This window comes from Pantherophis guttatus, chromosome 4 (genome assembly GCF_059756535.1).
Source record: "Pantherophis guttatus breed Tessera chromosome 4, ASM5975653v1, whole genome shotgun sequence".
NCBI lineage: Eukaryota > Metazoa > Chordata > Lepidosauria > Squamata > Colubridae > Pantherophis > Pantherophis guttatus.
In genome coordinates this window covers 9,906,517-9,978,605 of record NC_142066.1, presented here as the reverse complement: position 1 = coordinate 9,978,605, position 72,089 = coordinate 9,906,517, and the positions used below count along the sequence as shown (strand labels likewise).

General features: G+C 39.3%; 2 protein-coding genes across 2 annotated transcripts in view; both read right to left on the bottom strand.

Annotated features, from left to right (window-relative positions):
- Window positions 1-2,172, bottom strand: part of LOC148113702 (vomeronasal type-2 receptor 26-like) — a 5,670-nt gene extending 3,498 nt beyond the window's left edge. Inside the window, exon 1 of the mRNA XM_087893297.1 lies at window positions 2,095-2,172. Coding sequence (XP_087749423.1) covers window positions 2,095-2,172 — 78 coding nt within the window. The remainder of the gene's footprint in view (window positions 1-2,094) is intronic.
- A 35,969-nt stretch (window positions 2,173-38,141) lies between these two features.
- On the bottom strand, window positions 38,142-42,350 carry LOC148113701 (vomeronasal type-2 receptor 26-like). The gene is made up of 3 exons (XM_087893296.1): window positions 42,282-42,350; window positions 40,272-40,398; window positions 38,142-39,040 (listed from the first exon to the last, which is right to left on the bottom strand). The coding sequence occupies exons 1-3, from the start codon at window positions 42,348-42,350 to the stop codon at window positions 38,142-38,144; spliced, it is 1,095 nt and encodes a 364-aa protein (XP_087749422.1).
- Window positions 42,351-72,089: the final 29,739 nt, after the last annotated feature.

Genomic DNA, 72,089 nt, shown 5'->3' with positions numbered 1-72,089 from the left:
CTTTCCTCACTGGTACAAGGCTATTTGAGAGTCTGATTAATTTCCTTTAGCCAGCTATTAGAATCTGAAACGTAAACATTCTTTGATAGATAAATGAGAAGCAGAGACTATTGCAAACATAGAGTTATTTCAAACTATGCATACCACATCTAAGAAGGACCACGACTTCATTGCTCTAAATCTGTGATAGAGACAGAAAGCTCAGCTTGTCACTCATGAAAAGTTCATGAGCCACACAAAAGTTCTTGGAGAATTGATTATTTTTTGGAAGAGACAATGAAACGTAATGTAAAGTATCATTTTAACTAACTCTTATTGTGAAATCTATTTGTTGATTTGTTAAATAACTCCTACTGATACCTAAATCATGTTTTTATAGCAGCTTCTGAGTGATCAGAATAGCAGAATACCCAAATGACAAAATAAGAACAGAAACCAGTTTTTCTGTATCTGTTTTATACAACACAATATTCGAAGGGACTTTGGAGGTCTTTTAGTACACTACCCTGCTCAAGGAGAAGACCTTACAACAATTTAGACAAAATGATGCTCCAATCACTTCATAAACATCTCCAATTATGGAGCAGCCAGTATTTCTAAAGGCAAGTTTTTGCATTAATTCATTGTTCTATCAAGAAATTCTTCCTTATTTCTAGGTTTTCTCATACTTAACTTGATTCTACATTCAGAAAATATTAAGACTTTCCAGAATGGGTTCAAATTAACATAATACTACATCAAACTGTTCACTGAAATAAAAGAAGAGTCCACTTCAAAGGGAATACCTGCCAAGCCTGCAGATGTGGAAGACCATTTTTTTTACTCATCATACGTTTCTTCCAATTGAAACCCAACATGTGTAGAGCCTGCAAAGCATGAGCCACAGCATAAACAGCATTGTAGACACTGTAGCTTTGGCCAGTCATTTCCATTTCAAATAAGGGTGCAGGTAGATCCTCCAGCTTCATCTCCACAGTGCAGCGAGTATTGTCCGTTTCTTGTAATTCTGGTTTTGGAAATGAACAATCAAATGATTGTTCCCAAACTTTCTGTCTAAACCCATCTCTGTAGTCTGAAAGAGGATTTATGGTCTGCAGAAATTCCTTGAAACCCAAAATTGCTTTTGAATGAACAGTGAAGGAAATAGCCCCATGGAACATCTTGAGATCCGAACTGATTTGAACGCCTGATAGTACAAAATCAATCTGTGCAGTCATGATCCACACCTTTCTAAGTAATGCAGTTTCCTTGCTTTCTGGGTCGACCAGAAATGTGAAAAACCTTAGCCATAAAATTATCCAGGCTTCTCCATAGACCAGAAATGCATTGGCTTTGCTAGTCAACATATTAATGGATACAGTTGAGATTGTTTGAAAAAATTCTGGGAAACTTTCCAAGTGGAGTTGTTCATCAAGCCTTTCTATAAAGGCCGAGCAGATTCCATTGTTTGAAAGTAAAGGCTGCATTTTCCGTAAGAAATTTTCTCCATTGTTATTATCAAAAGAAAATATCCCAATCCAGGTCCACCTGAAATGACGAAGCAGTTGGACAATCCCAATGTACTGATGGTCCTCTTTGGGGATCATGAAATAAAGTGAAGAGATCTTACTGGTCTGAAATTCCTCTTGGGCTAATGAGCCATATGTCAGCTGAAAGAAAATCCAGTAGTATTCTTTAAAGTATTTAGATTAAATTTAATTTTCCTATCTTGTTTTCATATAAAATATATCCAAGGAACATTTTCCCCCTAGCATTCTTTTATGAATGTAATAACAAATTTCTTGGACTAGAAGACCTCCAATGTCCCTTCCATCTCTGTTATTCTGAGGATGTTCTCACTGCATGAAAATATTTCAAGCATAGAACTAAATCAATTGTTTTAACAGAAGCCATTCAAATCTTCCCTCAGGTATTGATCCTTGATACTCACTTCCTATAACTGGCATTGTAGTTTCAGAAAAGAAGGCCAAGTAGTAGATCTTAAGCCATGCAGAACATCTTAAAAGGATCCGAAGCCTAATGGTTGATTCCCATTAATTATTCCATAACAACCATAAGATTAAGAATTTTCTGTTCAACCCCTTTAGAACTTACTTGTGGAATCTTGAAGAATCCTATAATTTCAGCTATATAAGATGATGTGACAAAATCCAGTCCCCCAATGATTGCCATGATATTCTTCTGGGTGTCACATTTGTAGTTAGGGACAAATTCCTGGGATTTGAAAAGCAGGTCCATAGTGGTGCGATAGGTCATCCTTGAATTGTAGTAACTGTCATAGATGTGGAACCCGAGAGTGACATTGAGCAAGATCTGGGAGTCCTGATTGATCTCCTTCACAGCAAAGGCCAAGGCAAGGATGTGCTGATAGAATTTTATTATTACACTGCAAATGATTTAAATATCCCAGTTGAAAAAGGAAGTTGGCAAATAAGTAATAGGTTTTCTAAAGTACTGAATAATTTGTGCACTGTTCAAAATCATTTTTTTTTTTTACATTATTGGCACAATTTGCAACAAATATCTGCTACAACAAATAAAAATAATGCTTTTTTCCTGGTAACCCACTCATGGAACCGATTCCCTAACTTTTTCCCCAAAATGGAATATGAACAATTCCAGCATGTATCAGTCACCTATTGTATGTATGTTTTGTTCAGAGTGACAATACAGATTTTTTTAAAAAAAAATTAGCTTAAGCTTACTAAATGTTCCTCAAAAGATGTTTTGCACCAAAGTTTCATATATTATATGACAAATACTTTACTGTAATGTAAAGAAAAATCTTTATTTTTCCCGTAAGGAAAAACATTCAAAAGATGTAATTGTCATATAAAGACTTAGATTAGATATACAGCCTACATTTATACTGAGAATCTTTTACTTTCATAAGCAGTTTGGGGAAACTAATTAAGATTAGAAAAAGAACCTTACTTTAGTATGTCATATGATGCTATATAAGGGTGTTCCTTAAAATTAATTTCCAAAATGTTGTAATAGGTGAGCGACACTATCCCACCAATGACGAGGTCACCAGGTTGGTACCACTCATGTGGAACAAGGAAAGCATCGCTTGCAGGGCAGCTCAGAGTCACTATTTTCTTCACCAGGAACACCAAAAGAGCAACATCTTCACTCTTGAAAATGTATCTGTCTTTCATCCTATCCTACAGGAAAGATTGCATTATTCCAATGGTTAATCCAGTGATTAATTCAAAGTTTATATCTGAGTGTGCACAATATCAGAAAATCCATTATTATCTATTAGAAGAGCTATGAGAGTAGAAATCAGTGAGTTGAATTACATCAGGGTTTGAACAGATACACTGGCAGAGGAGAACAGAGGGAGGAAACCTGTAGCAGTGACTCTGATACACAGCCATTATTATCCTTGTGCCAATCTCCCTGGGGTTGAAGATACATTGATTGCTCTTGAATTGAAATGACCTTCTGTGCAGTCTTTCATGTTTTTGCCTAATGAAGAAAATATGGTGACTCCTGTACGAGATAATTACTTTGTTTTTGAGGAAAGAAGAAGTGTCTGATGTTTAAATTCTTTTTGAAATACACAATTGCTAATAAAATGTACAGGGGGAATTTTCAACACAAAAGACACTTCTTTTTTTTAAATGAAAATTATTTATTTATTTACTTATGTAATATAATTTATATGCTGCCCTATCTCCACAGGACTCAGGGCGGCTCACAACAATTAAAACAAGCTAATAAAAACATAGAATACTTACATAAACAAATATTAAAACCCATTAAAATAATCAAAAAAACCCTCAGTCCAGGCTAGGTGCCGCGAACAGCCATGTTTTTAATTCATGGCAGAAGGTGCGGAGGTCAGGAGCCAGCAGGAGCCCCAGGGGGAGTGGATTCCAAAGGGTGGGCGTGCCCACAGAGAAAGCTCTACCCTTGGAGGCCGCCACCCAACATTGTCTAGCTGACGGTACCCGGAGCAGGCCCTCCCTGTGGGAACGCACCGGGCGATGTGAAGCTGCTGCTGGTTGCAGATGGTCTGCCAAGTATCCTGGGCCTAAGCCATGTAGAGCTTTATAGGTCATTACCAGCACCATGAATCTCACCCGGAGGGCAACCGGCAACCAATGCAAGCCGTGCAGGAGAGGTGTTACATGGGAGTATCGGGATTCTCCCATCACAACCCTCGTGGCTGCATTCTGTACCAGCTGAAGCCTCCGAGTGATCCTCAAGGGCAGCCCCATGTAGAGAGCATTACAGTAGTCAATACAGGAGGTGACTAGCACATGAGTATCTGTGCATAGGGCATCTCGGTCCAATTAGGGCGCAACTGGCGCACCAGATGAATCTGGACATATGCCCCCCTGGTCACGGTTGTTATATGATCTTCTAGACTCAACCACGAATCCAGGAGGACACCCAAGTTGTGTGCCCTGTCTACAGTAAAACTTCACCCCCATAGCCAATGATGGAACCTCTCCTTCAGACCGAGATGCCGGTAACCACAGCCACTCAGTCTTGGCAGGGTTGAGCGAAGCCTGTTCCTCCCCATCCAGATCTGCATTGCTTCCAGGCACCAGGACATCACGTCGAGGGCATCACTGGGTTGATTCGCGGTGAATATAAAAGGCTGAGTATCATCAGCATACTGATGGTACCTCACCCCGAAACCACGGATGATCTCCCCCAGCAGTTTCATATAAATGTTGAACAGAAGGGATGAGAGAACCGACCCCTGGGGCACTCCACAAGTGAGGGGCATCATGGTCGATCTCTGCCCCCCTGTCAACACTGCTTGCGTCCGCCCCAAGAGGTAGGAGGAGAACCACTCTAAAATGGTGCCTCCCACTCCCAACCCCTCGAGGCACCGATACCATGGTCGATGGTATTGAAAGCCTCCGAAAGATCCAACAGGACCAGAAGAGAGGAATAACCTCTGTCCCGAGCCCTCCAGAGATCATCCACCAGTGCGACCAATGCTGTCTCTTCCTTCTCTCCCTAGAAGGTATTTCACAATGTACTGTAGAAAGTTTGCACCCATCCTATCCATTAGAAGAATGAAATACTTTAGGAAATATTAAAAAGGCAGGATATTTCCCCTAAAACAGAAATAAAAATCTTAAAGGAAACAGAAACTCAGCCTCAGCTCCCTGCCCCCAGCAGATATTTTGGTGATAGCCTGTCTACAAGACAAAAGACTGGGCCACCTTATCTACAAGACAAAAGACCTTCACCCCAAGGACATAATAGGATTAGCCCTCTACCTATCTTGCAGCATAGCTAACCACATGGCACCTGGGGACATGACATCAGCCCAAGATTCAACCAAATGTGATTCTGACTGCCTACAAATTTAGCTATGACCCCTGGATTTCTTGCACAGGAACAGGAAGCTCCTTCTTGCACAGGATCAGGAAGCTCAAGGGCAAGGCCCAAGAGGGGGTGTAAATACCTCTCTCTCTCTAACTCTATGTGTTCAGCTGTACAAGGACTTCAAACCTATGTGGTTTGGGATTTGGGAAGAGCCTTGGTGGCACAGCAGACTAAAGTGCTGTTAAGTAGCACCAGCTGCGTGCAATTACTGCAAGTTCAAATCTCACCAGGCTCAAGGTTGACTCAGCCTTCCATCCTTTTGAGGTTTGTGGGGGTAAAAGCTGACTTTGTATAAAAAAGAACAGGGCTTATGGGGGACCAAAAGCCCTACTAAGCAGGTATATACAAAAGTATGAAGTCTATTGCTTAATGCATTGTAAGCCACCCTGAGTCTCTGGAGAAGGGCGGCATATAAATCGAACCAATAAATAAATAAATAAATAAATAAATAAATAAATAAATAAATAAATAAATAAATAAATAAATAAATAAATAAATAAATAAATGTGGTGCTGTCCACCAATAAACCATCTTTCCAATCATCCTCCATATTTCCAGTGTCTTTCTCCCCACTTGGAACTGAACCCAGATGGATATTTCTTCCAACAGTACTTCCTGAGAACTTTTAAGATCTTATATTTTAAAACTTTGCCCATTTAATTTTCTGTATTAGAGGAGAGACAATTTCTGGTCTGCTGTGGAATAAAATAAGGAGGTCAGTAATACATTCAGAGCATGGCTACGTAGACAGATAGCTAATTCTTGAACCCATGAAGAGGTCAATCATTTGTCATGTGCAAGGGAGAAAAAGGCCAGGAAGAGCAAGTTTTCATCTACTTCCCTATATTAGGCTAATTTTCTGAGTAGCTAAGTCCCAACGAACAGCAAAGTCCAGAGAGGAATTCCAATAGGGGAGGGAAGCCATCTTCTGTGATATCTACTCTTTTCCCAGAGTTTAATTTCCAAGTTGATAAATTGGAGTTGTAAAAGACAGAGTTCCATCCTCCAATTTATAATGGGTTTTGAAGTTTCAAGCACTTTGATCCCAAGATGAACAGAAAGGGAATGTGGCTGGTGACATGTATGTTGTTATGGGTTAACAGTTCCATATGATTGCCTACTGCTATTTGCAGCATGGACCACATAATTGGGCCAACTTTTAAATTTTGTGATGTATTGTTTCTACTTCTATTGGAGTGTCTAGAAAGACTGTAGGGATTTATAAAATTTTAACCATCATGAAGTCTATAAAGTTGGTTCTTGCACCAGAATCCACTAACACTGCAGTCCATTATTTCTATTTGTCTCAGAGGGTCAAGTCAATATAAATTTTCAGCAATGTATATTCATTTAGATGGTCTTGCTCACTCTTTAATGTTTGAAAAGTCCCTTTTGTGACTTCTTGTGAGAAGAGCGGTTCTGTGTTTAGCACTGTGCTCTCCCATGCTCTGGCTGAGAGATCTTTCTCCTCTTCTGGAGGCTCTGGTTGGTCACACTCTCAATACATGCCCAGACTCTCCACAGTAAAAGCAGAATGCGAGGTCTCTGCACCTCTGTCTTTCTTCAGCAGCCACTCATCTCTTTATGGCTTCTATTCTCAATTCTTGGTCTCCCCATGGGTGAGTCCTTTTCAGTAATAAGGGAAAGAAGGCTGATTAGTTAAGCTGTGATATCAGCTGTCTCTGACATCCAAATTGGCTTTGAATCACTTCCAAGCATGAGTCTATGACCGTGATGGTGAACCTATGGCAAGTGTGCCACAGGTGGCACATGGAACAATGTTGCCTGGCACGAACGGTGGTGCCCATTCATCTTCCGGGTTTCTGGCACTTGCATGCACACAGGCCAGCTATTCTATTGGTTACTGGCACGCATGCACAGTAGCCAGAAATTACTGTACATGTGGGGGGAACCCTCTTTGCAGAGGCAGCAGCAGCTGCTCCTCTTCCTCCTGCCAGCCTCACTGTAAACCTCGGGGCTTGTCTTATGGGGGAAGGAGAAAGGTCCTTGTGGGGGGGGGGCGAACATCCATGGTGCCAGCAACTGCAGCCATGCTTTGGAGAAGCCCCGTTGGAGCGCTGATCAGCTGTGTGCATGGTGGCAGCCAGCACAAGAGAAGTGGAATGCCAGATGCTCAGCTCTGCAGCCCCACAGAGCTGGTTGGGTGATTTCTGGCATGCCACAAGGGCGCGGGGCTTTCCTATATAATTTTGCTGCCACCACTGCGTCTTTGCCAGCATGAATGGCCTGCCACCATTGCCTCTTTGTAGAGGCAATGGTGCCAGCAAAGTTATGTAGGCAAGCCCTGTGCCCCACTGGCGCAGCCATACTGAAAATTGCCTGACTGGCTCCAACGGGGCTTCTCCAGAGTGTGGCTGCAGTTCCCTCCCCCAGACCTTTCTCCCCCCCCATAAGACAAATCCCGAGGTTTACATCGAGGCTGCCAGGAGGAGGAGGTGCCACCACTGCCTCTGCAAAGAGGATCCCCCCCCCAACCAGGACCTTTCTCCCCACCCACCCCGTAAGGCAAATTCCAAGATTTACAGCATTTGCAGCTTGCAAATGTGTCGCGACCAAGCGCTGTCACCTTCCTGGCCTCTTTCTCAGGGATACCCAGTTGAGGACGAGAAGAAGAGGCAAGCAGGCTTTTTAGGGAATTATCCAAACTCATCAGCAGCTGAGAGAGCCCGCCCGTCTGGCCACCTCTCCTCCAATGGAATAGGAGGGAGAACTCCCAATCCCTTTCCCGAGTAGACGAAGGGAGCGTGTGATTCATAGTGCTTGGAATATTTTAGCTTAATAGCTTGGGGATGTCTTTGGCTCCCTCTTTATTTGTGCCTCCCCCCATTGAGTGGGGCAAACTCATTTGGGGAATGAGGATCTGGAGCGGTTCCCCACTTTAAGTCAAAGTTGGGTGCTGATTTCTCCCATTAGGAGATCTAAAGCCATTCCCATTTTTGGTCCCAATAGACTTCAGGGAGGCCTGTTAGGCCCAAAATGGGATGCGAGGGGAAGTGTCATGCGTACATGCACAGGGGGGGACAGGTGCATGCACAGCGGGGGGCAGCGTAGGGTGAGGGCCGCATGCACATGCGTGGGGGGTGGATTCATGGGGGGTCATTGCATTATGGGTGTGGGTACACACGCACGAGATCTCCCCACACTCCCCTTGCTTTTGGCACACAAAGGCAAAAAGGTTTACCATCACTGGTCTATGATAATAGAAATGTAATAGTCTTGGTCCAGTATCTGTTGATGTCCCTGCCTTATGATTTCAGTGCCAATTTGGTTATTCATTTGGTTATTTAAGTTATATAAATAAAATCAGTTACAGTTGCATTATTCTACTCTAGGTCTGCTGTGATTAACTTGTATTTGCTACGTACAGTCTGACCCTCCTATTACCTTGCTCAAGATTATGGAATGTGTGGGTTATTATAATCTCCATATCGGATTTACGAAGTGGCCCCTGAAGGTGTCTATAAGCTTATGATAGTGATCCATAACTGAAGCATTACCTAAGTCATGTAAGTGCTGAATGAGCTGCATTAGACTCAGAATGAAAGAGATCCATGACTGGTGGTTCGGGAATTCCACTGCTCAGGTTCCTACAAATGGCTCTCCTTGTGCTTTAAAGGATCTCATCCATTCTGATTCTCCTCTGAAAGTTTCTGGTAAGCTTCCGTGGCTCCTTTGGAACATGGATTGTAGTACTGAGGCTGCTGCTGATGTCAGAGGAGCAATGGGTGCAAGTTGCATCAAATTCTGAATTTGTTCTAGAGTTGGAGTGCTGCAAAGTAGCACAAATTACACACACAATGCAGGACAGTGTCCACTATTCTGTGGTGAGGCACCGCTTCTGCTTGTAGGTCAGGTATGATGCTGGTTCTTTCTGTTGCTCCCCAGGAAAAACTTTTGGAGTGGAAATCAATGTCAGACATAAAAATACAGGTCCACACATAATCAAGTTCAACTAATCTGATTTATTGCTTAAAATCCATACAGGGGAATCTGCTAAAATACTGTTTAGCCTTTTTTAAAATGGAGATAAACATACAAGATTCACAAACTCAACACATTTTACATTTGAAAGAAATCCAAAACAGATATCCTATGATACTGTGTTAACTATATGTTCATAAAATGGTAATCAGTTTTTTACTGTATTTATGTAACGCTTTAGGAATGGATAGTATAAAAATGATGAACATGTATCTACAAACATTGGACATCTTTTGAGCCAAAATCTGAAAGATCCCAACAGGGAAAAAAAAGCTAGATGACCAAAATCAAATTCAATGGATGTGTTGAAAAGAAGAAAGGACATGGTTAAAGAATCTAAGAAAATAGTGATAACACAACAACATGAACACTTATTTAGGAATGCACAATCATAATAAACCTTAATAATCATGAATGTCATACACAAATACTTCTTTGACAAAAATAAAAAATAACTGTTCCTATAACTTTATATACAGTATTTTTCGTATAGACAGCATTCTTTCTATTCCTTTTTTAGGCAATTTCTCTGAGCCAATAATATTACATGATGAACTAATTTCTCTTTGTGAGTTGCTCCCTGTGGTTGAGGTCAGGCCTGAAAACGATGATGTAGCACTTTGGCAGGAATATGCATCCCAGCAGTGCAGCCCCGGAGGACAAGATGGAGAAGACCTCCACAGCTACCATGGCTTTTCCTTTTGTGCTCAGATAGGCTGGAAAGAAGGAGATCCAAACACTGCAAAAGGCCAACATGCTGAAGGTGATGAACTTGGCTTCGTTAAAGCTGTCAGGTAATTTACGGGCAAGGAAAGCCACAATAAAACTGGTGATGGCCAAGATACCCATGTAGCCCAAGACACAATAGAAGAAGAAAGATGATCCTTCATTGCACTGTAAAATTATTTCTTGGAGCTCTGAGTGCATGTCCAACTCAGGGAATGGGGGAGATGTTGACAACCAAAGAATACAAATGCATACTTGGATGATGGAGCATGAGAGGACAATAGAAAAAGCCAATCTTTTCCCCACCCACTTCCTCATCTGAGATCCAGGTTTAGTGGCCATGAAAGCCACAACCACAGTGATGGTTTTGGCCAGTATACTAGAAATAGCCACTGAGAAAGTGATGACAAACATTGATTGTCGGGGAAGGCAGGTCACTTTGCCAGGTTGGCTGAGGAAGAGCAAAGAGGAGAGAAAACAGAGCAGAAGAGAGAAAAGGAGGGTGTAGGTGAGGGACCGGTTATTGGCTTTGACAATGGGAGTATCCTTGTGCTTAATGAATGTTCCAAGGACCCAAAATGTCAAGAAGAAGAAACAAAGAGCTGCTGAGGATAAACCAATTCCTAAATTTTCTTCAAAAGTTAGAAAAACCACCACTTTCTGGATACATCCTTTCTTTTCTTTATTTGGATAATGATCTTCTGGACATTCAAAGCAATCTTCCATATCTGGAAGGAAAATCAAGGGCATTTTGATTTCAACGAAATCAAATCAAGGAGCCTGGTGGTGCAGTGGACTAAATACTGTTAAAGTAGTATTTAGCTGCTAGCTGCCTGCAATTGCTGCGAGTTCAATTCTCACCAGGCTCAAGGTTGACTCAACCTACCATCCTGCCGAGGTAGGTAAAATGATGACCCGGTTTGTGGGGGCAATAAACTGACTTTGTATAAAAAAGAACACTACTTATGGGGGGCCAAAAAGCCCTACTAAGCAGGTATATAAAAAAGTATGAAGGCTATTGCTTAAAAGCATTGTAAGCCACCCCGAGTCTCCGGAGAAGGGCGGCATATAAATCAAACTAATAAAATAAAATAAATATTTTTTTTTCAATTAGGCATTCCATATTATTGAGGGGTACTTGGTGCTCTCAGACCTTGCTTGTTCTTTTGCAGATGTTTCATTACCCCAAACTAGATCCCATCACAGTGTTAGTAAGGAGTGCTGCTGCTGTCAGTTATATTCTGCTGTCTTGCCTGTCTGTGTGGATGGGGATGTCTTAGAGAGTCTTTGGTTGGGCTGTTTACTGATGGCTCTTTGGTAGTTTCTTGATTGGGGTATTTTTTACTTGATTGTTGGTCTGAAGTTAACCTAGGAGTTAATTTATGCTGATCTGGGTGCTGATTACTGGTGGAGAGGTGCTGGAGTCTTTTTGTTCTCTTTTGGTCTGATTGATTGCCTCTTTTGCATAGTCTGTAGATGTTGTTAATGTCTGTGTGTTTATTGATGGCTGATTTGTCAGAGTGCCAGGAGTATAGACATTCCCTGGCATTTTTGGACTTGGCCTGGTCTAGGATGATCACATTTTCCCAATTGAAACTATCGTTAAATCTTTCTATATGTTGGGAAATTACAGATTTTCTGTTGCTGCAGTTGTTACATTATGTTTTCATAACTCCTGTTTTTCTTCTGGGGTTGCTCCGTCTTTTGGTTTGCTTAGGATGTTTTGAAGGGCTTTAGTTGGCTTGTGTGCTACACTGATTCCATGTAGTTGTATAGTCTGTTGGTGCCTTTTGAGATATTATTGATGTATGCCAGCATAATTCTTTTTAGGGTTTGTGCTGTTGTGCTATATTGGATTGAGTGGTTTGGGATATTTTGATAAAGTTGTGTGGGTGTATATTTTGTTGGAATGTGTTGTATAGATGCTCCATTTCCTTTTTCTGTTTTTCTGGATTGCGGAAGTGTGTTTGGGCTAGATTAAATAAAGTACTTACACTGGATATCCACACAGCTGACAACAAATAGCACTCTTTACTCGCACTGATGATGTTACCTAGTTAGGGTAATAAATAACTGCAAGAAAACAAGCAAGCTCAGAGAGCACCAAGAACTCCTCATTTCAACCCTGAGCTAGAAATATTCTTCTTTATTGGTATTCCATATTATTGAAAATCACCTTCTTAATGTTATGCATCCAAGTAGTTTATTAAAGTTTGCTTAAGTCTAATGAAGTTTGGTAGAATTTGTAGCCTACCATTTTGATTTGAAATCTTCCCTTCTGGGCATGGAGCACAGTCATAGCAGCAGAACTGTTCCCCCTCAATCCCTTTCTTCCAGGATCCAGGGAAACAAGGGTCATTGCATCGAGAAAGTGGAAGAACCTGGTGATAAACATAAAAGGTTTTGAAATTGGTGATGTTTAACAGAGTTTGTAATTTTTCTAAAAAAGTAGAAATTAAAAGGATGTTCAAAATTTTCTGTTTGAAGGACAGGGTGAGCAAATAATAACACTTGGTGACAATCTCATGGCAAATAATACTGAAATTATTAATTTCATCCACAACTTTAAAATATGTAGAAACCACAATGTAGAAAAGGTCCCATTTGAACAGCAGGGAGAGGACATAATTGCACAGGGTGACAATTTCATGAAAACATGGCCACTCTTGAGATTTCAAATGGAAATGCAAACCAAATATGCAGACATGGCTTTTGTATTGTGATAGCATTTGGTCAAATTGATGAGAGCTTGATCATCAACAACATTTGAAAAGAATGTGCTGCTCTTTATTTAAAAAAAACAGAAATCAGATTTCTAAAGGGATGTTCAATGGATTAAAGCATGTTTCATGCAATAATTCGAAACCTGATTAAAAGTTGGGTTCCAGGAAATCACATCTCCATCAATGAATAATTCCTTCCCTTTCGGAGCTTCTAGATCCAGCTTTCCAACTCTAACCGTCTGAAAAGATCTGTTTGGAAAAGTGATCAAGTTGGTGATGTCGAATCCACCGGTTGCTTCCCCTTTCTCATTCAGGAACACTCTCTCCCCAGCTGAATTGTTGAAAGAAATGCCTTGAAGAAATGAATGGAGCTACTTGAAAGAGAATAGAAGAGATAGACAATTGAAAGCAATATAACAGAGAAGAGAACAACATATTTAAGTTTCATTTACTCATTCATCATATTCCAATAACTATTATTAAATATGTTTGCTTAGAAATTTGATCATCAATATTGCATGGAAATGTACATGTCCACTCCATTATTTATTTGATATTATTTTAAGGAAAGGTAGGAATGAACTGAAGCACAATGAAAATAGGGTTTTGGGATTATGTCAGGTCCTTCAATTATGTTTTATGTCCACTACTTAAACAGCTAATTCAAGATAAATCGTATCTAATCTTTCCTCACTGGTACAAGGCTATTTGAGAGTCTGATTAATTTTCTTTAGCCAGATATTAGAATCTGAGACTTAAGCATTCTTTGGTAGATAAATGAGAAGCAGAGACTATTGCAAACATAGAGTTGTTTCAAATTATGCAAGCCACATCTAAGAAGGAGCAGCACTTCATTGCTCTAAATCTCTGATAGAGACAGAAAGCTCAGCTTGTCACTCATGAAAAGTTCATGAGCCACACAAAACTTCTTGGAGAATAGATTATTTTTAGGAAGAGACAATGAAACGTAATGTAAAGTATCATTTTAACTAATTCTTATTGTGCAATCTATGGTGATTTGTTAAATAACTCCTACTGATACCTAAATCATGATTTTTATAGCAGCTTCTGAGTGATCAGAATAGCAGAATACCTGAATGACAAAATAAGAGCACAAACCACTTTTTCTGTATCTGTTTTATGCAACACAACATTTGAAGGGACCTTGGAGGTCTTCTAGTATACTACCCTGCTTAAGGAGAGCAACAGATCTCCCAAATCTATGAGGTTTTAGATACTTTGGGATGATCGATGCTGAACTTGGAAATTTGGAGGTGATAGCCCCTAAAATCTTTAAATTTATACAATTTAATATATTCAAATACATTTTACTCAATTACAATTTTTGCCAAACTTTCCTTTTTCCATTTTTTTAATCATGTCTTATTTGTAATCTATGCTTATTTGTATAAACAACATCTTTATTCGCCTTCAAATTCTAATTTTTCTGTTTTATTTCATATTTATTTATTTTACATTAAATAATGTATTTCTTCTTTTTTACTTACTCACATTTCATTTTATCTTTACTTATATCCCTTTTAGAATAACCCGTATCTTCCTTCTAAATTGCTTTTTACATATAATTTCTACAGTTAACTTCCTTCTCTTCAATTAGCATATTCATCTTTTAAATTCCTTTTTACTATCCCTTAACTATTTTCTTTTAATTTCTCCACAATTCCATTTCTTGACGCTTTCCTCCCTTTCTCCCATTCCCTTGCCTTCTTCTTCTCCTTTTTCTTCCCCATTTCTTTCTCTTCTCTTCCTTTTTTAGATGTATTCCCCCCATCCATTTTTATTCTAGCACTGTTAATCCCAGTGTAATCATTTTTTTATTCTGTCACTGTTAATCCCAGTGTAATCATTTTTATTCTAGCACTGTTAATCCCAGTGTAATCAACTTTTTAAATTCTGTCACTGTTAATCCCAGTGTAATCATCTTTTTTATTCTGTCACTGTTAATCCCAGTGTAATCATCTTTTTTATTCTGTCACTGTTATTCCGAGTGTAATTAACTTTTTTATTCTGTCACTGTTAATTCCAGTGTTAATTCCATCTGTATCTTTATTTTTATTTATTTCCTTCCCAATTCTCCATGTTATCAATTTAAAAGGCAAGGATTTTTAAATTTATTATTCGTTTGCATATAATTCAAATTCAAAGTCCATGTAGTGTCTCTTTTTTTCTTTTTTCTTTCTTTTTTTCCCTTTCCAGATAGTGTCCAATTCAAATGTTCATTTGGGCCATTCCAATTTCAGTCTTTGTTCTCTCCACTCCTCTTGCAATCTCATTCTAGTTATTTAAACAAAGCACTCCTACATTACTTTCAGTACTTTCTCATTATGATATAAATAAGCTTAGTACGATACTTTCTTTCCACCAGCAGATGTCTCTGTCCAACTCACAAATCCTCCAGCCACAAAGTATCCATTTGTAAATCCACAAAAATGATTATTTCCTCTTCCCCAAATTAAATTCTCTTGTTGTTTAAAGAATACTTCTGTATCTCCTTTTTTCTTGTCTTGTTTTAATTTGATCCAAATCCATTTTAAGTCCTGATGGAAGGTTCCTTTTAAGGTTTCATTTTTAAAGTTCCCTTTTTCCCCCTTTGCTTAAATTCCCGAGTGCCAATTAGCAAATTAGTCATTGGGACTTCTTTCAAGCTTTTAAAAGTTTTTTCTTCGTACCTATGAGTTGGCCAATTACTCACTCGGTAACAATACTCTGTTCAATTTCCACTCCTGCTCACCTCTTAATCCGGTTGCCCCAGTTTATAGTGGACATAATGGCTGCCTCCCCCACTGCCGGGTCAAAGAGCTGTCTCTGACCTTCCGATGAGCTTGCCTGCTCCTCTTTGGTCTTTCAAGATGCCTTTCTCTCTCCCTCATCCCTCCAAGATGGTTCCGGTCTGAAGACCTCCCGAGAGCGGATTGTCTGGCTCGGTTTTCGCGAAGCCCATCAGAGCTTCGCTATTTCCCAGCCAGTATCGCCGCGACGCTTCCAGTTCCATTGGAACATTGGAAGGACCTTCGAGGTCTTTTAGTACACCACCCTGCTCAAGGAGAAGACCTTACAACAATTTAGACAAAATGATGCTCCAATCACTTCATAAACATCTCCAGTTATGGAGCAGCCAGTATTTCTGAAGGCAAGTTTTTACATTAATTCATTGTTCTATCAAGAAATTCTTCCTTATTTCTATGTTTTTCTCATACTTAATTTGATTCTACATTGAGAAAATATTAAGATTTTCCAGAATGAGTTCAAATTAACATAATACTACATCAAACTGCTCACTGAAATAAAGGAAGAGTCCAATTCAAAGAGAATACCTGCCAAGCCTGCAGATTTGGAAGATAATTTTTTTTACTCATACTTTTTTTCCAATTGAAACCCAACATGTGTAGAGCCTGCAAAGCATGAGCCACAGCATAAACAGCATTGTAGACACTGTAGCTTTGGCCAGTCATTTCCATTTCAAATATTGCTGCAGGTAGATCCTCCAGCTTCATCTCCACCGTGCAGCGAGTATTGTCCGTTTCTTGTAATTCTGGTTTTGGAAATGAACAATCAAATGATTGTTCCCAAACGTTCTGTCTAAACCCATCTCTGTAGTCTGAAAGAAGATTTATGGTCTGCAGAAATTCCTTGAAACCCCAAATTGCTTTTGAATGAACAGTGAAGGAAATAGCCCCATGGAACATCTTGAGATCCAAACTGATTTGAACGCCTGATAGTACAAAATCAATCTGTGCAGTCATGATCCACACCTTTCTAAGTAATGCAGTTTCCTTGCTTTCTGGGTCGACCAGAAATATGAAAAACCTTAGCCATATAATTATCCAGGCTTCTCCATAGACCAGAAATGCATTGGCTTTGCTAGTCAACATATTAATGGATACAGCTGACATTGTTTGATAAAGTTCTGGGAAACTTTCCAAGTGGAGTTGTTCATCAAGCCTTTCTATAAAGGCCGAGCAGATTCCATTGTTTGAAAGTAAAGGCTGCATTTTCCATAAGAAATTTTCTCCATTGTTATTATCAAAAGAAAATATCCCAATCCAGGTCCACCTGAAATGACGAAGCAGTTGGACAATCCCAATGTACTGATGGTCCTCTTTGGGGACCATGAAATAAAGTGAAGAGAGCTTAATGGTCTGAAATTCCTCTTGGGCTAATGAGCCGTATGTCAGCTGAAAGAAATTCCAGTAGTATTCTTTAGAGTCTTTAGATTAAATTTAATTTTCCTATCTTGTTTTCATATAAAATATATCCAAGGAACATTTTCCCCCTTATATTATTTTATAAATGTAGTAACAAATTTCTTGGACTAGAAGACCTCCAATTTCCCTTCCATCTCTGTTATTCTGAGGATGTTCTCACTGCATGAAAATATTTCAAGCACAGAACTAGATCAATTGTTTTAACAGAAGCCATTCAAATCTTCCCTCAGGTATTGATCCTTGATACTCACTTCCTGTAACTGGCATTGTAGTTTCAGAAAAGAAGGCCAAGTAGTAGACCTTAAGCCATGCAGAACATCTTAAAAGGAACCAAAGCCTAATGTTTGATTCCCATTAATTATTCCATAACAACCATAAGATTAAGAATTTTCTGTTCAACCCCTTTAGAACTTACTTGTGGAATCTTGAAGAATCCAATAATTTCAGCAATATAAGATGATGTGACAAAATCCAATCCCCCAATGATAGCCATGAGATTCTTCTGGGTGTCACATTTGTAGTTAGGGACAAATTCCTGTGATTTGAAAAGCAGGTCCATAGTGGTGCGATAGGTCATCCTTGAATTATAGTAACTGTCATAGATGTGGAACCCGAGAGTGACATTGAGCAAGATCTGGGAGTCCTCATTGATCTCCTTCACAGCAAAAGCCAAGGCAAGGATGTGCTGGTAGAATTTGATTATTACACTGCAAATGATTTAAATACCCCAGTTGAAAAAGGAAGTTGGCAAATAAGTAATAGGTTTTCTAAAGTACTGAATAATTTGTGCACTGTTCAAAATCAATTTTTTTTTACGTTATTTGCACAATTTGCAACAAATATCTGCTACAACAAATAAAAATAATGCTTTTTTCCTGGTAACCCACTCATGGAACCCATTCCCTAACTTTTCCCCCCAAACGGAATATGAACAATTCCAGCATGTATCAGTCACCTATTGTATGTATGTTTTGTTCAGAATGACAATACAGATTTTTTTAAAAAAAAAAATACCTTAAGCTTACTAAATGTTCTTCAAAAGATGTTTTGCACCATAGTTTCATATATTATATGACAAATACTTTACTGTAATGTAAAGAAAAATCTTTATTTTTCCCGTAAGTAAAAACATTCAAAAGATGTAATTGTCATATAAAGACTTAGATTAGATATACAGCCTACATTTATACTGAGAATCTTTTACTTTCATAAGCAGTTTGGAGAACCTAATTAAGATTAGAAAAAGAACCTTACTTTGGTATGTCATAAGATGCTATATAAGGGTGTTCCTTAAAATTAATTTCCAAAATGTTGTAATAGGTGAGCGACACTATCCCACCAATGACGAGGTCACCAGGTTGGTACCACTCATGTGGAACAAGGAAAGCATCGCTTGCAGGGCAGCTCAGAGTCACTATTTTCTTCACCAGGAACACCAAAAGAGCAATATCTTCACTCTTGAAAATGTATCTGTCTTTCATCCTATCCTACAGGAAAGATTGCATTATTCCAATGGTTAATCCAGCGATTAATTCAAAGTTTATATCTGAGTGTGCACAATATCAGAAAATCCATTATTATCTATTAGAAGAGCTATGAGAGTAGAAATCAGTGAGTTAAATTACATCAGGGTTTGAACAGATACACTGGCAGAGGAGAACAGAGGGAGGAAACCTGTAGCAGTGACTCTGATACACAGCCATTATTATCCTTGTGCCAATCTCCCTGGGGTTGAAGATACATTGATTGCTCTTGAATTGAAATGACCTTCTGTGCAGTCTTTCATGTTTTTGCCTAATGAAGAAAATATGGTGACTCCTGTACGAGATAATTACTTTGTTTTTGAGGAAAGAAGAAGTGTCTGATGTTTAAATTCTTTTTGAAATACACAATTGCTAATAAAATGTACAGGGGGAATTTTCAACACAAAAGACACTTCTTTTTTTTAAATGAAAATTATTTATTTAGTTACTTATGTAATATAATTTATATGCTGCCCTATCTCCACAGGACTCAGGGCGGCTCACAACAATTAAAACAAGCTAATAAAAACATAAAATACTTACATAAACAAATATTAAAACCCATTAAAATAATCAAAAAACCCCTCAGTCCAGGCTAGGTGCCGCGAACAGCCATGTTTTTAATTCATGGCAGAAGGTGCGGAGGTCAGGAGCCAGCAGGAGCCCTAGGGGGAATTGATTCCAAAGGATGGGCGTGCCCACAGAGAAAGCTCTACCCTTGGAGGCCGCCACCCGACATTGTCTAGCTGACGGTACCCGGAGCAGGCCCTCCCTGTGGGAACGCACCGGGCGATGTGAAGCTGCTGCTGGTTGCAGATGATCTGCCAAGTATCCTGGGCCTAAGCCATGTAGAGCTTTATAGGTCATTACCAGCACCATGAATCTCACCCGGAGGGCAACCGGCAACCAATGCAAGCCGTGCAGGAGAGGTGTTACATGGGAGTATCGGGATTCTCCCATCACAACCCTCGTGGCTGCATTCTGTACCAGCTGAAGCCTCCGAGTGATCCTCAAGGGCAGCCCCATGTAGAGAGCATTACAGTAGTCAATACGGGAGGTGACTAGCACATGAGTATCTGTGCATAGGGCATCTCGGTCCAATTAGGGCGCAACTGGCGCACCAGATGAATCTGGACATATGCCCCCCTGGTCACGGTTGTTATATGATCTTCTAGACTCAACCACGAATCCAGGAGGACACCCAAGTTGTGTGCCCTGTCTACAGTAAAACTTCACCCCCATAGCCAATGATGGAACCTCTCCTTCGGACCGAGCTGCTGGTACCCACAGCCACTCAGTCTTGGCAGGGTTGAGCCTAAGCCTGTTCCTCCCCATCCAGATCCGCACCGCTTCCGGGACATCATGTTGAGGGCATCACTGTGTTGGTTCGGGGTGGATATAAAAGGCTGAGTATCATCAGTATACTGATGGTACCTCACCCCGAAACCACGGATGATCTCCCCCAGCAGTTTCATATAAATGTTGAACCGAAGGGACGAGAGAACTGACCCCGGGGCACCCCACAAGTGAGGGGCCTCATGGTCGATCTCTGCCCCCCTGTCAACACTGCTTGCGTCCGTCCCGAGAGGTAGGAGGAGAACCACCGTAAAATGGTGCCTCCCACTCCCTCGAGGCACCGCAGCAAGATACCATGGTCGATGGTATTGAAAGCCGCCGAAAGATCCAACAGGACCAGAAGAGAGGAATAACCTCTGTCCCGAGCCCTCCAGAGATCATCCACCAGTGCGACCAATGCTGTCTCTTCCTTCTCTCCCTAGAAGGTATTTCACAATGTACTGTAGAAAGTTTGCACCCATCCTATCCATTAGAAGAATGAAATACTTTAGGAAATATTAAAAAGGCAGGATATTTCCCCTAAAACAGAAATAAAAATCTTAAAGGAAACAGAAACTCAGCCTCAGCTCCCTGCCCCCAGCAGATATTTTGGTGATAGCCTATCTACAAGACAAAAGACTGGGCCACCTTATCTACAAGACAAAAGACCTTCACCCCAAGGACATAATAGGATTAGCCCTCTACCTATCTTGTAGCATAGCTAACCACATGGCACCTGGGGACATGACATCAGCCCAAGATTCAACCAAATGTGATTCTGACTGCCTACAAAGTTAGCTATGACCCCTGGGTTTCTTGCACAGAAACAGGAAGCTCAAGGGCAAGGCCCAAGAGGGGGTGTAAATACCTCTCTCTCTAACTCTATGTGTTCAGCTGTATGAGGACTTCAAACCTATGTGGTTTGGGATTTGGGAAGAGCCTTGGTGGCACAGCAGACTAAAGTGCTTTTAAGTAGCACCAGCTGCGTGCAATTACTGCAAGTTCAAATCTCACCAGGCTCAAGGTTGACTCAGCCTTCCATCCTTTCGAGGTTTGTGGGGGCAAAAAGCTGACTTTGTATAAAAAAGAACAGGGCTTATGGGGGGCCGAAAGCCCTACTAAGCAGGTATATACAAAAGTATGAAATCTATTGCTTAATGCATTGTAAGCCACCCTGAGTCTCTGGAGAAGGGCGGCATATAAATTGAACCAATAAATAAATAAATAAATAAATAAATAAATAAATAAATAAATAAATAAATAAATAAATAAATAAATAAATAAATAAATGTGGTCCTGTCCACCAATAAACCATCTTTCCAATCATCCTCCATATTTCCAGTGTCTTTCTCCCCACTTGGAACTGAACCCAGATGGATATTTCTTCCAACAGTACTTCCTGAGAACTTTTAAGATCTTATATTTTAAAACTTTGCCCATTTAATTTTCTGTATTAGAGGAGAGACAATTTCTGGTCTGCTGTGGAATAAAATAAGGAGGTCAGTAATACATTCAGGGCATGGCTACGTAGACAGATAGCTAATTCTTGAACCCATGAAGAGGTCAATCATTTGTCATGTGCAAGGGAGCAAAAGGCCAGGAAGAGCAAGTTTTCATCTACTTCCCTATATTAGGCTAATTTTCTGAGTAGCTAAGTCCCAATGAAACAGCAAAGTCCAGAGAGGAATTCCAATAGGGGAGGGAAGCCATCTTCTGTGATATCTACTCTTTTCCCAGAGTTTAATTTCCAAGTTGATAAATTGGAGTTGTAAAAGACAGAGTTCCATCCTCCAATTTATAATGGGTTTTGAAGTTTCAAGCACTTTGATCCCAAGATGAACAGAAAGGGAATGTGGCTGGTGACATACAGGGTTAACAGTTCCATATGATTGCCTACTGCTATTTGCAGCATGGACCACATAATTGGGCCAACTTTTAAATTTTGTGATGTATTGTTTCTACTTGTATTGGAGTGTCTAGAAAGACTGTAGGGATTTATAAAATTTTAACCATCATGAAGTCTATAAAGTTGGTTCTTGCATCAGAATCCACTAACACTGCAGTCCATTATTTCTATTTGTCTCAGAGGGTCAAGTCAATATAAATTTTCAGCAATGTATATTCATTTAGATGGTGTTGCTCTCTCTTTAATGTTTGAAAAGTCCCTTTTGTGACCTCTTGTGAGAAGAGCGGTTCTGTGTTTAGCAGAGTGCTCTAGCATGCTCTGGCTGAGAGATCTTTCTCCTCTACTGGAGGCTCTGGTTGGTCACACTCTCCATACATGCCCAGACTCTCCACAGTAAAAGCAGAATGTGAGGTCTCTGCACCTCTGTCTTTCTTCAGCAGCCACTCATCTCTTTATGGCTTCTATCCTCAGGGCTTGGTCTCCCCATGGGTGAGTCCTTTTCAGTAATAAGGGAAAGAAGGCTGATTAGTTAAGCTGTGATATCAGCTGTCTCTGACATCCAAATTGGCTTTGAATCACTTCCAAGCATGAGTCTATGACTGTGATGGTGAACCTATGGCACGCGTGCCACAGGTGGCACATGGAACAATGTTGCCTGGCACGAACGGTGGTGCCCATTCATCTTCCGGGTTTCTGGCATTTGCATGCACACAGGCCAGCTATTCTATTGGTTACTGGCACGCATGCACAGTAGCCAGAAATTACTGTACATGTGGGGGGGAACCCTCTTTGCAGAGGCAGCAGCAGCTCCTCCTCCTCCTCCTGCCAGCCTCACTGTAAACCTCGGAGCTTGCCTTATGGGGGAAGGAGAAAGGTCCTTGTGGGGGGGGCGAACATCCATGGTTCCAGCAACTGCAGCCATGCTTCGGAGAAGCCCCGTTGGAGCACTGATCAGCTGTGTGCATGGTGGCAGCCAGCGCAAGAGAAGCGGGATGCCAGATGCTCAGCTCTGCAGCCCCACAGAGCTGGTTGGGTGATTTCCGGCATGCCACAAGGGCGCGGGGCTTGCCTATATAATTTTGCCACCACCACTGCCTCTTTGCCGGCATGAACGGCCTGCCACCACTGCCTCTTTGTAGAGACAATGGTGCCAGCAAAGTTATGTAGGTAAACCCTGTGCCCCACTGGCGCAGCCATGCCGAAAATTGCCCGACTGGCTCCAACGGGGCTTCTCCAGAGCGTGGCTACAGTTCCCACCCCCCGGACCTTTCTCCCCCCCATTAGGCAAATCCTGAGGTTTACACCGAGGCTGGCAGGAGGAGGAGGAGCCACTACTGTCTCTGCAAAGAGGATCCCCCCTCCAACCAGGACCTTTCTCCCCACCCACCCCGTAAAGTAAACTCCAAGATTTACAGTGTTTGGAGCTTGCAAACGTGTCGTGACCAAGCGCTGCCACCTTCCTGGCCTCTTTCTCAGCGATTCCCAGTTGGGGATGAGAAGAAGAGGCAAGCAGGCTTTTTAGGAAATTATCCAAACTCATCATCAGTGGCCCGCCTGTCTGGCCACCTCTCCTCCAATGGAATGGGAAGGAGAACTCCCAATCCCTTTCCCAAGTAGCCGAAGGGAGCATGTGATTCATAGTGCTTAGAATATTTTATCTTAATAGCTTGGGGATGTCTTTGGCTCCCTCTTTATTTGTGCCCCCCCCCCACTGAGTGGGGCAAACTCATTTAGGGAATGAGGATCTGGAGCGGCTCCCCACTTCAAGTCAAAGTTGGGTGCTGATTTCTCCCATTAGGAGAGCTAAAGCCATCCCCATTTTTGGTCCCAATAGGCTTCAGGGAGGCCTGTTAGGCCCAAAACGGGATGTGAGGGGGAGTGTCATGCGTACATGCACTGGGGGGGACAGGTGCATGCACAGCGGGGGGCAGCGTAGGGTGAGGGCCGCATGCACATGCGTGGGGGGTGGATTCATGGGGGGTCATTGCATTATGGGTGTGGGTACACACGCACGAGATCTCCCCACACTCCCCCTGCTTTTGGCACACAAAGGCAAAAAGGTTTACCATCACTGGTCTATGATAATAGAAATGTAATAGTCTTGGTCCAGTATCTGTTGATGTCCCTGCCTTAGGATTTCAGTGCCAATTTGGTTATTCATTTGGTTATTTAAGTTATATAAAAAAAATCAGTTACAGTTGCATTATTCTACTCTAGGTCTGCTGCGATTAACTTGTATTTGCTACGTACAGTCTGACCCTCCTATTACCTTGCTCAAGATTATGGAATGTGTGGGTTATTATAATCTCCATATCGGATTTACGAAGTGGCCCCTGAAGGTGTCTATAAGCTTATGATAGTGATCCACAACTGAAGCATTACCTAAGTCATGTAAGTGCTGAATGAGCTGCATTAGACTCAGAATGAAAGAGATCCATGACTGGTGGTTCGGGAATTCCACTGCTCAAGTTCCTACAAATGGCTCCCCTTGTGCTTTGAAGGATCTCATCCATTCTGATTCTCCTCTGAAAGTTTCTGGTAAGGTTCTGTGACTCCTTTGGAACATGGATTGTAGTACTGAGGCTGCTGCTGATGTCAGAGGAGCAATGGATGCAAGTTGCACCAAATTCTGAATTTGTTGTATAGTTGGAGTGCTGCAAAGTTGCACAAATTACACACACAATGCAGGACAGTGTCCACTATTCTGTGTTGAGGCACCGCTTCTGCTTGTAGGTCAGGTATGATGTTGGTTCTTTCTGTTGCTCCCCAGGAAAAACTTTTGGAGTGGAAATCAATGTCAGGCATAAAAAAACAGGTCCAAAATTAATCAAGTTCAACTAATCTGATTTATTGCTTAAAATCCATACAAGGGAATCTGCTAAAATAATGGTCAGCCTTTTTTAAAATGGAGATAAACATACAAGATTCACAAACTCAACACATTTTACATTTGAAAGAAATACAAAACAGATATCCTATGATACTGTGTTAACTATATGTTCATAAAATGGTAATCAGTTTTTTACTGTATTTATGTAACGCTTTAGGAATGGATAGTATAAAATAATGATGAACATGTCTCTACAAACATTGGACATCGTTTGAGCCAAAATCTGAAAGATCCCAACAGGGAACAAAAAGCTAGATGACCAAAATCAAATTCAATGGATGTGTTGAAAAGAAGAAAGGACATGGTTAAAGAATCTAGGAAAATGGAGATAACACAGCAACATGAGCACTTATTTAGGAATGGACAATCATAATAAACCTTAATAATCATGAATGTCATACACAAATACTTCTTTGACAAAAATAAAAAATAATTGTTCCTATAACTTTATATACAGTATTTTTTGTATAGACAACATTCTTTCTATTCCTTTTTTAGGCAATTTCTCTGAGCCAGTAATATTACATGATGAACTAATTTCTCTTTGTGAGTTGCTCCCTGTGGTTGAGGTCAGGCCTGAAAACAATGATGTAGCACTTTGGCAGGAATATGCATCCCAGTAATGCAGCACTGGAGGACAAGATGGAGAAGACCTCCACAGCGACCATGGCTTTTCCTTTTGTGCTCAGATAGGCTGGAAAGAAGGAGATCCACACACTGCAAAAGGCCAACATGCTGAAGGTGATGAACTTGGCTTCGTTAAAGCTGTCAGGTAACTTACGGGCAAGGAAAGCCACAATAAAGCTGGTGATGGCCAAAATACCCATGTAGCCCAAGACACAATAGAAGAAGAAAGATGATCCTTCATTGCACTGTAAAATTATTTCTTGGAGCTCTGAGTGCATGTCCATCTCAGGGAACGGGGGAGATGTTGACAACCAAAGAATACAAATGCATACTTGGATGATGGAGCATGAGAGGACAATAGAAAAAGCCAATCTTTTCCCCACCCACTTCCTCATCTGAGATCCAGGTTTAGTGGCCATGAAAGCCACAACCACAGTGATGGTTTTGGCCAGTATACTAGAAATGGCCACTGAGAAAGTGATGACAAACATTGATTGTTGGGGAAGGCAGGTCACTTTGCCAGGTTGGCTGAGGAAGAGCAAAGAGGAGAGAAAACAGAGCAGAAGAGAGACAAGGAGGGTGTAGGTGAGTGACCGGTTATTGGCTTTGACAATGGGAGTATCCTTGTGCTTAATGAATGTTCCAAGGACCCAAAATGTCAAGAAGAAGAAACAAAGAGCTGCTGAGGATAAACCAATTCCTAAATTTTCTTCAAAAGTTAGAAAAACCACCACTTTCTGGATACATCCTTTCTTTTCTTTATTTGGATAATGATCTTCTGGACATTCAAAGCAATCTTCCATATCTGGAAGGAAAATCAAGGGCATTTTGATTTCAACGAAATCAAATCAAGGAGCCTGGTGGTGCAGTGGACTAAATACTGTTAAAGTAGTATTTAGCTGCTAGCTGCCTGCAATTACTGCGAGTTCAATTCTCACCAGGCTCAAGGTTGACTCAACCTACCATCCTGCCGAGGTAGGTAAAATGATGACCCGGTTTGTGGGGGCAATAAACTGACTTTGTATAAAATAGAACACTACTTATGGGGGGCCAAAAAGCCCTACTAAGCAGGTATATACAAAAGTATGAAGGCTATTGCTTAAAAGCATTGTAAGCCACCCTGAGTCTCTGGAGAAGGGCGGCATATAAATCGAACCAATAAATAAATAAATATTTTTTTTTCAATTAGGCATTCCATATTATTGAGGGGTACTTGGTGCTCTCAGACCTTGCTTGTTCTTTTGCAGATGTTTCATTACCCCAAACTAGATCCCATCACAGTGTTAGTAAGGAGTGCTGCTTGCTGTCAGTTATATTCTGCTGTCTTGCCTGTCTATGTGGATGGGGACGTCTTAGAGAGTCTTTGGTTGGGCTGTTTACTGATGGCTCTTTGGCAGTTTCTTGATTGGGGTATTTTTTACTTGATTGTTGGTCTGAAGTTAACCTAGGAGTTAATTTATGCTGATCTGGGTGCTGATTACTGGTGGAGAGGTGCTGGAGTCTTTTTGTTCTCTTTTGGTCTGATTGATTGCCTCTTTTGCATAGTCTGTAGATGTTGTTAATGTCTGTGTGTTTATTGATGGCTGATTTGTCAGAGTGCCAGGAGTATAGACATTCCCTGGCATTTTTGGACTTGGCCTGGTCTAGGATGATCACATTTTCCCAATTGAAACTATCGTTAAATCTTTCTATATGTTGTGAAATTACAGAATTTTCTGTTGCTGCAGTTGTTACATTATGTTTTCATAACTCCTGTTTTTCTTCTGGGGTTGCTCCGTCTTTTGGTTTGCTTAGGATGTTTTGAAGGGCTTTAGTTGGCTTGTGTGCTACACTGATTCCATGTAGTTGTATAGTCTGTTGGTGCCTTTTGAGATATTATTGATGTATGCCAGCATAATTCTTTTTAGGGTTTGTGCTGTTGTGCTATATTGGATTGAGTGGTTTGGGATATTTTGATAAAGTTGTGTGGGTGTATATTTTGTTGGAATGTGTTGTATAGATGCTCCATTTTTAAATAATGCTCCATTATTAAAGTTTGCTTAAGTCTAATGAAGTTTGGTAGAATTTGTAGCCTACCATTTTGATTTGAAATCTTCCCTTCTGGGCATGGAGCACAGTCATAGCAGCAGAACTGTTCCCCCTCAATCCCTTTCTTCCAGGATCCAGGGAAACAAGGGTCATTGCATCGAGAAAGTGGAAGAACCTGGTGATAAACATAAAAGTTTTTGAAATTGGTGATGTTTAACAGAGTTTGTAATTTTTCTAAAAAAGTAGAAATTAAAAGGATGTTCAAAATTTTCTGTTTGAAGGACAGGGTGAGCAAATAATAACACTTGGTGACTATCTCATGGCAAATAATACTGAATTTATTAATTTCATCCACAACTTTAAAATATGTAGAAACCACAATGTAGAAAAGGTCCCATTTGAACAGCAGGGAGAGGACATAATTGCACAGGGTGACAATTTCATGAAAACATGGCCACTCTTGAGATTTCAAATGGAAATGCAAACCAAATATGCAGACATGGCTTTTGTATTGTGATAGCATTTGGTCAAATTGATGAGAGCTTGATCATCAACAACATTTGAAAAGAATGTGCTGCTCTTTATTTTAAAAAAACAGAAATCAGATTTCTAAAGGGATGTTCAATGGATTAAAGCATGTTTCATGCAATAATTCGAAACCTGATTAAAAGTTGGGTTCCAGGAAATTACATCTCCATCAATGAATAATTCCTTCCCTTTCGGAGCTTCTAGATCCAGCTTTCCAACTCTAACCCTCTGAAAAGATCTGTTTGGAAAAGTGATCAAGTTGGTGATGTCGAATCCACCGGTTGCTTCTCTTTTCTCATTCAGGAACACTCTCTCCCCAGCTGAATTGTTGAAAGAAATGCCTTGAAGAAATGAATGGAGCTACTTGAAAAAGAATAGAAGAGATAGACAATTGAAAGCAATATAACAGAGAAGAGAACAACATATTTAAGTTTCATTTACTCATTCATCATATTCCAATAACTATTATTAAATATGTTTGCTTAGAAATTTGATCATCAATATTGCATGGAAATGTACATGTCCACTCCATTATTTATTTGATATTATTTTAAGGAAAGGTAGGAATGAACTGAAGCACAATGAAAATAGGGTTTTGGGATTATGTCAGGTCCTTCAATTATGTTTTATGTCCACTACTTAAACAGCTAATTCAAGATAAATCATATCTAATCTTTCCTCACTGGTACAAGGCTATTTGAGAGTCTGATTAATTTTCTTTAGCCAGATATTAGAATCTGAGACTTAAGCATTCTTTGGTAGATAAATGAGAAGCAGAGACTATTGCAAACATAGAGTTGTTTCAAATTATGCAAGCCACATCTAAGAAGGAGCAGCACTTCATTGCTCTAAATCTCTGATAGAGACAGAAAGCTCAGCTTGTCACTCATGAAAAGTTCATGAGCCACACAAAACTTCTTGGAGAATAGGTTATTTTTAGGAAGAGACAATGAAACGTAATGTAAAGTATCATTTTAACTAATTCTTATTGTGCAATCTATGGTGATTTGTTAAATAACTCCTACTGATACCTAAATCATGATTTTTATAGCAGCTTCTGAGTGATCAGAATAGCAGAATACCTGAATGACAAAATAAGAGCACAAACCACTTTTTCTGTATCTGTTTTATGCAACACAACATTTGAAGGGACCTTGGAGGTCTTCTAGTATACTACCCTGCTTAAGGAGAGCAACAGATCTCCTAAATCTATGAGGTTTTAGATACTTTGGGATGATCGATGCTGAACTTGGAAATTTGGAGGTGATAGCCCCTAAAATCTTTAAATTTATACAATTTAATATATTCAAATACATTTTACTCAATTACAATTTTTGCCAAACTTTCCTTTTTCCATTTTTTTAATCATGTCTTATTTGTAATCTATGCTTATTTGTATAAACAACATCTTTATTCGCCTTCAAATTCTAATTTTTCTGTTTTATTTCATATTTATTTATTTTACATTAAATAATGTATTTCTTCTTTTTTACTTACTCACATTTCATTTTATCTTTACTTATATCCGTTTTAGAATAACCTGTATCTTCCTTCTAAATTGCTTTTTACATATAATTCCTACAGTTAACTTCCTTCTCTTCAATTAGCATATTCATCTTTTAAATTCCTTTTTACTATCCCTTAACTATTTTCTTTTAATTTCTCCACAATTCCATTTCTTGACGCTTTCCTCCCTTTCTCCCATTCCCTTGCCTTCTTCTTCTCCTTTTTCTTCCCCATTTCTTTCTCTTCTCTTCCTTTTTTAGATGTATTCCCCCCATCCATTTTTATTCTAGCACTGTTAATCCCAGTGTAATCATTTTTTTATTCTGTCACTGTTAATCCCAGTGTAATCATTTTTATTCTAGCACTGTTAATCCCAGTGTAATCAACTTTTTAAATTCTGTCACTGTTAATCCCAGTGTAATCATCTTTTTTATTCTGTCACTGTTAATCCCAGTGTAATCATCTTTTTTATTCTGTCACTGTTATTCCGAGTGTAATTAACTTTTTTATTCTGTCACTGTTAATTCCAGTGTTAATTCCATCTGTATCTTTATTTTTATTTATTTCCTTCCCAATTCTCCATGTTATCAATTTAAAAGGCAAGGATTTTTAAATTTATTATTCGTTTGCATATAATTCAAATTCAAAGTCCATGTAGTGTCTCTTTTTTTCTTTTTTCTTTCTTTTTTTCCCTTTCCAGATAGTGTCCAATTCAAATGTTCATTTGGGCCATTCCAATTTCAGTCTTTGTTCTCTCCACTCCTCTTGCAATCTCATTCTAGTTATTTAAACAAAGCACTCCTACATTACTTTCAGTACTTTCTCATTATGATATAAATAAGCTTAGTACGATACTTTCTTTCCACCAGCAGATGTCTCTGTCCAACTCACAAATCCTCCAGCCACAAAGTATCCATTTGTAAATCCACAAAAATGATTATTTCCTCTTCCCCAAATTAAATTCTTTTGTTGTTTAAAGAATACTTCTGTATCTCCTTTTTTCTTGTCTTGTTTTAATTTGATCCAAATCCATTTTAAGTCCTGATGGAAGGTTCCTTTTAAGGTTTCATTTTTAAAGTTCCCTTTTTCCCCCTTTGCTTAAATTCCCGAGTGCCAATTAGCAAATTAGTCATTGGGACTTCTTTCAAGCTTTTAATAGTTTTTTCTTCGTACCTATGAGTTGGCCAATTACTCACTCGGTAACAATACTCTGTTCAATTTCCACTCCTGCTCACCTCTTAATCCGGTTGCCCCAGTTTATAGTGGACATAATGGCTGCCTCCCCCACTGCCGGGTCAAAGAGCTGTCTCTGACCTTCCGATGAGCTTGCCTGCTCCTCTTTGGTCTTTCAAGATGCCTTTCTCTCTCCCTCATCCCTCCAAGATGGTTCCGGTCCGAAGACCTCCCGAGAGCGGATTGTCTGGCTCGGTTTTCGCGAAGCCCATCAGAGCTTCGCTATTTCCCAGCCAGTATCGCCGCGACGCTTCCAGTTCCATTGGAACATTGGAAGGACCTTCGAGGTCTTTTAGTACACCACCCTGCTCAAGGAGAAGACCTTACAACAATTTAGACAAAATGATGCTCCAATCACTTCATAAACATCTCCAGTTATGGAGCAGCCAGTATTTCTGAAGGCAAGTTTTTACATTAATTCATTGTTCTATCAAGAAATTCTTCCTTATTTCTATGTTTTTCTCATACTTAATTTGATTCTACATTGAGAAAATATTAAGATTTTCCAGAATGAGTTCAAATTAACATAATACTACATCAAACTGCTCACTGAAATGAAGGAAGAGTCCAATTCAAAGAGAATACCTGCCAAGCCTGCAGATTTGGAAGATAATTTTTTTTACTCATACTTTTTTTCCAATTGAAACCCAACATGTGTAGAGCCTGCAAAGCATGAGCCACAGCATAAACAGCATTGTAGACACTGTAGCTTTGGCCAGTCATTTCCATTTCAAATATTGCTGCAGGTAGATCCTCCAGCTTCATCTCCACCGTGCAGCGAGTATTGTCCGTTGCTTGTAATTCTGGTTTTGGAAATGAACAATCAAATGATTGTTCCCAAACGTTCTGTCTAAACCCATCTCTGTAGTCTGAAAGAAGATTTATGGTCTGCAGAAATTCCTTGAAACCCCAAATTGCTTTTGAATGAACAGTGAAGGAAATAGCCCCATGGAACATCTTGAGATCCAAACTGATTTGAACGCCTGATAGTACAAAATCAATCTGTGCAGTCATGATCCACACCTTTCTAAGTAATGCAGTTTCCTTGCTTTCTGGGTCGACCAGAAATATGAAAAACCTTAGCCATATAATTATCCAGGCTTCTCCATAGACCAGAAATGCATTGGCTTTGCTAGTCAACATATTAATGGATACAGCTGACATTGTTTGATAAAGTTCTGGGAAACTTTCCAAGTGGAGTTGTTCATCAAGCCTTTCTATAAAGGCCGAGCAGATTCCATTGTTTGAAAGTAAAGGCTGCATTTTCCATAAGAAATTTTCTCCATTGTTATTATCAAAAGAAAATATCCCAATCCAGGTCCACCTGAAATGACGAAGCAGTTGGACAATCCCAATGTACTGATGGTCCTCTTTGGGGACCATGAAATAAAGTGAAGAGAGCTTAATGGTCTGAAATTCCTCTTGGGCTAATGAGCCGTATGTCAGCTGAAAGAAATTCCAGTAGTATTCTTTAGAGTCTTTAGATTAAATTTAATTTTCCTATCTTGTTTTCATATAAAATATATCCAAGGAACATTTTCCCCCTTATATTATTTTATAAATGTAGTAACAAATTTCTTGGACTAGAAGACCTCCAATTTCCCTTCCATCTCTGTTATTCTGAGGATGTTCTCACTGCATGAAAATATTTCAAGCACAGAACTAGATCAATTGTTTTAACAGAAGCCATTCAAATCTTCCCTCAGGTATTGATCCTTGATACTCACTTCCTGTAACTGGCATTGTAGTTTCAGAAAAGAAGGCCAAGTAGTAGACCTTAAGCCATGCAGAACATCTTAAAAGGAACCAAAGCCTAATGTTTGATTCCCATTAATTATTCCATAACAACCATAAGATTAAGAATTTTCTGTTCAACCCCTTTAGAACTTACTTGTGGAATCTTGAAGAATCCAATAATTTCAGCAATATAAGATGATGTGACAAAATCCAATCCCCCAATGATAGCCATGAGATTCTTCTGGGTGTCACATTTGTAGTTAGGGACAAATTCCTGTGATTTGAAAAGCAGGTCCATAGTGGTGCGATAGGTCATCCTTGAATTATAGTAACTGTCATAGATGTGGAACCCGAGAGTGACATTGAGCAAGATCTGGGAGTCCTCATTGATCTCCTTCACAGCAAAAGCCAAGGCAAGGATGTGCTGGTAGAATTTGATTATTACACTGCAAATGATTTAAATACCCCAGTTGAAAAAGGAAGTTGGCAAATAAGTAATAGGTTTTCTAAAGTACTGAATAATTTGTGCACTGTTCAAAATCAATTTTTTTTTTACGTTATTTGCACAATTTGCAACAAATATCTGCTACAACAAATAAAAATAATGCTTTTTTCCTGGTAACCCACTCATGGAACCCATTCCCTAACTTTTCCCCCCAAACGGAATATGAACAATTCCAGCATGTATCAGTCACCTATTGTATGTATGTTTTGTTCAGAGTGACAATACAGATTTTTTTTTTTAAAAAAAATACCTTAAGCTTACTAAATGTTCTTCAAAAGATGTTTTGCACCAAAGTTTCATATATTATATGACAAATACTTTACTGTAATGTAAAAAAAAATGTTTATTTTTCCCGTAACTAAAAACATTCAAAAGATGTAATTGTCATATAAAGACTTAGATTAGATATACAGCCTACATTTATATTGAGAATCTTTTACTTTCATAAGCAGTTTGGGGAACCTAATTAAGATTAGAAAAAGAACCTTACTTTGGTATGTCATAAGATGCTATATAAGGGTGTTCCTTAAAATTAATTTCCAAAATGTTGTAATAGGTGAGCGACACTATCCCACCAATGACGAGGTCACCAGGTTGGTACCACTCATGTGGAACAAGGAAAGCATCGCTTGCAGGGCAGCTCAGAGTCACTATTTTCTTCACCAGGAACACCAAAAGAGCAACATCTTCACTCTTGAAAATGTATCTGTCTTTCATCCTATCCTACAGGAAAGATTGCATTATTCCAATGGTTAATCCAGCGATTAATTCAAAGTTTATATCTGAGTGTGCACAATATCATTAAATCCACTATTATCTATTTGAAGATCTATGAGAGTAGAAATCAGTGAGTTGAATTACATCAGGGTTTGAACAGATACACTGGCAGAGGAGAACAGAGGGAGGAAACCTGTAGCAATGACTCTGACACACAGCCATTATTATCCTTGTGCCAATCTCCCTGGGGTTCAAGATACATTGATTGTTGTTGAATTGAAATGACTTTCTGTGCAGTCTTTCATGTTTTTGCCTAGTGAAGAAAATATAGTGATTCCTGTATGAGATAATTACTTTGTTTTTGATGAGAGAATAAGTGGCTGATGTGTTTTTTTAAAAAAATATTTTTATTGTTTTTGTACCACAAACATATTTTTTATATTAATTTCTCTCCTCTATCTTTTGGATGACAAACTTGTCAGCTAAGTTGGTTAGGAAACTGTTCGATCTCCCACTTGCTGCAGAGTTTGTCTCCCAGTTGATATCAGGATAGTTAATTACCATTACCACTAGCAGGGGTGAAATTCAGGAGGTTCGGACAGATTCTGGAGAACCGGTAGTGGGAATTTTGAGCCGTTTAGAGAACCGGCAAATACCACCTCTGGCTGGCCCCAGAGTGCAGTGGGATTGGAGATTTTGCAGTATCCTTCAGTGGTGGGTTTCAAATTTTTTTACAACCGGTTCTGTAGGTGTCGCTTGGTGGGCATGGCATGGCATGGCTTGGTGGGTGTGGCAGGGGAAGGATACTGTAAAATCTCCACTCCCTCCCCACTCAGGGGAAGGTTACAAAATCCCCATTTCCTTTCAATCAGCTGGGACACAGGAGGCAGAGAATAGATGGGGGCGAGGCCAGTCAGAATTTTTACTACTGGTTCTCTGAACTATTTCTGCTACCAGTTCTCCAGAATTGGTCAGAACCTGCTGAAACCCACCTTTGGTATCCTTCCCCTGCCACACCCACCAAGCCATGCCCACCAAGCCGCACCACACCTATCAAGCCACACCCAGAGAACCTGTAGTAAAAAAAAATGGATTTCACCACTGGTTTCTAGGAGGTTATCATCTTTGGTTTTTTGTATTTCTGTAGAGATGTAGTGATCTTTTATATATAATGCAATTCCACCTCCTCTTTTGTTGAATAGTTTGTATCCTTCTATCATGAGTTTCATCCCACCAAGTTTCAGTAATGGCAACTTTATCATATCTGCCTTCATGTACTAATACTTCAAGTTCATCCCTAAACTTTGAGCATTAGCGGATATGCATTTGAGTCTTTATTGGTCTTGGGTATGTTTCTTATATCTCCTACTTCATAAGTGGGATTTTCATCTTTTCCATCACTCTCTATTGCATTATGTTTTTCTTTTTTCTTTCTTTTTTCTCTTTACTCCCTTTCTCCTTATGTGGTTGGTTATCTAGTAGTTTTTGCTTGGAATTAGGTTCTATAGGTCATGAAGATTGCCCCCCCCTCAATTTTAGTTTAAAGCCCTTTGGAGAACATAAACTATAGAATAACAGAGTTGGAAGGGACCTTGGAGGTCTTCTAGTCCAACCCCCTGTTTAGGCAGGAAACCCTACACCACTTCAGACAAACAGTTATCCAACATCTTCTTCTCCTACCCTCAGATGCTTTGGAGAATAGCTTGACTCCCTCTTCTTTGTGGCAGCCCCTGAGATATTGGAACACTGCTATCATGTCTCCCCTGGTCATTCTTTTCATTAAACCAGACTTACCCCAGTTCCTGCCACCGTTCTTCATCTGTTTTAGCCTTCAGTCCCCTAATCATCTCTGTTGCTCTTCTCTGCACTCTTTCTAGAGTCTCAACATCTTTTTTACATTTTGGCAACCAAAACTGAATGCAGTATTCCAAGTGTGGCCTTACCAAGACATTATAAAGTGGTATTAACACTTCATGTTATCTTAATTCTATCCCTCTGTTTATGCAGCCTAGAACTATTGGCCTTTTTGGCAGCTGCTACATACTGCCGGCTCATATTTAAATGGTTGTCCACTAGGACTCCAAGATCCCTCTCACAGTTACTACTATTGAGCAAGGTACCAGATATACTGTACATGGGCATTTTGTTTTTCTTGCCTAAATGTAGAACCTTAATTTGATGAGCCAGTCATTTTCTGAATGTATTGTTTCCAGTTCTTGTGAGGTACAGTCCATCTCTTGCCAGATAATGCAGATCGTGGTCTAGGAAGCCAAAGTTCTATTGATGATACCAGCTTTTCAACCAATGGTTCATTTCTAAAATCCTTTGCAGTCTCATTGGATGTTGACCTTTTGTTGGAAGTATAGATGAAAATACCACTCGTGCTCCTAATTCTTTAAATTTCTTTCCTAGCTGTTTGTAATTTCTTATTATTTTCAGATTCATTGTTCTTTCATTGGTCCCCAAGTATAGGAGAAGAAAGGGGTAGTAATCCATGGGTTTGATTTTTTTTTAGTAAGGCACCCAGTTACATCTTTGATTTTTGCTCCAGGGAGACTCTATCACTCGCTAGATTGACTGCCTTGTCTGCAGACTATAGTTTCTGTTCCCCTAAGAATTGAATCTCCTAACACCAATATTCACCTTTTTTTTCTAGGAAGTCTGGAATACTTTTCTTCCTGTCATAGGAATGCTAGGTGGTGCCTTTTGTTTAGAAACTATTAATGAATGCTCCTTTGTGAGGGTCTGTATATTTTCTTCCAGTGGGAAGATATAAATGTGATTGTTCAGGTCCAGAGGGGCTTCATTGGAGAGGGCTAAGGTAGATAGTAGGGGCTTTGTTCTTGGGTGTTTTCTTCTAAGAGTGACCTGTTTCCATCGGTCTTGTTCTTTGAATACATATGTAAACTGGTTTTTTACGGAATCTGTTCTCTAATGGGTTTCAGTGTATCCGTTTTCTTCTTTATGTTCATATGTGGAGTCATCATTTTAGAAGTTTCGTGCTCCCTATTGTGTTTTACTTTGGTGTAGTCTTCTTGTTTAGGTTGGGATTTCTCACTTTGATCATTGAGTTTCAGAGTAGCTAGAGTTGCCTCTAAACCCTGTACTTTTTCTCCTAGTAATTCAAGTAGTTTACATTTGATACATACATACTTTTGACCTTCTGTTGGCACAAGTTGAAACATATAGCACACTTTGCAAATCACTATTGAGTCAGTCTCTATCTCCATGACTTTTTTCTTTGTTCGTTTGCTAAAAAATCAAAAACTTCTAAAAGTTTAAATATTTTCCGTGTTGTGAAGTGTGAGTTTACAATAGTTTACAAGAGTTCTTGACCTTTTGTTTTTTATCTTGAAAAATTTATCACTATCTTCCCTGTTTTAAGTGTCTGCCTCTTTTTCTGTTTTTTTTAAAAAAACCTTTTTTCAAATGCTTACTAGAAAAAAAATTTGTAAAATTAAAAAAAAGGAATTTTGTAAAAAAAATTAAAAAATAAAAATTTTAAAAAGAATTTTAAATTAAAAATGATATTTAAGAGTTGAAAAAAGTAGATTAAAATTGGAACAAAGAATTGAAAAATTGAAAAAAGAAACTGAAAAATTGAAAACTATTTTTTCTTGAGAAAGGGAATTTGGGGATTTTAAAAATTTAAGAATTTCCCAGAGATTTTGGCACTTTATGAAGTAATATGTACTTTTTTTATTGGAAGTCTCAGGCTATTTTCTAGGAGGGTTTTGAGGTAAGATGTGCTCATGTGGGCACTCTGGTTTGCTGGTCTACTGTGCTGCTCTCAGCCACCGCTGGTTCACCATGCTGCTCTCAGCCACTGCTGTGCCTGCTGGTGCTCAGTTGGTCATCTGTGCTGCTCTCAGCCACTGCTAGTTGATCTCTCTGCTCTTAGTCACTGCTCAGGGTGCTTCACTCCTCCTCCAGGTAGTTCTGCACAACTGCTGCTCACAGCTGTTGGTCTACCGCCACCTAGCTGCCTTTCCCTGCTGCTCAGTGGCCTCTGTATGCACCACAATGGCTCCACTCAGGTGTCAGGCTGGGTCACTTGGCCACCTCCCAATGGGCCACTTCTCAGTTGGGCCAAAAGTCAGCTAGGCTACCTTTCAGTTGGGCCACCTCTCAGCTGGGCCACCTCTCAGCTGGGCTACTTCTCACCTCTTTGTTCAAGGAGTACTAATTCTTTTTTTAAACCCTCCTGTACCTAATCTTGATGTTGCCCCCTTGATATAGTTTGTAATCAGAGAGTGGTACACATTTTTTCTATGATTTCCTTTGAATTTCAGCAGATTTTCTTTAAAAATACCAGGCTCCTTATTGTAAACTGATTCAAATCACTCTTTGTTATGATCATTGGAGAGCATACACTTTGAATAAAGCATGAGACAGAAAGAAAAATACATTTCTTTTCATTTCACTACAATTCCCATATTATTCATATTTGATAACAGGTTGCTCTGAAAATAGATGTATGAATAGATTATGTAAGTTTTCTGTAGAAAGCAGTCTTTCTATTACTTTTTTTCCCAAACCCTTTAGTTGAACCAGAAAGATCACATGGGGTACTAATTCCTCTTTATGAGTTGCTCCCTGTGGTTCAATTCAGGCCGCAAAACAATGATGTAGCATTTTGGCAAAAATATGCATCCCAGTAATGCAGTGCTGGAGGACAAGATGGAGAAGACCTCCACAGCTACCATGGCTTTTCCTTTTGTGCTCAGATAGGCTGGAAAGAAGGAGATCCAAACACTGCAAAAGGCCAACATGCTGAAGGTGATGAACTTGGCTTCGTTAAAGCTGTCAGGTAATTTACGGGCAAGGAAAGCCACAATAAAGCTGCTGATGGCCAAGATACCCATGTAGCCCAAGACACAATAGAAGAAGAAAGATGATCCTTCATTGCATTGTAAAATTATTTCTTGGAGCTCTGAGTGCATGTCCATCTCAGGGAATGGGGGAGATGTTGACAACCAAAGAATACAAATGCATACTTGGATGATGGAGCATGAAATGACAATAGAAAAAGCCAATCTTTTCCCTACCCATTTCCTCATCTGAGATCCAGGTTTAGTGGCCATGAAAGCCACAACCACGGTGATGGTTTTGGCCAGGACACTAGAAATGGCCACTGAGAAAGTGATGACAAACATTGATTGTCGGAGAAGGCAGGTCACTTTGCCAGGTTGGCTGAGGAAGAGCAAAGAGGAGAGAAAACAGAGCAGAAGAGAGACAAGGAGGGTGTAGGTGAGTGACCGGTTGTTGGCTTTGACAATGGGAGTATCCTTGTGCTTAATAAATGTTCCAAGTACCCAAAATGTCAAGAAGAAGAAACAAAGAGCTGCTGAGGCTAAACCAATTCCTAAATTTTCTTCAAAAGTTAGAAAAACCACCACTTTCTGGATACATCCTTTCTTTTCTTTACTTGGATAATGATCTTCTGGACATTCAAAGCAATCTTCCATATCTTGAAGGAAAACCAAGGGCATTTTTTTTCATTCAGGCATTCCATATTATTGAGGGGTACTTGGTGCTCTCTGAGCTTGCTTGTTACTCTTGCAGATGTTTCATTACCCCAAATTAGATCCCATCACAGTGTTAGTAAGGAGTGCTGCTTGCTGTCAGTTATATTCTGGTGTCTTGCCTGTCTATGTGGTTGGGGATGTCTTAGAGAGTATTTGGTTGGGCTGTTTACTGATGGCTCTTTGGCATTTTCTTGATTGGGGTATTTTTTACTTGATTGTTGGTGTGAAGTTAACCTAGGAGTTAATTTATGCTGATCTGGGTGCTGATTACTGGTGGAGAGGTGCTGGAGTCTTTTTGTTCTCTTATGGTCTGATTGAGTGCCTCTTTTGCATAGTCTGTAGATGTTGTTAATGTCTGCGTGTTTATTGATGGCTGATTTGTCAGAGTGCCAGGAGTGTAGAAATTCCCTGGCATTTTTGGACTTGGCCTGGTCTAGGATGATCACATTTTCCCAATTGAAACTATCGTTAAATTTTTCAATATGTTGTGAAGTTACAGAATTTTCTTCATATCTTCTGATCAAAAGTTGGTGTTCATGGATGCATTTGGCCAGTTTTCTGCCTGTCTGTGGTTGTTGCAGTTCTTACATTATGTTTTCATAACTCCTGTTTTTCTTCTGGGGTTGCTCCGTCTTTTGGTTTGCTTAGGATGTTTTGAAGGGCTTTAGTTGGCTTGTGTGCTACACTGATTCCATGTAGTTGTATAGTCTGTTGGTGCCTTTTGTGATATTATTGATATATGCTAGCATAATTCTTTTTAGGGTTTGTGCTGGTTGTGCTATATTGGCTTGAGTGGTTTGGGATATTTTGATAAAGTTGTGTGGGTGTATATTTTGTTGGAATGTGTTGTATAGATGCTCCATTTCCTTTTTCTGTTTTTCTGGGTTGCGGAAGTGTGTTTGGGATAGATTAAATAAAGTACTTACACTGGATATGCACACAACTGACAACAAACAGCACTCTTTACTCGCACTGATGATGTTACCTAGTTAGGGTAATAAATAACTGCAAGAAAATAAGCAAGCTCAGAGAGAACCAAGAACTCTGAGCTAGAAATATTCTTCTTTATTGGTATTCCATATAATTGAAAATCACCTTATTAATTTTATGCATCCAAGTAGTTTATTAAAGTTTGCTTAAGTCTAATGAAGTTTGGTAGAATTTGTAGCCTACCATTTTGATTTGAAATCTTCCCTTCAGGGCATGGAGCACAGTCATAGCAGCAGAACTGTTCCCCCTCAATCCCTTTCTTCCAGGATCCAGGGAAACAAGGGTCATTGCATCGAGAAAGTGGAAGAACCTGGTGATAAACATAAAAGGTTTTGAAATTGGTGATGTTTAACAGAGTTTGTAATTTTTCTAGAAAAGTAGAAATTAAAAGGATGTTCAAAATTTTATGTTTGAAGGACAGGGTGAGCAAATAATAACACTTGGTGACAATCTCATGGCAAATAATACTGAATTTAGAGGACATAATTGCACAGGGTGACAATTTCATGGAAACATGGCCATTCTTCAGATTTCAAATGGAAATGCAAACCAAATATGCAGACATGGCTTTTGTATTGTGATAGCATTTGGTCAAATTGATGAGAGCTTGATCATCAACAACATTTGAAAAGAATGTGCTGCTCTTTATTTAAAAAAAACAGAAATCAGATTTCTAAAGGGATGTTCAATGGATTAAAGCATGTTTCATGCAATAATTCAAAACCTGATTAAAAGTTGGGTTCCAGGAAATCACATCTCCATCAATGAATAATTCCTTCCCTTTCGGAGCTTCTAGATCCAGCTTTCCAACTCTAACCCTCTGAAAAGATCTGTTTGGAAAAGTGATCAAGTTGGTGATGTCGAATCCACCGGTTGCTTCTCCTTTCTCATTCAGGAACACTCTCTCCCCAGCTGAATTGTTGAAAGAAATGCCTTGAAGAAATGAGTGGAGCTACTTGAAAGAGAATAGATGAGACAATTGAAAGCAATATAACAGAGAAGAGAACAACATATTTAAGTTTCATTCACTTATTCTTCCTATTCCAATAACTATTATTAAATATGTTTGCTTAGAAATTTGATCATCAATATTGCATGGAAATGTACATGTCCACTCCATTATTTATTTGATATTATTTTAAGAAAAGGTAGGAATGAACTGAAGCACAATGAAAATAGGCTTTTGGGATTATGCCAGGTCCTTCAATTATGTTTTATGTCCACTACTTAAACAGCTAATTCAAGATAAATCATATCTAATCTTTCCTCACTGGTACAAGGCTATTTGAGAGTCTGATTAATTTCCTTTAGCCAGATATTAGAATCTGAGACTTAAGCATTCTTTGGTAGATAAATGAGAAGCAGAGACTATTGCAAATATAGAGTTGTTTCAAATTATGCAAGCCACATCTAAGAAGGAGCAGCACTTCATTGCTCTAAATCTCTGATAGAGACAGAAAGCTCAGCTTGTCACTCATGAAAAGTTCATGAGCCACATAAAAGTTCTTGGAGAATTGATTATTTTTTGGAAGAGACAATGAACCGCAATGTAAATTATCATTTTAACTTATGCTTATTGTGCAATCTATGGTGAATTTTTTAAATAATTGCTACTGATACCTAAATCATGATTTTTATAGCAGCTTCTGAGTGATCAGAATAGCAGAATACCTGAATGACAAAATAAGAACACAAACCACTTTTTCTGTATCTGTTTTATGCAACACAACATTTGAAGGGACTTTGGAGGTCTTCTAGTACACTACCCTGCTCAAGGAGAAGAGCCTAATACTATTTAGACAAATGATTCTCCAATAACTTCATTAAAATCTACAGTTATGTAGCAACCAGTATTTCTTCTTTTTTCCTTGACATATGTCCTTGTCCTTGACATATGTTTCTGACTGTGTAAATAGTGGGTGAAAACTCTCCATTTTTCTGAAGTTGTTCACACTGTGTAATCTTTTGATCACCCGCAGTGTGTAATAATGGTTTCTTCTAATATACTAATTTTCTACTTGGAATACAGTCTACAGTTAATGCATGGTTAAGGACAGGTGGATATACGACTAATCCCATAATTTTTGGGTTTAAATCTCCCCCACAACCGGGTCAAAGAGCTGTCTCTGACCTTCCGAGGAGCTTGCCTGCTCCTCTTTGGTCTTTCAAGATGCCTCTCTCTCTCCCCGATACCTCCAAGATGGTTCCGGTCCGAAGACGCTCCGACAGCGGTTTGTCTGGCTGAGTTTTCACGAAGCCCATCAGAGCTTCTCTATTTCCCAGCCAGTATCACCGTGACACTTCCGGTTCCATTGGAACATTGGAAGGGATCTTGGAGGTCTTCTAGTACACCACCCTGCTCAAGGAGAAGACCTTACAACAATTTAGACAAAATGATGCTCCAATCACTTCATAAACATCTCCAATTATGGAGCAGCCAGTATTTCTGAAGGCAAGTTTTTGCATTAATTCATTGTTCTATCAAGAAATTCTTCCTTATTTCTATGTTTTTCTCATACTTAACTTGATTCTACATTCAGAAAATATTAACACTTTCCAGAATGGGTTCAAATTAACATAATGCTACATTAAACTGCTCACTGAAATAAAAGAAGAGTCCAATTCAAAGAGAATACCTGCCAAGCCTGCAGATTTGGAAGACCATTTTTTTTACTCATCATACTTTTCTTCCAATTTAAACCCAACATGTGTAGAGCCTGCAAAGCATGAGCCACAGCATAAACAGCATTGTAGACACTGTAGCTTTGGCCAGTCATTTCCATTTCAAATAAGGGTGCAGGTAAATCCTGCAGCTTCATCTCCACAGTGCAGCAAGTATTGTCCGTTTCTTGTAATTCTGCTTTTGGAAATGAACAATCAAATGATTGTTCCCATACGTTCTGTCTAAACCCATCTGTGTAGTCTGAAAGAGGATTTATGGTCTGCAGAAATTCCTTGAAACCCAAAATTGCTTTTGAATGAACAGTGAAGGAAATAGCCCCATGGAACATCTTGAGATCCGAACTGATTTGAACGCCTGATAGTACAAAATCAATCTGTGCAGTCATGATCCACACCTTTCTAAGTAATGCAGTTTCCTTGCTTTCTGGGTCGACCAGAAATGTGAAAAACCTTAGCAATAAAATTATCCAGGCTTCTCCATAGACCAGAAATGCATTGGCTTTGCTAGTCAACATATTAATGGATACAGTTGAGATTGTTTGATAAAGTTCTGGGAAACTTTCCAAGTGGAGTTGTTCATCAAGCCTTTCTATAAAGGCCAAGCAGATTCCATTGTGTGAAAGTAAAGACTGCATTTTCTGTAAGAAATTTTCTCCATTGTTATTATCAAAAGAAAATATCCCAATCCACGTCCACCTGAAATGACGAAGCAGTTGGACAATCCCAATGTACTGATGGTCCTCTTTGGGGATCATGAAATAAAGTGAAGAGATCTTACTGGTCTGAAATTCCTCTTGGGCTAATGAGCCGTATGTCAGCTGAAAGAAAATCCAGTAGTATTCTTTAGAGTCTTTAGATTAAATTTAATTTTCCTATCTTGTTTTCATATAAAATATATCCAAGGAACATTTTTCCCCTAGCATTCTTTTATGAATGAACAGATTTCTTGGATTAGAAGACCTCCAATTTCCCTTCCATCTCTGTTATTCTGAGGATGTTCTCACTGCATAAAAATATTTCAAGCACAGAACTAGATCAATTGTTTTAACAGAAGCCATTCAAATCTTCCCTCAGGTATTGATCCTTGATACTCATTTCCTGTAACTGGCATTGTAGTTTCAGAAAAGAAGGTCAAGTAGTAGATCTTAAGCCATGCAGAACATCTTAAAAGGATCTGAAGCCTAATGTTTGATTCCCATTAATTATTCCATAACAACCATAAGATTAAGAATTTTCTGTGCAAGCCCTTTAGAACTTACTTGTGGAATCTTGAAGAATCCTATAATTTCAGCTATATAAGATGATGTGACAAAATCCAATCCCCCAATGATAGCCATGAGATTCTTCTGGTTGTCACATTTGTAGTTAGGGACAAATTCCTGGGATTTGAAAAGCAGGTCCAGAGTGGTGCGATAGGTCATCCTTGAATTATAGTAACTGTCATAGATGTGGAACCCAAGAGTGACATTGGGCAAGATCTGGGAGTCCTCATTGATCTCCTTCACAGCAAAAGCCAAGGCAAGGATGTGCTGGTAGAATTTGATTATTACACTGCAAATGATTTAAATACCCCAGTTGACAAAGGAAGTTGGCAAATAAGTAATAGGTTTTCTAAAGTACTGAATAATTTGTAAAGTGTTCAAAATCAATTTTTTTACATTACTTGCACAATTTGCAACAAATATCTGCTACAACAAATAAAAAAAATGCTTTTTTCCTGGTAACCCACTCATGGAACCCATTCCCTAACTTTTCCCCCCAAATGGGGGGATTTTATTTTATTTGAAAAAAAAATTACCGTAAGGTTACTAAATGTTCTTCAAAAGATTTTTTGCACCAAAGTTTCATATATTATATGACAAATACTTTACTGTAATGTAAAGAAAAATCTTTATTTTTCCCGTAACTAAAAACATTCAAAAGATGTAATTGTCATATAAAGATTTAGATTAGATATACAGCCTACATTTATACTGAGAATCTTTTACTTTCATAAGCAGTTTGGGGAAACTAATTAAGATTAGAAAAAGAACCTTACTTTGGTATGTCATAAGATGCTATATAAGGGTGTTCCTTAAAATTAATTTCATAAATGTTGTAATAAGTGAGCGACACTATCCCACCAATGACGAGGTCACCAGGTTGGTACCACTCATGTGGAACAAGGAAAGCATCGCTTGCAGGGCAGCTCAGAGTCACTATTTTCTTCATCAGGAACACCAAGAGGAGCAACATCTTCACTCTTGAAAATGTCTCTGTCTTTCATCCTATCCTACAGGAAAGATTGTATTATTCCAATGGTTAATCCAGCGATTAATTCAAAGTTTATATCTGAGTGTGCACAATATCAGAAAATCCACTATTATCTATTTGAAGATCTATGAGAGTAGAAATCAGTGAGTTGAATTACATCAGGGTTTGAATAGATACACTGGCAGAGGAGAACAGAGGGAGGAAACCTGTAGCAATGACTCTGACACACAGCCATTATTATCCTTGTGCCAATCTCCCTGGGGTTGAACATACATTGATTGTTGTTGAATTGAAATGACTTTCTGTGCAGTCTTTCATGTTTTTGCCTAGTGAAGAAAATATGGTGATTCCTATACGAGATAATTACTTTGTTTTTGATGAGAGAATAAGTGGCTGATGTGTTTTTTTAAAAAATATTTTTATTGTTTTTGTACCACAAAAATATTTTTTATATTAACTTCTCTCCTCTATCTTTTGGATGACAAACTTGTCAGCTAAGTTGGTTAGGAAACTGTTCGATCTCCCACTTGCTGCAGAGTTTGTCTCCCAGTTGATATCAGGATAGTTAAAGTCTCACTAGCAGGGGTGAAATTCAGCAGGTTCGGACAGATTCTGGAGAACCGGGAGTGGGAATTTTGAGCCATTAAGAGAACCGGCAAATACCACCTCTGGCTGGCCCCAGAGTGCGGTGGGAATGAAGATTTTGCAGTATCCTTCAGTGGTGGGTTTCAATTTTTTTTACGACCGGTTCTGTAGGTGTGTCTTGGTGGGCATGGCATGGCATGGCTTGGTGGGTGTGGCAGGGGAAGGATACTGTAAAATCTCCACTCCCTCCCCACTCCAGGGGAAGGTTACAAAATCCCCATTTCCTTTCAATCAGCTGGGACACAGGAGGCAGAGAATAGATGGGGGCGAGGCCAGTCAGAATTTTTACTACCGGTTCTCTGAACTACTCAAAATTTCTGCTACCGGTTCTCCAGAATTGGTCAGAACCTGCTGAAACCCTCCTTTGGTATCTTTCCCCTGCCACACCCACCAAGCCATGCCCAACAAGCCGCACCACACCTACCACGTCACGCCCACAGAACCTGTAGTAAAAAAAAATGGATTTCACCACTGGTTTCTAGGAGGTTATCATCCTTGGTTTTGTGTATTTCTGTAGAGATGTAGTGATCTTTTATATATAATGCAATTCCACCTCCTCTTTCGTTGAATAGTTTGTATCCTTCTATCATGAGTTTCATCCCACCAAATTTCAGTAATGGCAACTTTATCATATCTGCCTTCATGTACTAATACTTCAAGTTCATCCCTAAACTTTGAGCATTAGCGGATATGCATTTGAGTTTTTATTGGTCTTGGGTATGTTTCTTGTATCTCCTACTTTGTAAGTGGGATTTCCATCTTTTCCATCACTCTCTATTGCATTATGTTTTTCTTTTTTCTTTCATTTTTCTCTTTACTCCCTTTGTCCTTATGTGGTTGGTTATCTAGTAGTTTTTGCTTGGAATTAGGTTCTATAGGTCATGAAGATTGCCCCCCCCACCTTCAATTTTAGTTTAAAGCCCTTTGGAGAACATAGACTATAGAATAACAGAGTTGGAAGGGACCTTGGAGGTCTTCTAGTCCAACCCCCTGTTTAGGCAGGAAACCCTACACCACTTCAGACAAACGGTTATCCAACATCTTCTTAAAAACTTCCAGTGTTGGAGCATTCACAACTTCTGGAGGCAATTTGTTCCACTGATTAATCGTTCTAACTGTCAGGAATTTTCTCCTTAGTTCTAAGTAGCTTCTCTCCTTGATTAGTTTCTACCCATTGCTTCTTGTCCTACCCTCAGATGCTTTGGAGAATAGCTTGACTCCCTCTTCTTTTTGGCAGCCCCTGAGATATTGGAACACTGCTATCATGTCTCCCCTGGTCATTCTTTTCATTAAACCAGACTAACCCCAGTTCATGCAACCGTTCTTCATCTGTTTTTGCCTTTAGTCCCCTAATCATCTTTGTTGCTCTTCTCTGCACTCTTTCTAGAGTCTCAACATCTTTTTTACATTGTGGCAACCAAAACTGAGTGCAGTATTCCAAGTGTGGCCTTACCAAGACATTATAAAGTGGTATTAACACTTCATGTTATCTTAATTCTATCCCTCTGTTTATGCAGCCTAGAACTATTGGCCTTTTTGGCAGCTGCTGCATACTGCCAGCTCATATTTAAATGGTTGTCCACTAGGACTCCAAGATCCCTCTCACAGTTACTACTCTTGAGCAAGGTACCAGATATACTGTACCTGGGCATTTTGTTTTTCTTGCCTAAATGTAGAACCTTAATTTGATGAGCCAGTCATTTTCTGAATGTATTGTTTCCAGTTCTTGTGAGGTACAGTCCATCTCTTGCCAGATAATGCAGATCGTGGTCTAGGAAGCCAAAGTTCTATTGATGATACCAGCTTTTCAACCAATGGTTCATTTCTAAAATCCTTTGCAGTCTCATTGGATGTTGACCTTTTGTTGGAAGTACAGATGAAAATACCACTCATGCTCCTAATTCTTTAAATTTCTTTCCTAGCTGTTTGTAATTTCTTATTATTTTCAGATTCATTGTTCTGTCCTTGGTCCCCAATATAGGAGAAGAAAGGGGTAGTAATCCATGGGTTTGATTTTTTTAGTAAGGTACCCAGTTACATCTTTGATTTTTGCTCCAGGGAGACTCTATCACTCGCTAGATTGACTGCCTTGTCTGCAGACTATAGTTTCTGTTCCCCTAAGAATTGAATCTCCTAACACCAATATTCACCTTTTTTTTCTAGGAAGTCTGGAATACTTTTCTTCCTGTCATAGGAATGCTAGGTGGTGCCTTTTGTTTAGAAACTATTGATGAATGCTCCTTTGTGAGGGTCTGTATATTTTCTTCCAGTGGGATTGGAAGAAACATGATTGTTCAGGTCCAGAGGGGCTTCATTGGAGTGGGCTAAGGTAGATAGTAGGGGCTTTGTTCTTGGGTGTTTTCTTCTAAGAGTGACCTGTTTCCATCGGTCTTGTTCTTTGAATACATATGTAAACTGGTTTTTTACAGAATCTATTGTCTAATGGGTTTCAGTGTATCTGTTTTCTTCTTTATGTTCATATGTGGGGTCATCATTTTAGAAGTTTCATGCTCCCTATTGTGTTTTACTTTGGTGTAGTCTTCTTGTTTAGGTTGGGATTTCTCACTTTGATCACTGAGTTTCAGAGTAGCTAGAGTTGCCTCTAAACCCTTTACTTTTTCTCCTAGTAATTCAAGTAGTTTACATTTGATACATACATACTTTTGACCTTCTGTTGGCACAAGTTGAAACATATAGCACACTTGGCAAATCACTATTGAATCAGTCTCTATTTCCATGACTTTTTTCTTTGTTTGTTTGCTAAAAGATCAAAAACTTCTAAAAGTTTAAATATTTTCCGTGTTGTAAAGTGTGAGTTTACAATAGTTTACAAGAGTTCTTGACCTTTTGTTTTTTATCTTGAAAAATTTATCACTATCTTCCCTGTTTTAAGTGTCTGCCTCTTTTTCTGGTTTTTTTTTAAACTTTTTTTCAAATGCTTAGTTGAAAAAAAATTTGAAAAATTAAAAAAAAGGAATTTTGTAAAAAAAATTAAAAAAAAAATAAAAATTGAAAAAAGAATTTTAAATTAAAAATGATATTTAAGAGTTGAAAAAAGTAGATTAAAATTGGAACAAAGAATTTAAAAGTTGAAAAAAGAAACTGAAAAATTGAAAACTATTTTTTCTTGAGAAAGGGAATTTGGGGTTTTAAAAATTTAAGAATTTACCGGAGATTTTGGCACTTTATGAAGTAATATGTACTTTTTTATTGGGAGTCTCAGGCTATTTTCTAGGACGGTTTTGAGGTAAGATGTGCTCATGTGGGCACTCTGGTTTGCTGGTCTACTGTGCTGCTCTCAGCCACCGCTGGTTCACTATGCTGCTCTCAGCCACTGCTGTGCCTGCTGGTGCTCAGTTGGTCATCTGTGCTGCTCTCAGGCACTGCTAGTTGATCTCTCTGCTCTTAGTCACTGCTCAGGGTGCTTCACTCCTCCTCCAGGTAGTTCTGCACAACTGCTGCTCACAGCTGCTGGTCTACCGCCACCTAGCTGCCTTTCCCTGCTGCTCAGTGGCCTCTGTATGCACCACAATGGCTCCACTCAGGTGTCAGGCTGGGTCACTTGGCCACCTCCCAATGGGCCACTTCTCAGTTGGGCCAAAAGTCAGCTAGGCTACCTTTCAGCTGGGCCACCTCTCAGCTGAGCTACTTCTCACCTCTTTGTTCAAGGAGTACTTTTTTTAAACCCTCCTGTAGCTAATCTTGATGTTGCCCCCTTGATATAGTTTGTAATCAGAGAGTGGTACACATTTTTTCTATGATTTCCTTTGAATTTCAGCAGATTTTCTTTAAAAATACCAGGCTCCTTATTGTAAACTAATTCAAATCACTCTTTGTTATGATCATTGGTCAGCATACACTTTGAATAAAGCATGAGACACAAAGAAAAATACATTTCTTTTCATTTCTCTACAATTCCCATATTATTCATATTTGATAACAGGTTGCTCTAAAAATAGATGTATGAATAGATTATGTAAGTTTTCTGTAGAAAGCAGTCTTTCTATTACTTTTTTCCCCCAACCCTTTAGTTGAACCAGAAAGATCACATGGCGTACTAAGTCCTCTTTATGAGTTGCTCCCTGTGGTTCAATTCAGGCCGCAAAACAATGATGTAGCATTTTGGCAAGAATATGCATCCCAGTAATGCAGCACTGGACGACAAGATGGAGAAGATCTCCACAGCTACCATGGCTTTGCCTTTTGCACTCAGATAGGCTGGAAAGAAGGAGATCCAAATACTGCAAAAGGCCAACATGCTGAAGGTGATGAACTTGGCTTCGTTAAAGCTGTCAGGTAATTTACGGGCAAGGAAAGCCACAATAAAGCTTGCAATGGCCAAGACACCCATGTAGCCCAAGACACAGTAGAAGAAGAAAACTGAACCCTCATTGCATTGTAAAATCATTTCTTGGACCTCTGATTTCATTTCCAACTCAAGGAATGGGGGAGATGTCAACAACCAAAGAATACAAATACATCCTTGGATGATGGAGCATGAAAGGACAATAGAAAAGGCCAATCTTTTCCCCACCCATCTCCTCATCTGAGATCCTGGTTTAGTGGCCATGAAAGCCACAACCACAGTGGTAGTTTTGGCCAGTACACTAGAAATGGCCACTGAGAAGGTGATGCCAAAAGTTGGTTGTCGGAGAAGGCAGGTCACTTTGCCAGGTTGGTTGAGGAACAGCAAAGAGGAGAGAAAACAGAGCTGAAGAGAGACAAGGGGGGTGTAGGTGAGGGACCGATTATTGGCTTTGACAATGGGAGTATCCCTGTGCTTAATAAAAGTTTCAAGTACCCAAGAGGTCAAGAAGAAGAAACAAAGAGCTGCTGAGGATAAACCAGTTCCTAAAGTTTCTTTAAAAGTTAGAAAGATCAGCAGTTTCAAGATACAGTCTTTTCTTTATTTGGATACTGATCCTCTGAACATTCAAAGCAATCTTTCATATCTGGAAGAAAAGTAAAGGGATTTTATCATCTGCATTCTATAATAGTGAAAAACACCTCATTAATTGTTTGCATCAAGTAATTTGTTAATTTTTGCTTAAGTCTAATGAAAAGTGGTAGAATTCCCATCCTACCATTTTGATCTGAAATCTTCCCTTCTGGGCAGGGAATACAGTCATAGCAGCAGAATGGATCTCCCTCAATCACTTTCTTCCTGGATCCAGGGAAACAAGGGTCATTGCATCGAGAAAGTGGAGGAACCTGGTGATAATCATAAAAGGTTTTGAAAAGGGAGATATTTAAAACTGTTTGTGTTTATTATCTTTTATATAGGGAAATTATTTTTGACTTCCCAAAAGAACACGGAATTTATCAATTTCATTAACAACTTAAAAAGATGTAAAAATTACATTAATGTAGAAAAGGTCCTGTTTGAAGGGCGAGGAGAGTAAAAAATTACACAGGGTGACAATTTCAGCTTTCTAATGGGATTATGTTCAATGTGGGAATTTAATGGATTAAAGCATGTTTCATACAATAATTCAAAACCTGGTTAAAAGTCGGGTTCCAGAAAATCACATCTTCATCAATGAATAATTCCTTCCCTTTCGGAGCCTCTAGATCCAGCTTTCCAACTCTAACTCTCTGAAAAGACCTGTTTGGAAAAGTGATCAAGTTGGTGATGTCGAATCCACCTGTTGCTTCCCCTTTCTCATTCAAGAACACTCTCTCCCCAGCTGAATTGTTAAAGGAAAAGCCTTGAAGAAATGGATGGAGCTACTTGAAAGAGAATAGAAGAGACAATTGAAAGCAATATAAGAGAGAAGACAACAACGCATTCAAGGTTCATTCACTCATTCTTTTTTTTTTTTTTATTTATACGCCGCCCTTCTCCGGAGACTCAGGGTGGCTTACAATGCATTAAGCAATAGCCTTCATACTCTTGCATATTTTATACAAAGTCAGCTTATTGCCCCCACAATCTGGGTCCTCAATTTACCTACCTTAGAAAGGATGGAAGGCTGAGTCAACCTTGAGCCTGGTGAGATTTGAACTTGCAGTAATTGCAGGCAGCTGATATTAATAACAGTGCTTTAGTCTGCTGTGCCACCAGGGCTCATATTCTACATATTCCAATAACTATATAATCTTTAATAACTTTATTGTCATTGTCCGTGTATACACAGTATACCCATACAACGAAATTCACTTAACACCCAGAGACCAGGTCCAACATGCATAATAATCCCCAAACACATTCCCACCCTCCACAATTCCTCATCCCTAAACCACCCAAACATCCACACAACAGACCAAGTAATACTGTCCAACAGCTCACTGATGGTGGCCCTTTAGTTCATTGTTGAGTGCAATTATAGCTCAATTATAGCTAAACCACATATCTAATCTTTACTCACTGGTACAAAGCTGTTTGAGAGTCTGATAAATTTCTTTTAGCCAGATTTTAGAATCTGAGAGTTAAGCATTCTTTGATAGATAAATGAGAAGCAGAGACTACTGCAAATATATATTTTTTGTGATGTATACATGCCACATCTAAGAAGAACCACTTCATTCCTCTAAATCTCTGGCAGAAAGCTCAGCTTGTCACTCATGAAAAGTCCATAAACCACATGAAAGTTCATGCAGAATTGATTATTTTTTGGAAGAGACAATGAAAAGTAATGTAAATTATCATTTTAACTAACTCTTAGTATACAATCTATGGTGATTTATTAAATAGCTCCTACAGGAACCTAAACCATAATTTTTCTGGATGATCAGATTAGCAGAATGCCTGAATGACAAAATAAGAACACAAACCAGTTTTTCTGTATCAATTTTATACAACAGAACATGACAGTGTTGGAAGGGACCTTGGAGGTCTTCTAATACACCACCCTGCTCAACACTAATTCATTGTTCTGTCAGGATATTCTTCCTTACTTCTACATTTTTCTCATACATAAGTTGATTCCACATGCAGAAAATATTAAGACTGTCCACAATGATTCAAAAGAATAGAAAATGTTCATTGAAATGAAAGAAGAGTCCAATACAAAGGGAATACCTGCCAAGGGTGCAGATTTGGAAGATCAGTTTTTTTACCCATCATAATTTTCTTCCTATTGAAACTCAACATGTAAAGAGCCTGCAAAGCATGAGCCACAGCATAAACAGCATTGTAGACACTGTAGCTTTGCCCAGTCATTTCCATTTCAAACACAGGTGTAGGAAGATCCTCCAACTTCATCTCCCCAGTGCACTGAGTATTGTCCATTTCTTGTAACTCTGCTTTTGGAAATGAACAGTCAAATGATTATTCCCAAACATATTGCCGAAACCCATCTCTGTAGTCTGAAAGAGGATTTATGGTCTGAAGAAACTCCTTGAAACCTGCAACTGCTGTTGAGTGAACAGTGAAGGAAATAGCCCCATTGTACATCTTCAGATCCCATTTGATATGAGTGCCTGGTAGTGCAAAATCAATCTGTGCAGTCATGATCCACACCTTTCTTAATAATGCAGTTTCCTTGCTTTCAGGATCTACCAGAAATGTTGCTAATCTTAGCCAAATAATAGTCCTGGCTTCTCCACAGACAAGAAACACATTGGCTTTGCTATTCATCATATTAATGGAAATAATGGAGATTGTTTGATAAAATTCTGGGAATCTTTCCAAGTGGAATTGTTGAGCAAGCCTTTCTATAAAAGCTGAACAGATTTCATTCTCTGAAAGTAAGGGCTGCATTTTCTGTAAGAAATTTTCTCCATTGTTGTTATCAACAGAAAAGATCCCAATTCACGTCCACCTGAAACGACGAAGCAGTTGGACAATCCCAATGTACTGATGGTCCTCTTTGGGGACCATGAAATAAAGTGAAGAGAGTTTACTGGTCTCAAATTCCTCTTGGGGTAATGAGCCGTATGTCAGATGAAATAAATTCCGGGAGCATTCTTTAGAGTCTTTAGATTAAATTTAATTTTCCTATCTTGTTTTCATATAAAATATATCCAAGGAATGTTTTTCCCCTAGCATTCTTTTAAGAATATACTAACAGATTTCTTGGACTAGAAGACCTCCAAAGTCCCTTCCAACTCTTTTATTCTGAGGATGTTCTCATTGGGTGAAAATATTTCAAACACATGCACTAGATCAATTGTTTTAAAAGAAGTCATTCAAATCTTCCCTCAGGTGTTGATCCTTGATACTCACTTCCTGTAACTGGCATTGTAGCTTCAGAAAAGAAGGCCAAGTAGTTCATCTTAAGCCATGGAGAACATCTTAACAGAAACCCAAGCCTAAGGTTTGATGCCCATTCATTATACTGCAACAACCATAAGATTAAGAAATTTCTGCTCAACCCCTTCAGAACTTACTTGTGGAATCTTGAAAAATCCTATAATTTCAGCTATATAAAATGATGTGACAAAATCCAGTCCCCCAATGATAGCCATGAGATTCTTCTGGGTGTCACATTTGTAGTTAGGGATAAATTCCTGGGATTTGAAAAACAGGTCCAGAGTGCTGCAATAGATCTTCCTTGAATCATAGTAACTGTCATAGATGTGGAACCCAAGAGTGACATTGAGTAAGATCTGGGAGTCCTCATTGATCTCCTTCACAGCAAAGGCCAAGGCAAGGATGTGCTGGTAGAATTTGATTATTACACTGCAAATTATTTAAATATCCCAGTTGAAAAAGGAAGTTGGTAAATACTCATAAAGTGGCATCATTTCTATATAAAATACCAAATATTTCTTTCTCTGATGAAGGTAGGAAAGTAATAGGTTTTATAAAATACAGTAATCTGTACACAGTTCAAATTTGATTTTTTTACATTATTTGCACAATTTGCAACAAATATCTGCTACAAGAAATAAAAATAATGCTTTTTTCATGGAAACCAATTCATGGAATTCATTCCCTAACTTTTCCCCCAAAATGGAATATGAAGAATTTCAGCATGTATCAGTCATTTATTTTATGTATGTTTTGTTCAGAGTGACAATACAGATTTTTTTTTAAAAAAAAATATTACCTTAAGTTTACTAAGTGTTCTTCAAAAGATGTTTTGTGCCGAAGTTTCATACACTATATGACAACATGCTACCGTAATGTAAAGAAAAAGGTTTATTCCATAACTAAAAACATTTGAAACATAGACTTAGATTTTATATAAAGCTTATATTTATACTGAGAACCTTTTACTTTTATAAGCAATTTTTGGGAAACTGATTAACATTAGAAAAAGAAAAAAAAAGAATTCTTACGTTGGTATGTCATATGATGTTTTATAAGGATGTTCCTTAAAATTAATTTCATGAAGATTGTAATAGGAGAGAGACACTATCCCACCAATGACGAGGTCACCAGGTTGGTACCACTCATGTGGAACAAGGATAGCATCACTTGCTGGGCAGCTCAGAGTCACTATTTTCTTCACTAGGAACACTAGAAGGAGCAACATCTTCACTCTTGAAAATGTCTCTGTCTTTAATCCCATCCTAAAATAAAGGTTCTATTATTTGAATAGCTAATACAATGATTAATTCAAGGTTTATATCTGAGAGTGCACCTAATCAGAGAACCCTCCGTTGGGTATTTGGATATCCATGAGAGCGAAAATTTGTATCTTCAATAGAATCAGTGTTTGAACAGATACACTGGCAGAGGAGAATAGAGGGAGGAAACCAGTAGCAATGACTCTGATACACAGCCATTATTATCCTTTTGCCGATGTCCCTGGGGTTGATAGTTGTTGAATTGAAATAACCTTGTGTGAAGTCTTTGAAGTTTCATCCTAGTGAAGAAAATAAGGTGATTCCTGTAGGAGACAATTACTTTGTTTTTCAGGAAAGAATAAGTGTCTGATGTTTGTTTATTTATTTGTTTGTTTGTTTATTTATTTATTTATTTATTTATTTATTTATTTATTTATTTATTTATTTTTCCAATTTATATACAGCCCTTCTCCCGAAGGACTCAGGGTGGTGTACAGCCAAAAGTAAAAGCACACAAATATAAAATTTAAAACGATTTAAAAGCATATTAAATAATTTGGCCCAACTATTCAAATAAAAACCCATTTTAAAATTTTAAAATTAAAAAGTTAAAAAGTTTGGCCAGCCCGGCTTGTTGGAATAAAAACGTTTTGAGGGCGCGGCGAAAGGTGGCAAGTTGGGAATCCTCCGTATCCCAGGGGGCAGTTCATTCCAGAGGGCAGGTGCCCCCACAGAGAAGGCTCTCCCCCTGGGGGTCGCCAGTTGACATTGCTTGACTGACGGCACCCGGAGGAGCCCCTCTCTGTGGGAACGTATCGGCTGGTGGGATTTTAAATTCTTGTTGAAATACACAATTGCTAATAAAATGTACAGGGGGAATTTTCAACACAAAATACAAAATACAACAAAAATATGGAAATAAGGAAACAGAAACTCAGCCTCAGCTCCCTGCCCCCAGCAGATATTTTGGTGATAGCCTATCTACAAGACAAAAGACTGGGCCAGCTTATCTACAAGACAAAAGACCTTCACCTCCAGGACATAATAGGATTAGCCCTCTACCTATCCTGCAGCAGAGATAACCACATGGCACCTGTGGACATTACATCAGCCCAAGATTCAACCAAACTTGATTCCGACTGCGTACAAAGTTAGCTATGACCCCTGGATTTCTTGCACAGGAACAGGAAGCTCCTTCTTGCACAGGAACAGGAAGCTCAAGAGCAAGGCCCAAGAGAGGGTGTAAATACCTCTCTCTCTAACTCCATGTGTTGAGCTGTACGAGGACTTCAAACCCATGTGCTGCTGTCCACCAATAAACCATCTTTCCAATCATCCTCCATGTTTCCAGTGTCTTTCTCCCCACTTGGAACTGAACCCAGATGGATATTTCTTCCAACAGTACTTCCTGAGAATTTTTAAGATCTTATATTTTAAAACTTTTCCCATTTAATTTTCTGTATTAGAAGAGAGACAAATTCTGGTCTGCTGTGGAAAAAAATAAGGAGGTCAGTAATACATTCAGGGAATGGCTACATAGACAGATAGCTAATTCTGGAACCCATGAAGAAGTCAATCATTTTGAAATATTATATTAATATATACAAAAGATTAAACGTTAAATTAGGATTTCTTATATAGCCTTAAAGTGGAAGGTTGTTTTGAAATGTTATATTAATATATATAAGAGGTTTGATTTAAGAGATATATGTATGGGGAGGAGAAAAAGGGCAGATTATTGTTAAATTGGGAGTTATAATAATATTATTATGTTAAATTAGAAGTTATTACATAATGTTATAGTAGAATGTTATTTTGAAATGTATAGTAAAAGGGGGATATAATAATATTATTAGAAAGAAAGGGTCAGTATTTGGGGGATGGAGTAAGGGGATGGTAAGGTATTATATAATCTGTTATGAATTTGGATTTTACTTTGAAGAAGTCACAGGGGGAGGGGGGTGAGGGGGGGTTAGGGAGGAGGGGGGAGAAAAAAGGGGGGGAAATCTGTATTTGAAAAACTTTTTCAATAAAAAAAAGAAGTCAATCATTTGTCATGTGCAAGGAAGAGTAAGTTTTCATCTACTTTATTTATTTATTTATTTATTTATTTATTTATTTATTTGTTTGTTTGTTTGTTTGTTTGTTTGTTTGTTTGTTTCCATTTATATACCGCCCTTCTCCAATAGGACTCAGGGCGGTGAACAGCCGAAATAAAAACAGAACATACAAAATTTAAAAGCAGTTTAAAATGATTAAATATTTTTTTGGCCGTAATTTAAAACAACCCAATTTAAAATCAATTAAAATTAACTCAAAACTGTGGGATCAAGCCAGCCCGGCTAGTTGAAATAAATAAGTTTTCAGGGCCCGACGAAAAATCCGTAGGTCTGTTACTGTACGTATCTCTGGGGGGAGGTTGTTCCAGAGGGTGGGCGCCGCCACAGAGAAGGCTCTCCCCCTGGGGGTCACCAGCCGCCACTGTCTGGCTGACGGCACCCTGAGGAGGCCCACTCTGTGCGAGCGTACTGGCCGGTGGGAGGCTATTGGTGGCAGAAGGCGGTCTCGTAAATACCCCGGCCCTAAGCCATGGAGCGCTTTAAAGGTGGTCACCAATACCTTGAAGCGCACCCGGAAGACCACCGGGAGCCAGTGCAGCTCGCGCAGGAGAGGTGTCACATGGGAGCGCCCCGTTGCTCCCATAATCCCCCGCGCGGCCGCATTCTGGACCAGCTGGAGCCTCCGGGTGCACCCCAGGGGGAACCCCATGTAGAGAGCATTGCAATAGTCCAGGCGGGAGGTGACGAGTGCCTGAGTGACCGTGCGTAGGGAGTCCCGATCTAGAAAGGGCGCAACTGGCGTATCAGGCGAACCTGATAAAAAGCCCCCGTGGCCACGGCCATCAAATGATCTTCTAAAGACAGCCGTGCATCCAGGAGGACGCCCAAATTATGATCCCTCTCTGTCGGGGCGAGTGATTCGCCCCCAATAGCCAGCGATGGCGCCAGCTGGCTATATCGGGACGCCGGAAGCCACAGCCACTCGGTCTTGGAAGGGTTGAGTCGGAGCCTGTTTCTCCCCATCAAGACCCGCACGGCCTCCAGGCACTGGGACATCACTTCAAGGGCATCGTTGTGGTGGCCTGGGGTGGAGATGTACAGCTGGGTGTCATCAGTGTACTGATGGAACTCCACCCTGAAGCCACGGATGATCTCACCCAGCGGCTTTACATAAATGTTGAACAGAAGGGGCGTGAGGACCGACCCTTGTGGCACTCCACAAGCAAGGTGCCTCGGGGTCGACCGCTGCCCCCCTGTCAACACAGATTGCGACCGGTCAGAGAGGTAGGAGGAGAACCACCGCAGAACAGTGCCCCCCACCCCCAGCCCCTACTTCCCAATATTTGGCTAAATTTCTGAGTAGCTAAGTCCCAATGAAACAGCAAAGTCCAGAGAGGAATTCCACTAGGGGAGGGAAGCCATCTTCTGTGATATCTACTCTTTTCCCAGAGTTTAATTTCCAAGTTGATAAGTTGGACTTGTAAAAGACAGAGTTCCATCCTCCAATTTATAATGAGATTTAAAGTTTCAAGCACTTTGATCCCAAGATGATCAGAAAGGGAAGGTGGCTGGTGACATACAGGTTAACAGTTGAGTATGATTGGCTACTGCTATTTGCAGTGGGCACCACATAATTGGACCAACATCATTAAATTTTGTAAAGTATTGTTTTTGACTTGCATTGGAGTGTCTAGTAGGACTGTGTCAGCCTCCGCTTTTTCATTGCTTGCTCGGCTGCCATGAAACGGGGGGAGGGGAGAGCTATTGGAACTCTTGGGAGGAGGGAAGTGAGCTGGTGGAGAGGAAGAAAGAAACTTTGCTTCAACGTTTTTTTGAAGCTGATAACAACTCAAGGTCAACTGCCGTGGCATAGCAGAAAGATGGCACCACCAGACGTTGCACCCACATGACCCCTGGAAAAATTGTGGATTGGATGATTTATGCTGGACAGTTGGGGAAAGGGTTTTGGGAATGCTTTCTATACGTAATTGTCATGCCTTTTGCTTCAGACTTTGGTTTTCTTTGGTTGCATTCAGTTCATACTCAGCAAAAGTACCTTTCTCTATGAAAATGGAATCGGGGTTTTTCTTTCTTGAGTATTGAAAGGAGACAGCCTGACAGACAGTTTCTACTTCTATTGGAGTGTCTAGAAAGACTGTAGGGATTTATAAAATTTTAAACATCATGAAGTCTATAAAGTTGGTTCTTGCACCAGAATCCACTAACACTGCAGTCCATTATTTCTATTTGTCTCAGAGGGTCAAGTCAATATAAATTTTCAGCAATGTATATTCATTTAGATGGTCTTGCTCACTCTTTAATGTTTGAAAAGTCCCTTTTGTGACCACTTGTGAGAAGAGTGGTTCTGTGTTTAGCACAGTGCTCTCCCATGCTCTGGCTGAGAAGCCTTTCTCCTCTTCTGGAGGCTCTGGTTGGTCACACTCTCAATACATGCCCAGACTCTCCACAGTAAAAGCAGAATGTGAGGTCTCTGCACCTGTCTTTCTTCAGCAGCCACTCATCTCTTTGTGGCTTCTATTCTCAGGGCTTGGTCTCCCCATGGGTGAGTCCTTTTCAGTAATAAGAGAAAGAAGGCTTAATAGCTAAGCTGTGATATCAGCTGTCTCTGTCATCCGAATTGGATTTGAATAACTTCCAAGCATGAGTTTATAACCGTGATGGTGACCCTATGGCACGCGTGCCACAGGTGGCACATGGAACAATGTTGCCTGGCACGAACGGTGGTGCCCATTCTTCTTCCGGGTTTCTAGCGCATACAGCAGCAGCTCCTCCTCCTCCTCCTGCCAGCCTCACTATAAACCTCGAGGCTTGCCTTATGGGGGAAGGAGAAAGGTCCTTGTGGGGGGGGGGGAAATATTCATGGTGCCAGTAACTGCAGCCATGCTTCGGAGAAGCCCCGTTGGAGTGCTGATCAGCTGTGTGCATGGTGGCAGCCAGCACAAGTGAACCGGGATGCCAGATGCTCAGCTCTGCAGCCCCACAGAGCTGGTTGGGTGATTTCCGGCATGCCACAAGGGCGCGGGGCTTGCCTATATAATTTTACCGCCACCACTGCCTCTTTGCCGGCATGAATGGCTTGCCACCACTTTGTAGAGGCAATGGTGCCAGCAAAGTTATGTAGGCAAACCCTGTGCCCCGCTGGTGCAGCCATGCTGAAAATTGCCTGACTGGCTCCAACGGGTTCAGAGCGTGGCTGCAGTCCCCCCCCCAGACCTTTCTCCACCCCATTAGGCAAATCCTGAGGTTTACATCAAGGCTGGCAGGAGGAGGAGGAGCCGCCACGGCCTCTGAAAAAAGAGGGTTCCCACACCAGGATCTTTCTCCCCACCCACCCCGTAAGGCAAACTCCAATATTTACAGCGTTTGCAGCTTGCAAATGTGTCGCGACCAAGCGCTGCCACCTTCCTGGCATCTTTCTCAGTGATTCCCAGTTGGGGATGAGAAGAAGAGGCAAGCAGGCTTTTTAGGGAATTATCCAAACTCATCATCAATGGCCCGCCCGTCTGGCCACCTCTCCTCCAATGGAATGGGAGGGAGAACTCCCAATCCCTTTCCCAAGTATCCGAAGGGAGCGTGTGATTCATAGTGCTTGGAATATTTTAGCTTAATAGCTTGGGGGTGGCTTTGGCTCCCTCTTTATTTGTCCCCCCCCCCATTGAGTGGGGCAAACTCATTCGGGGAATGAGGATCTGGAGTGGCTCCCCGCTTCAAGTCAAAGTTGGGTGCTGATTTCTCCCATTAGGAGATCTAAAGCCATCCCCATTTTTGGTCCCAATAGGCTTCAGGGAGGCCTGTTAGGCCCAAAACGGGATGTGAGGGGGAGTGTCATGCGTACATGCACAGGGGGGGACAGGTGCATGCACAGGGGGGGCAGCGTAGGGTGGGGGCCACATGCACAGGGGTGGGTTCATGGGGGTCATTGCATTATGGGTGTGGGTACACATGCACGAGATCTCCCCGCACTCCCCCTGCTTTTGGCACACAATGGCAAAAAGGTTTGCCATCACTCGTCTATGATAATAGAAAGGCAATAGACTTGGTCCAGTATCTGTTGCTGTCCCTGCCTTAGGATTTCAGTGCCAATTTGGTTATTCATTTGGTTATTTAGGTTATATAAAACAAGCAGTTAGAGTTGCATTATTCTACTCTAGGTCTGCTGCGATTAACTTGTATTTGCTACGTACAGTCTGACCCTCCTATTACCTTGCTCAAGATTATGGAATGTGTGGGTTATTATAATCTCCATATCAGATTTACGAAGTGGCTCCTGAAGGTGTCTATAAGCTTATGATAGTGATCCATAACTGAAGCATTACCTAAGTCATGTAAGTGCTGAATGAGCTGCATTAGACTCAGAATGAAAGAGATCCATGACTGGTGGTTCGGGAATTCCACTGCTCAAGTTCCTACAAATGGCTCCCCTTGTGCTTTGAAGGATCTCATCCATTCTGATTCTCCTCTGAAAGTTTCTGGTAAGGTTCTGTGACTCCTTTGGAACATGGATTGTAGTACTGAGGCTGCTTCTGATGTAAGAGGAGCAATGGGTGCAAGTTGCACCAAATTCTGAATTTGTTGTATAGTTGGAGTGCTGCAAAGTTGCACAAATTACACACACAATGCAGGACAGTGTCCACTATTCTGTGTTGAGGCACCGCTTCTGCTTGTAGGTCAGGTATGATGTTGGTTCTTTCTGTTGCTCCCCAGGAAAAACTTTTGGAGTGGAAATCAATGTCAGGCATAAAAAAACAGGTCCAAAATTAATCAAGTTCAACTAATCTGATTTATTGCTTAAAATCCATACAAGGGAATCTGCTAAAATAATGGTCAGCCTTTTTTAAAATGGAGATAAACATACAAGATTCACAAACTCAACACATTTTACATTTGAAAGAAATACAAAACAGATATCCTATGATACTGTGTTAACTATATGTTCATAAAATGGTAATCAGTTTTTTACTGTATTTATGTAACGCTTTAGGAATGGATAGTATAAAATAATGATGAACATGTCTCTACAAACATTGGACATCTTTTGAGCCAAAATCTGAAAGATCCCAACAGGGAACAAAAATCTAGATGACCAAAATCAAATTCAATGGATGTGTTGAAAAGAAGAAAGGACATGGTTAAAGAATCTAGGAAAATGGAGATAACACAGCAACATGAGCACTTATTTAGGAATGGACAATCATAATAAACCTTAATAATCATGAATGTCATACACAAATACTTCTTTGACAAAAATAAAAAATAATTGTTCCTATAACTTTATATACAGTATTTTTTGTATAGACAACATTCTTTCTATTCCTTTTTTAGGCAATTTCTCTGAGCCAGTAATATTACATGATGAACTAATTTCTCTTTGTGAGTTGCTCCCTGTGGTTGAGGTCAGGCCTGAAAACAATGATGTAGCACTTTGGCAGGAATATGCATCCCAGTAATGCAGCACTGGAGGACAAGATGGAGAAGACCTCCACAGCGACCATGGCTTTTCCTTTTGTGCTCAGATAGGCTGGAAAGAAGGAGATCCACACACTGCAAAAGGCCAACATGCTGAAGGTGATGAACTTGGCTTCGTTAAAGCTGTCAGGTAACTTACGGGCAAGGAAAGCCACAATAAAGCTGGTGATGGCCAAAATACCCATGTAGCCCAAGACACAATAGAAGAAGAAAGATGATCCTTCATTGCACTGTAAAATTATTTCTTGGAGCTCTGAGTGCATGTCCATCTCAGGGAACGGGGGAGATGTTGACAACCAAAGAATACAAATGCATACTTGGATGATGGAGCATGAGAGGACAATAGAAAAAGCCAATCTTTTCCCCACCCACTTCCTCATCTGAGATCCCGGTTTAGTGGCCATGAAAGCCACAACCACAGTGATGGTTTTGGCCAGTATACTAGAAATGGCCACTGAGAAAGTGATGACAAACATTGATTGTCGGGGAAGGCAGGTCACTTTGCCAGGTTGGCTGAGGAAGAGCAAAGAGGAGAGAAAACAGAGCAGAAGAGAGACAAGGAGGGTGTAGGTGAGTGACCGGTTATTGGCTTTGACAATGGGAGTATCCTTGTGCTTAATGAATGTTCCAAGGACCCAAAATGTCAAGAAGAAGAAACAAAGAGCTGCTGAGGATAAACCAATTCCTAAATTTTCTTCAAAAGTTAGAAAAACCACCACTTTCTGGATACATCCTTTCTTTTCTTTATTTGGATAATGATCTTCTGGACATTCAAAGCAATCTTCCATATCTGGAAGGAAAATCAAGGGCATTTTGATTTCAACGAAATCAAATCAAGGAGCCTGGTGGTGCAGTGGACTAAATACTGTTAAAGTAGTATTTAGCTGCTAGCTGCCTGCAATTACTGCGAGTTCAATTCTCACCAGGCTCAAGGTTGACTCAACCTTCCATCCTGCCGAGGTAGGTAAAATGATGACCCGGTTTGTGGGGGCAATAAACTGACTTTGTATAAAATAGAACACTACTTATGGGGGGCCAAAAAGCCCTACTAAGCAGGTATATACAAAAGTATGAAGGCTATTGCTTAAAAGCATTGTAAGCCACCCTGAGTCTCCGGAGAAGGGCGGTATATAAATCAAACTAATAAAATAAAATAAATATTTTTTTTTCAATTAGGCATTCCATATTATTGAGGGGTACTTGGTGCTCTCAGACCTTGCTTGTTCTTTTGCAGATGTTTCATTACCCCAAACTAGATCCCATCACAGTGTTAGTAAGGAGTGCTGCTTGCTGTCAGTTATATTCTGCTGTCTTGCCTGTCTATGTGGATGGGGACGTCTTAGAGAGTCTTTGGTTGGGCTGTTTACTGATGGCTCTTTGGCAGTTTCTTGATTGGGGTATTTTTTACTTGATTGTTGGTCTGAAGTTAACCTAGGAGTTAATTTATGCTGATCTGGGTGCTGATTACTAGTGAAGAGGTGCTGGAGTCTTTTTGTTCTCTTTTGGTCTGATTGATTGCCTCTTTTGCATAGTCTGTAGATGATGTTAATGTCTGTGTGTTTATTGATGGCTGATTTGTCAGAGTGCCAGGAGTATAGACATTCCCTGGCATTTTTGGACTTGGCCTGGTCTAGGATGATCACATTTTCCCAATTGAAACTATCGTTAAATCTTTCTATATGTTGTGAAATTACAGAATTTTCTGTTGCTGCAGTTGTTACATTATGTTTTCATAACTCCTGTTTTTCTTCTGGGGTTGCTCCGTCTTTTGGTTTGCTTAGGATGTTTTGAAGGGCTTTAGTTGGCTTGTGTGCTACACTGATTCCATGTAGTTGTATAGTCTGTTGGTGCCTTTTGAGATATTATTGATGTATGCCAGCATAATTCTTTTTAGGGTTTGTGCTGTTGTGCTATATTGGATTGAGTGGTTTGGGATATTTTGATAAAGTTGTGTGGGTGTATATTTTGTTGGAATGTGTTGTATAGATGCTCCATTTTTAAATAATGCTCCATTATTAAAGTTTGCTTAAGTCTAATGAAGTTTGGTAGAATTTGTAGCCTACCATTTTGATTTGAAATCTTCCCTTCTGGGCATGGAGCACAGTCATAGCAGCAGAACTGTTCCCCCTCAATCCCTTTCTTCCAGGATCCAGGGAAACAAGGGTCATTGCATCGAGAAAGTGGAAGAACCTGGTGATAAACATAAAAGTTTTTGAAATTTGTGATGTTTAACAGAGTTTGTAATTTTTCTAAAAAAGTAGAAATTAAAAGGATGTTCAAAATTTTCTGTTTGAAGGACAGGGTGAGCAAATAATAACACTTGGTGACAATCTCATGGCAAATAATACTGAATTTATTAATTTCATCCACAACTTTAAAATATGTAGAAACCACAATGTAGAAAAGGTCCCATTTGAACAGCAGGGAGAGGACATAATTGCACAGGGTGACAATTTCATGAAAACATGGCCACTCTTGAGATTTCAAATGGAAATGCAAACCAAATATGCAGACATGGCTTTTGTATTGTGATAGCATTTGGTCAAATTGATGAGAGCTTGATCATCAACAACATTTGAAAAGAATGTGCTGCTCTTTATTTTAAAAAAACAGAAATCAGATTTCAAAAGGGATGTTCAATGGATTAAAGCATGTTTCATGCAATAATTCGAAACCTGATTAAAAGTTGGGTTCCAGGAAATTACATCTCCATCAATGAATAATCCCTTCCCTTTCGGAGCTTCTAGATCCAGCTTCCCAACTCTAACCCTCTGAAAAGATCTGTTTGGAAAAGTGATCAAGTTGGTGATGTCGAATCCACCGGTTGCTTCTCTTTTCTCATTCAGGAACACTCTCTCCCCAGCTGAATTGTTGAAAGAAATGCCTTGAAGAAATGAATGGAGCTACTTGAAAAAGAATAGAAGAGATAGACAATTGAAAGCAATATAACAGAGAAGAGAACAACATATTTAAGTTTCATTTACTCATTCATCATATTCCAATAACTATTATTAAATATGTTTGCTTAGAAATTTGATCATCAATATTGCATGGAAATGTACATGTCCACTCCATTATTTATTTGATATTATTTTAAGGAAAGGTAGGAATGAACTGAAGCACAATGAAAATAGGGTTTTGGGATTATGTCAGGTCCTTCAATTATGTTTTATGTCCACTACTTAAACAGCTAATTCAAGATAAATCATATCTAATCTTTCCTCACTGGTACAAGGCTATTTGAGAGTCTGATTAATTTTCTTTAGCCAGATATTAGAATCTGAGACTTAAGCATTCTTTGGTAGATAAATGAGAAGCAGAGACTATTGCAAACATAGAGTTGTTTCAAATTATGCAAGCCACATCTAAGAAGGAGCAGCACTTCATTGCTCTAAATCTCTGATAGAGACAGAAAGCTCAGCTTGTCACTCATGAAAAGTTCATGAGCCACACAAAAGTTCTTGGAGAATAGGTTATTTTTAGGAAGAGACAATGAAACGTAATGTAAAGTATCATTTTAACTAATTCTTATTGTGCAATCTATGGTGATTTGTTAAATAACTCCTACTGATACCTAAATCATGATTTTTATAGCAGCTTCTGAGTGATCAGAATAGCAGAATACCTGAATGACAAAATAAGAGCACAAACCACTTTTTCTGTATCTGTTTTATGCAACACAACATTTGAAGGGACCTTGGAGGTCTTCTAGTATACTACCCTGCTTAAGGAGAGCAACAGATCTCCCAAATCTATGAGGTTTTAGATACTTTGGGATGATCGATGCTGAACTTGGAAATTTGGAGGTGATAGCCCCTAAAATCTTTAAATTTATACAATTTAATATATTCAAATACATTTTACTCAATTACAATTTTTGCCAAACTTTCCTTTTTCCATTTTTTTAATCATGTCTTATTTGTAATCTATGCTTATTTGTATAAACAACATCTTTATTCGCCTTCAAATTCTAATTTTTCTGTTTTATTTCATATTTATTTATTTTACATTAAATAATGTATTTCTTCTTTTTTACTTACTCACATTTCATTTTATCTTTACTTATATCCCTTTTAGAATAACCTGTATCTTCCTTCTAAATTGCTTTTTACATATAATTTCTACAGTTAACTTCCTTCTCTTCAATTAGCATATTCATCTTTTAAATTCCTTTTTACTATCCCTTAACTATTTTCTTTTAATTTCTCCACAATTCCATTTCTTGACGCTTTCCTCCCTTTCTCCCATTCCCTTGCCTTCTTCTTCTCCTTTTTCTTCCCCATTTCTTTCTCTTCTCTTCCTTTTTTAGATGTATTCCCCCCATCCATTTTTATTCTAGCACTGTTAATCCCAGTGTAATCATTTTTTTATTCTGTCACTGTTAATCCCAGTGTAATCATTTTTATTCTAGCACTGTTAATCCCAGTGTAATCAACTTTTTAAATTCTGTCACTGTTAATCCCAGTGTAATCATCTTTTTTATTCTGTCACTGTTAATCCCAGTGTAATCATCTTTTTTATTCTGTCACTGTTATTCCGAGTGTAATTAACTTTTTTATTCTGTCACTGTTAATTCCAGTGTTAATTCCATCTGTATCTTTATTTTTATTTATTTCCTTCCCAATTCTCCATGTTATCAATTTAAAAGGCAAGGATTTTTAAATTTATTATTCGTTTGCATATAATTCAAATTCAAAGTCCATGTAGTGTCTCTTTTTTTCTTTTTTCTTTCTTTTTTTCCCTTTCCAGATAGTGTCCAATTCAAATGTTCATTTGGGCCATTCCAATTTCAGTCTTTGTTCTCTCCACTCCTCTTGCAATCTCATTCTAGTTATTTAAACAAAGCACTCCTACATTACTTTCAGTACTTTCTCATTATGATATAAATAAGCTTAGTACGATACTTTCTTTCCACCAGCAGATGTCTCTGTCCAACTCACAAATGCTCCAGCCACAAAGTATCCATTTGTAAATCCACAAAAATGATTATTTCCTCTTCCCCAAATTAAATTCTTTTGTTGTTTAAAGAATACTTCTGTATCTCCTTTTTTCTTGTCTTGTTTTAATTTGATCCAAATCCATTTTAAGTCCTGATGGAAGGTTCCTTTTAAGGTTTCATTTTTAAAGTTCCCTTTTTCCCCCTTTGCTTAAATTCCCGAGTGCCAATTAGCAAATTAGTCATTGGGACTTCTTTCAAGCTTTTAAAAGTTTTTTCTTCGTACCTATGAGTTGGCCAATTACTCACTCGGTAACAATACTCTGTTCAATTTCCACTCCTGCTCACCTCTTAATCCGGTTGCCCCAGTTTATAGTGGACATAATGGCTGCCTCCCCCACTGCCGGGTCAAAGAGCTGTCTCTGACCTTCCGATGAGCTTGCCTGCTCCTCTTTGGTCTTTCAAGATGCCTTTCTCTCTCCCTCATCCCTCCAAGATGGTTCCGGTCCGAAGACCTCCCGAGAGCGGATTGTCTGGCTCGGTTTTCGCGAAGCCCATCAGAGCTTCGCTATTTCCCAGCCAGTATCGCCGCGACGCTTCCAGTTCCATTGGAACATTGGAAGGACCTTCGAGGTCTTTTAGTACACCACCCTGCTCAAGGAGAAGACCTTACAACAATTTAGACAAAATGATGCTCCAATCACTTCATAAACATCTCCAGTTATGGAGCAGCCAGTATTTCTGAAGGCAAGTTTTTACATTAATTCATTGTTCTATCAAGAAATTCTTCCTTATTTCTATGTTTTTCTCATACTTAATTTGATTCTACATTGAGAAAATATTAAGATTTTCCAGAATGAGTTCAAATTAACATAATACTACATCAAACTGCTCACTGAAATAAAGGAAGAGTCCAATTCAAAGAGAATACCTGCCAAGCCTGCAGATTTGGAAGATAATTTTTTTTACTCATACTTTTTTTCCAATTGAAACCCAACATGTGTAGAGCCTGCAAAGCATGAGCCACAGCATAAACAGCATTGTAGACACTGTAGCTTTGGCCAGTCATTTCCATTTCAAATATTGCTGCAGGTAGATCCTCCAGCTTCATCTCCACCGTGCAGCGAGTATTGTCCGTTTCTTGTAATTCTGGTTTTGGAAATGAACAATCAAATGATTGTTCCCAAACGTCCTGTGTAAACCCATCTCTGTAGTCTGAAAGAAGATTTATGGTCTGCAGAAATTCCTTGAAACCCCAAATTGCTTTTGAATGAACAGTGAAGGAAATAGCCCCATGGAACATCTTGAGATCCAAACTGATTTGAACGCCTGATAGTACAAAATCAATCTGTGCAGTCATGATCCACACCTTTCTAAGTAATGCAGTTTCCTTGCTTTCTGGGTCGACCAGAAATATGAAAAACCTTAGCCATATAATTATCCAGGCTTCTCCATAGACCAGAAATGCATTGGCTTTGCTAGTCAACATATTAATGGATACAGCTGACATTGTTTGATAAAGTTCTGGGAAACTTTCCAAGTGGAGTTGTTCATCAAGCCTTTCTATAAAGGCTGAGCAGATTCCATTGTTTGAAAGTAAAGGCTGCATTTTCCATAAGAAATTTTCTCCATTGTTATTATCAAAAGAAAATATCCCAATCCAGGTCCACCTGAAATGACGAAGCAGTTGGACAATCCCAATGTACTGATGGTCCTCTTTGGGGACCATGAAATAAAGTGAAGAGAGCTTAATGGTCTGAAATTCCTCTTGGGCTAATGAGCCGTATGTCAGCTGAAAGAAATTCCAGTAGTATTCTTTAGAGTCTTTAGATTAAATTTAATTTTCCTATCTTGTTTTCATATAAAATATATCCAAGGAACATTTTCCCCCTTATATTATTTTATAAATGTAGTAACAAATTTCTTGGACTAGAAGACCTCCAATTTCCCTTCCATCTCTGTTATTCTGAGGATGTTCTCACTGCATGAAAATATTTCAAGCACAGAACTAGATCAATTGTTTTAACAGAAGCCATTCAAATCTTCCCTCAGGTATTGATCCTTGATACTCACTTCCTGTAACTGGCATTGTAGTTTCAGAAAAGAAGGCCAAGTAGTAGACCTTAAGCCATGCAGAACATCTTAAAAGGAACCAAAGCCTAATGTTTGATTCCCATTAATTATTCCATAACAACCATAAGATTAAGAATTTTCTGTTCAACCCCTTTAGAACTTACTTGTGGAATCTTGAAGAATCCAATAATTTCAGCAATATAAGATGATGTGACAAAATCCAATCCTCCAATGATAGCCATGAGATTCTTCTGGGTGTCACATTTGTAGTTAGGGACAAATTCCTGTGATTTGAAAAGCAGGTCCATAGTGGTGCGATAGGTCATCCTTGAATTATAGTAACTGTCATAGATGTGGAACCCGAGAGTGACATTGAGCAAGATCTGGGAGTCCTCATTGATCTCCTTCACAGCAAAAGCCAAGGCAAGGATGTGCTGGTAGAATTTGATTATTACACTGCAAATGATTTAAATACCCCAGTTGAAAAAGGAAGTTGGCAAATAAGTAATAGGTTTTCTAAAGTACTGAATAATTTGTGCACTGTTCAAAATCAATTTTTTTTTACGTTATTTGCACAATTTGCAACAAATATCTGCTACAACAAATAAAAATAATGCTTTTTTCCTGGTAACCCACTCATGGAACCCATTCCCTAACTTTTCCCCCCAAACGGAATATGAACAATTCCAGCATGTATCAGTCACCTATTGTATGTATGTTTTGTTCAGAGTGACAATACAGATTTTTTTTTTTTTAAAAAAAAATACCTTAAGCTTACTAAATGTTCTTCAAAAGATGTTTTGCACCAAAGTTTCATATATTATATGACAAATACTTTACTGTAATGTAAAAAAAAATGTTTATTTTTCCCGTAACTAAAAACATTCAAAAGATGTAATTGTCATATAAAGACTTAGATTAGATATACAGCCTACATTTATATTGAGAATCTTTTACTTTCATAAGCAGTTTGGGGAACCTAATTAAGATTAGAAAAAGAACCTTACTTTGGTATGTCATAAGATGCTATATAAGGGTGTTCCTTAAAATTAATTTCCAAAATGTTGTAATAGGTGAGCGATACTATCCCACCAATGACGAGGTCACCAGGTTGGTACCACTCATGTGGAACAAGGAAAGCATCGCTTGCAGGGCAGCTCAGAGTCACTATTTTCTTCACCAGGAACACCAAAAGAGCAACATCTTCACTCTTGAAAATGTATCTGTCTTTCATCCTATCCTACAGGAAAGATTGCATTATTCCAATGGTTAATCCAGCGATTAATTCAAAGTTTATATCTGAGTGTGCACAATATCATTAAATCCACTATTATCTATTTGAAGATCTATGAGAGTAGAAATCATTGAGTTGAATTACATCAGGGTTTGAACAGATATACTGGCAGAGGAGAACAGAGGGAGGAAACCTGTAGCAATGACTCTGACACACAGCCATCATTATCCTTGTGCCAATCTCCCTGGGGTTGAAGATACATAGATTGTTGTTGAATTGAAATGACTTTCTGTGCAGTCTTTCATGTTTTTGCCTAGTGAAGAAAATATAGTGATTCCTGTATGAGATAATTACTTTGTTTTTGATGAGAGAATAAGTGGCTGATGTGTTTTTTTAAAAAAATATTTTTATTGTTTTTGTACCACAAACATATTTTTTATATTAATTTCTCTCCTCTATCTTTTGGATGACAAACTTGTCAGCTAAGTTGGTTAGGAAACTGTTCGATCTCCCACTTGCTGCAGAGTTTGTCTCCCAGTTGATATCAGGATAGTTAATTACCATTACCACTAGCAGGGGTGAAATTCAGGAGGTTCGGACAGATTCTGGAGAACCGGTAGTGGGAATTTTGAGCCGTTTAGAGAACCGGCAAATACCACCTCTGGCTGGCCCCAGAGTGCAGTGGGATTGGAGATTTTGCAGTATCCTTCAGTGGTGGGTTTCAAATTTTTTTACAACCGGTTCTGTAGGTGTGGCTTGGTGGGCATGGCATGGCATGGCTTGGTGGGTGTGGCAGGGGAAGGATACTGTAAAATCTCCACTCCCTCCCCACTCCAGGGGAAGGTTACAAAATCCCCATTTCCTTTCAATCAGCTGGGACACAGGAGGCAGAGAATAGATGGGGGCGAGGCCAGTCAGAATTTTTACTACCGGTTCTCTGAACTACTCAAAATTTCTGCTACCGGTTCTCCAGAATTGGTCAGAACCTGCTGAAACCCTCCTTTGGTATCTTTCCCCTGCCACACCCACCAAGCCATACCCAACAAGCCGCACCACACCTACCACGTCACGCCCACAGAACCTGTAGTAAAAAAAAATGGATTTCACCACTGGTTTCTAGGAGGTTATCATCCTTGGTTTTGTGTATTTCTGTAGAGATGTAGTGATCTTTTATA

What these genes read in the sequence shown, in the direction of transcription:
- LOC148113701 (XM_087893296.1), bottom strand. Translation starts at nt 42,350, where the DNA reads ATGGGCTTCGTGAAAACTCAGCCAGACAAACCGCTGTCGGAGCGTCTT. An exon ending in GGACCGGAACCATCTTGGAG is followed by an intron (nt 40,399 to 42,281) that starts GTATCGGGGAGA and finishes GTTTATCACCAG; the next exon opens with GTTCTTCCACTTTCTCGATG. An exon ending in GAAGATTTCAAATCAAAATG is followed by an intron (nt 39,041 to 40,271) that starts GTAGGCTACAAA and finishes TTTTCCTTCAAG; the next exon opens with ATATGGAAGATTGCTTTGAA.